The sequence below is a fragment of the Myxine glutinosa genome, chromosome 9, assembly GCF_964187855.1.
Source record: "Myxine glutinosa chromosome 9, kmMyxGlut1.1, whole genome shotgun sequence".
NCBI lineage: Eukaryota > Metazoa > Chordata > Myxini > Myxiniformes > Myxinidae > Myxine > Myxine glutinosa.
Window position 1 is genome coordinate 30,860,201 of NC_136269.1, and position 72,089 is coordinate 30,932,289.

At 47.3% G+C, this 72,089-nt stretch overlaps 2 protein-coding genes across 5 annotated transcripts in view; both read right to left on the minus strand.

Annotated features, from left to right (window-relative positions):
* Positions 1-2,909: 2,909 nt before the first annotated feature.
* LOC137435497 (proto-oncogene c-Rel) lies at positions 2,910-36,367 on the minus strand. Of its 3 annotated transcripts, none has more exons than XM_068129333.2 (10): positions 36,172-36,367; positions 27,480-27,625; positions 20,871-21,019; positions 20,052-20,143; positions 17,408-17,545; positions 16,700-16,804; positions 13,409-13,624; positions 10,489-10,560; positions 6,994-7,083; positions 2,910-4,671 (listed from the first exon to the last, which is right to left on the minus strand). In XM_068129333.2, the coding sequence occupies exons 1-10, from the start codon at positions 36,245-36,247 to the stop codon at positions 4,160-4,162; spliced, it is 1,596 nt and encodes a 531-aa protein (XP_067985434.1). In that variant the 5' UTR covers positions 36,248-36,367; the 3' UTR covers positions 2,910-4,159. The 3 variants fall into 3 exon arrangements, with proteins under 3 accessions (XP_067985434.1, XP_078640379.1, XP_067985435.1); XM_078784253.1 differs by lacking the exon at positions 36,172-36,367 and adding an exon at positions 35,000-35,018; XM_068129334.2 differs by lacking the exon at positions 36,172-36,367 and adding an exon at positions 34,718-34,773.
* A 23,025-nt stretch (positions 36,368-59,392) lies between these two features.
* The window catches only part of LOC137435496 (poly(A) polymerase beta), a 97,133-nt gene continuing 84,436 nt past the window's right edge, over positions 59,393-72,089 (minus strand). For both annotated transcript variants that reach the window (XM_078784251.1, XM_078784252.1), the window contains 4 exons: positions 71,983-72,089; positions 60,409-60,540; positions 60,230-60,271; positions 59,393-60,136 (listed from right to left, as the gene is read on the minus strand). The exon at positions 71,983-72,089 is cut by the window's right edge and continues 247 nt beyond it. In XM_078784251.1, the coding sequence (XP_078640377.1) occupies positions 60,038-60,136; positions 60,230-60,271; positions 60,409-60,540; positions 71,983-72,089 (380 nt within the window). In that variant the 3' untranslated portion in view covers positions 59,393-60,037. The remainder of the gene's footprint in view (positions 60,137-60,229; positions 60,272-60,408; positions 60,541-71,982) is intronic.

Consider the following 72,089-nt stretch of genomic DNA (forward strand, 5'->3'; position numbering starts at 1 on the left):
TAATTTTTACATTGAAATCTACCAGACTTGGTGCCATCATGGCTGGAGGAGCATCTGCTCTTAGTCTGGGGTGCTGGTGATTCAACTCCAACCCCGGCCAAGTCATAAAGACTTTAAAAATGGTACGTACTTCTTCCGCGCTATTATGCTCAGAATTGTGGGGATAGAGAACGGACAACCCCTGTAAAGTTGACATATCACTCCAGAGATTTTTTTCCCTCAAAATGCCATGCTGACTGTGGAGAGAAAAGTGATGTCTCAGGATTGTGTCACCCACACCATCTATGATCTGAGAAGTTACTTTCCACTCAAGGTCAATGTCTGTGTTATCTGGTTTCTGCATGTGTGCGTGCCTGATCTGTGTGTGACAGATCTTCCATGAGTCTCATATCCTGCAGAAAAAAGAAATCGGTTGCAGGTCTTGCACACAGTCTTTCTGCACTGAGCAGTCTCATTAACAACGGTTTTACCAACAGTCTGGTTCTACAATCTACATGCTTGCCAGTGAAGATGAAGAAGTCGTCCCTCTGCAATTTCAGTGACTGAGTCGGGGAGGTTCTGCAGAAAGCCATCAGATCCCTCCTTGTCATTAATTACTTCCTAAATCCATGAACCCATCCACGTGTGCCAGAAGCATTTCAGGACTGAACTAGGGGGAAATGGGGTGGGGGCAAAAAAAAACTTTTGATGGGCCTAACCCCAACCCTAACCTTCCACAAAAGTTTTAGGATGCCACTTGTTCCAATGCCCCCCCTCCCCCTCCTCCCGCCACTTCTGGCACCCTTGACGTCTAATCTTTAAAAGTACACCAATGATGGTCCTCGTCTCTCAAGTCTTGTCTGTGCATTCTCTTCCATAAGTCATCATCATCATCATCACGTTTGCAGGGTGAAGACCTCCCTTAACTCACTTTAGGGACATTGGCAAACTTGCCATGTTTGCCAAATGCGGATTGGTGATGGTTTGGGCAGAAATGAATTGGACACCGCTCCTTTCCTTTTCCATCTCCAAGCACTGCATGACGTCATCACCGGGCACTGAAGGGAGCTCGGCGATGACGCGCACTGAAAGGGAGTCGGTTTGATTTCTTGTTTGTTTGTCTGGGCGATATCTCAGCCATCCTTTGAGCTAGGAAGCTAAAATGTGGGAAAAAGTGCACACGTTTGGCAAAAACAGTATTTTATATTTTTCGATTAATCATTTAATTATCAATTTATTTTCTCTCATCTGGGCAATATCTATCACCTTTTGAGTTAGGACGTTGATATTTGGACATGATTTATTGATAAATAATTGATATATTAATTAATTAATAAAAAGTTATTCGATTGTAATGGTGGTGGTTTTGGTATGCAATTAGCCAATAATTTAATTATTTTACGATTATTTATTTTCATTAATTTTTTTTTCTCATCTGGGCATTATCTCAAGCACCGTTTGAGCTAGGAAGCTGATATTTGGACACACTAGTGACCAAGTTATTTGGTTTTAAAGGATATTTTTGATTTATTATTAATTGATTAATCAATTAATCAATTTTTTTTGATGAATTTTTCAAAAAATTAGCTTCAGATGAAACACTGGTGGTTTAGGTATTCAATTAGCCAATCGATTAAATTAATGATTTTAACTATGCAATTAATCAATTATTGTACACCACTCCCTCCATTGTACACCTTGTTCCAATGCCCCCCCCCCCTCCTCCTCCCACCACTTCTGGCACCCTTGACGTCTAATCTTTAAAAGTACACCAATGATGGTCCTCGTCTCTTAAGTCTTGTCTGTGCATTCTCTTCCATAAGTCATCATCATCATCACGTTTGCAGGGTGAAGACCTCCCTTAACTCACTTTAGGGACATTGGCCGTTAAAGGCGGCAAAAAGGGTTGGCGTCAGGAAGGGCATCCGGCCGTAAAACATTGCTTCAAAAAGGGGACCGAAAAACAACAACAACCACGGTTCCCGAAAAAGGCCAACCCCCGCTTTGCAGGGGAAAATGGCCTCTAAAGGTGTTTTGTTTTTTTTGTTTTTTACTCCCTCCCAAATCCGTCTATGTAAAGGTGCTCTGGCAAGGCCGCACGCTGGAGGATATATTATTTATGGAAAGGTCAGGATTCTACCTGCAGCCCTCATATCAGACAAATAAGTGTTCAACCACTCACCAAACCTGATAGTTTTTCAAATCTGAATAATTTTTCAATCAAGTGTAGTATTTTATTATGATGAAATAACTAATTGATAAAGTGATTTAATTCATACCTGCAACCCACAATTCAACCACACTCATGAACTAACCCACGACATCAAGCAACGCCTACTCAGGGCCGTCTCTCTGGACATATCTCGAGATTTTGATGGAGTCTGGCATTCCGCCTTGCTCTCCAAACTCTCTACACACATTGCTTACTGACTTCCTCTACTCTTGTAACCGTGTGGCACTCAACAGAATCCTTTCATCTCCTCTCCATGTCAATGCTGGAGTGTTCTTGGCCCAGTCCTTTTCCTGATCTCCGAGTCTCTGGAAAATCCTCTATTTGCTGATAACTCCATCCAATGCCATGACATCCCTCATCCTTTAGACAGTCTTCCCTCTCTTCAGACCGACAAAATCACAAGATGGTCAAACACTTGGACCACGTCTTTCAATCCTGACAAATCTCATACTCTATTTCCGAAAGGACTGTCTGGCAAACCTTCCTATCTACTTTCTCAACAACCCTGTCGAAGAGGTTCAGTCATTCAAACTCATGGGTCTCACCTTATCACTTCAACCCTTACAAAAGTCCATTTACAAAAAGGCCTCATCACTTAAAATCCAACTCGAAGAAAAACCAAACAAGATCTCAAGTTTGGTCGTACCAAAGTAAACCACCTCTTGGGTCACCAAATAGATTGGGCGCGTTCAGAAAATGGAGGGAAAAGATAAAAATAAATATTTATTTCCGTTTAAAAATAAAATAAAATAAAAAGATACAAATCAAACTGTCAGTGCACTGGTAATGAATGATGGGAGAAAACATCTCTTAAAACAGCAAGCCAATGGAAATCTGTTAGACAATGGAAAATGAAAGCAACAGTCCTCTCCTATTGCATATAAATAAATAAATACCCATCTTTGGTATGCTCTGACGATGACGATAGCTCTTTGTACTTCAAATCCAAAACAGGATTTGATAAGAATTTCCAAACTCTGACGCATGTGTCGGTGATTAATGGAAAAAGGGATTATTTTAAGAATTGTTGAAATCATGAAAATATTACTTGGATCTTTCCCAACTGGGAATTCTGTTACAATTTATTTTAGAGACTTTTGAGTTTCGATTGACCCGTGCATTGCAAAATTACTTCCCATTATTGGTTGGATCCTGCATATAGTTACCAAAATCTTTTAAAATAATCGATTAGAATCGAGATATTTGAAATCAATATTGGGCTGGTTGGATATCTTAGAGGTACGCACACTGGACTCTAAGCCATCTGGCCTGGGTGTGAATCCCGACCCGGCCATAAACCGTTATCCCAGTGTTTCGCAGGTGGGGCGAGGCATCGAAGTGTGCCGTCCCTCAGATGGACGTTAAACTGGACATCCCGTCTGCCGGCATTAGTTGCAAAGAGTAGGCGAATTATCACTGGCACCCTGAACAAATTCAAAATTCCTGCTTCAACCTACAGGGGGTACTGCCACCCCCCAGCAAATTATGCTTGCCACCATGATTGCATACAAAAGATGAGGAACAGTCTGAAAGTGATGGATTCTTAATGTTTCTTTTTTGTACAAATCTTAAAAGTAAAACCATTCAACTCAAGCTTAATCTTAAAAGTTTACCATTTAAACCCTTCGTCAATGATGTCATCAGCCACAAACCCAGGTATTAAGTGATTTTGTTTTTAACAGGACAGCTTTCAGACCATGTTATTCTTTCCATATGAAGTCCAAGAAATGCTTTAAGAATGAAAGCACAGTTCATCTTTCAGACTCCATCCCCTCTGAGGCACCATGTTGAAACAGGAAGCAGGATGCAATATTTCCCACAAAGTAGAATAGCCAACCCTTGTCGACCACGCACCTGTAATCTTTAGCCTTGCTGCCTTTCCTTGTAAATGTTCTAGGACATCACGTTATGGCATAGAACAGAGATAGAAAATCCCCATTGCCATTCCTAGAATGTTGTCCCATAAGCATCCACCTGCCCTTTAAATGTGGCCTCACAGGAGTTTGTCTCATGGTTGGTCACCCAGTCATCCATCCCCAACCTGCTGAAGGGAATAATGCCCTGATGGGATCCTCCTGACCCTGATGACAAAGCCGAATTCATTGCTTGGCCGTGTGTAGTTACATTGTGGGTTTGATCAATGAAGCCTTCCATCGGTGAGATATATGCTCCGTCGTATTGACAAAGAGCATCGTCAATCACAGTCAGAGCTCGGTTCAAAATGGCCTCTCCTGCTTGTGGCATTCCAGGCAAGAGCTCTCCTCCACATGGACCTTCCCAGGAAACCCCAGATGCATTGGCCGACGGTGGAATGTAATGGGGCGTTTGTGGATGTGGATGGAAGGCCATGCTTGATGACGACGTGGAAGCTTCCCAATGTTGGTAGGGTTGAATACCGTTGTACGGGCCAGCGATCGCCACTGATGCTTTGTTTGGCGATGTAGTTGTCATCTCACGTTCTGTAAAGAAAGATGATCAACAGGTGTAAATTTCCATGAGGTTGACAGATATATATTTTTTTTTTTTGTATACAGAGTCGAGGCTCGTGAAAGAGCTAACATTTATCAAACAAACAAATCAAACAAACAAGCAAGCAAACAAACAAAGTATATAAAAAGGGGAGCGGTCGACAAGATGGGGAGAGAAGGGGAGGAAGCACACAAACACAACATTTGAGAGCAGGGACATCGGGAGATGTTTTTGGAGGGAGAGGGCCTGGGGGGAGGCAGGATAGGTATCAAACGCAAGGACACCAAGGACTTCCAGGAAAGAAGTCAAAAGTCACCTCAAAAAAGTGGATTTGGGGTGAAATTAGCGGGGGTAGAAAAGATCAAGGTTTTGGATTGGGGAAGATAAGAGATGGTGGTGAACAGCCGTTTTAAAGACCTGGAGGGAGGAGTGGGATTGAAGAGAGTGAGGGAGTTTGTTCCAGAGGCGGGAGAAAAGAGGAATGAAGGAGTGAAGGTGAGCAGAAAGTCTTGATTTTGGCAGTTTAACCATAAGAGGGTTGCAGGCAGATCTTGTGCGACCTGCAGGAATATTTGGGGGACAGAGCCCAGAGAGAGCTGGGGGAGCAAGGCCGGAGAGGAGTCGGTAGAAGACGGAAAGACCACCAACCTGCCTGCGGTGATTAAGTGAAAGGCCCTCGGAGATAGCGTCATCGCGGGAGCAAAATCAACTATTAAACTTAAAAATAATTATAAAGTTGATTTCACGATTGAAAATTCGTTTAGAGAGCTATTGGGTTTCTCTTCAATTCCAATGATTCTGAACGCTTTGGTTTCAACAGCGTGAAGACGAGCTAGGTGTGAGGCAGGAGCACCAGCCCAGAGGGGAGAGCAGTACTCCATTGAGCTGCGGATGAAGCTCAAAGTTGTTTTCTTAAAAATCCTACATAACGTCAACTATTAACCGTTTTCAATGAATCATCAATTGGATCTCTATTCTGAGGTTATAGGTGGCCATGTGGTACAACGCTCTCCTGATGACCCTGCACCAAAGGTTCTTTAACTCACAACAATCACTTTTGGTGTGTACAGAGGCCATCAACTTGTGCTAAACATATTCACATTGCAGTGTTTTAACAGCTATTGGTCGCAAAATGCCAAACGGTTCTCGTAAACTTACATCAAGCTTCACACAAACTGCTTCTTGTACTAGACATGTGCTTGAGTAAACATGGTGGATGGCTTTGTTTGTGTTAAACTAACTTGTTTGTTCAGGTTTAAGAACCACCTTTTGGTGTTGTACTGTTTCTAGCAATTTCCTTGGTACCGCATCACCCTGTAGCGTAGCCAGTGTGCAATTATTTTTTTTGTATACCGTGAAGACTCTTGGAAGGGCGAGAACAGGGAACAGCTCGGGATGCAACACAAAGGGTACAGAAGAAAGAGAAGGGGGAATTGCCAACAGCAGGGCTGACAGAGACAGGCAATAAGGGATGCACTGGTAAGGTTGAGGGGTAGGGAGAATGCACGGGATGGATAAAATGGATACAGAAGCAAACCTTGGGAGGGGCGAGGTGGTAAATGGGGTAGATAAACATCATGGTTTTGGATGGGGGATGATCTGAGATTGTGGTCAACAGCTGTCTTGGATATCAACTGGTATGGCTACCCATCCTGGTCATCCCACATCGGTGCTTCTTAGTCATCTTTTGTATGCGGCACAATTTGATAGGGGCACAGTTGTGACACCGATGCAGTGCCCCTGCAGATCAGAGCAGGAATTTAGAATTTGGCCAGGGATAAGTGTGTAATATGGTTCAACGCTCATGGGTGTAGCCCGTGGTGATAGCGGTGCTGGTGATAGCCTGCATACTCTTTGCATAAGATATTTAATATTCATCAACTAATGCCGGCAGACTGGACGCCCGGCTCAATGTCTATCCAAGGGACGGCACACAGAATAATTCCCCTGACTGCGAAACATCAGGATGGCAGCTTGTAGCTGTGCCGAGATTCAAACACGTTGCCGGTTGGTCTCCACTCTACAGCCTTGGAATTCTTCATCGTCATCTCCACCTTTCATGCTCCCATGAGTTTCCAGTCTACCTGCTATATTTAAAAAATGTAAAACTTAAACTTCGCATGTACATGCTTTTAATTTTTGAATATCTTTACTTTTGCCCTTTTCAAAAATGATTTTGCTGATAATTGGTATGGCTACCAATTAGGGACAGATCACCAAATCACCAATGGGCTCAACAATAGGATCACCAATGGAACAGAAGGCAGTGAGTGTACGCCCTGTGAGTTACCCTTAGCCGATATTGCATGTACCTCTCTGCTGCAGCTTCATCTTCAGCCTCTGTTTGGCTGTCTGCGTTCCTTTGTTGGGTTCCCATCGTGATGAGTCTTTATTCTCCACGTCTGAAAAATACAGAAGGGTTGTTGGGAGAGGAGTATTTATGGCAACACTGCATGTAAAAGTGATGCATTGCTTTGCTCTTCTGTTTAAAAAGAAATAAAACACCGAGTTAAAATCCTAAAAGTGAAAATAAGAGTTGCCTTGTTTGAAAACTTATTTTTGTCATCCAAATTACATAAATATAATATTGTATACACTTTGGCTTGTTTTTCACACATCAAATATCAACCAATGTTGTATGTAATCACACATTAACATTTCAATACAATCAATGGTCGAGTTATCCCATATCAATGCCACAACTATGACTAGGACGATTCAGCGCGATAAGGGATAAACATACCAAGGAATTATTTCATTTATTGGCTTCAAATGTCGCACAGTGGAGTGTTAAAACTGCAACATTAACCACGACATGAAATACAACATCCTCCACTCCAATTGCTTCATCTGATCGTGTGCTTGTGAATGTCCACATCTATCTGGCTATTCTCAGTGAGATGCCTCAACACTGGCGAGTGTGGCAATTCACTCAGGTGGACTGCCAGGGATTGCAAGCATCCATTTCAGGACTGGTCTCCCATATATCTACTGCACCTGATGTTCACTCAGCCTGGGAATTTTTCCATAGAAATCCTTAAACCTCATGCACAGATTCATCTCATCTAGTCTTCAATTATCCTACCCTTATTCCCACCCATGGTACACTGAATCATGTTGTGAGGCAATTGCTCCGAAACAACTTGCCTTCTCTCCCTGGAAGGCAAACACGACCAAAGGGAATCTCAGTGCATTCCAAAATGTCCGCAACAAGTGTTGTCCACTCTCAGAAGAGCCAGAAAACAACATCCGTCCAACTTCAAGAATGAACTTTCAAACTTGTCTCCCTCATCTAAAACATGGTGGCGTTTTGTTAATTCTGTCTCTGGAGTATGCTCCCCTTCCACCCCTTCCCTCACTTAAAATCGCATCACAGCCAATTGCGATTGTGAAAAGGCCGAATGCCTCAATTCCGTGTTTACTTCTGAATCTTGTGTCTCCAACCCCTCACTCTAGGTACCAATCTCTTCACAGTCATACCCAACTGCTCATATACTCAGTGTCATTTGCACCTGAGAAGGTGGAGAAAGTTCTTTCAACTTTCGACTGATTCTGCTACTGGACTAGCGTGTTCGAAAAACCTGCTCTGCTGCTCTTGCACATCCTCTCTTCCCTTTTCACCCTGTCATTTGCCCTAGGTAATCTTCCATCTCCTTGGAAACCAGCAGTTGATATGAAACCTTTTCTCCAACACCTCATCTCAGATCACCAATTTGGTTTCAGACCAGGTCACTCCACCTTGGACGTGCTGCTTCCACTCACCCAACAATGGATGGAGGCCCTCGACATCAGACATGAGTTCAGAACCATCTCTCTGGACACTACATGAGCATCCCAAACATTTTCTTTTCCAATGGTAGTTGTCGGAAATACCTTAATCGCAGGAATAAATGCCAATAAAGGTTTTCAAAATTGTCAGATCTGTGCTTGTTTGTGATTATTGCTTCTTGCTATATTTGCATCGTGTTTAATCCCCAGCACGGTAAGAAACATCTGCGCCTGGATTCAAGGCCTCAAAAGAGTAACAATCACCGTTCCTCCGTCAACGCTGTGGTGACACAGGAATCTCAACCATCTCTATAATCCTTGCAAATCTTTCATTTTTGGGCATAATTACATTTCTGTTTTTACTAAACTACTTTCCATACATCTTTTCTTTTCACTTTAAAAAAAAAAAATACTAGAAAATTTGCACAATGTTAGTCAAGACTAATTGCACGTGTGATATATTCACCTTACTGATCATCTATTGTATTTGCTACTAACAGGGTTTTTTGGTTCACGAGTTATCAAGTCACCACTATATTCGTCATGGGTGTGCGTCTGTCTATCTGTCTGTCTGTCTGTCTGCAGCATAACTACCCGATGATATCATCCGACCTTGATGAAACTTGGGTGGGAGGTTGATATCATGATCTAGTTGTGTCCTGCCTAGAGTGGGCGTATTGCGCCCATTGTGGGCGGAGCCACGCCCGAAAAAGATGTCTTTTTAGGGGGTAATCTATTTCAAGCTACATCTTCTCCGAGGGAGTTGGTGGAATCTGACAGGGGTTTCGATATTTGGTTAGGCCAATGTCATGTGTCTAGCCCCACGGAGCTCGATTTTTCATTTTCGCCCCAAGGTCAAGGTCACAAGGTCACGAAATTTAGAAAAGTCGATTTTTGATGGTTTTATTACATTGTTCGCTTCCTGATAGGGTGAAATGTCGTACATGATCTTATATTATCACATACATCATGAAATACAAGTTTTCCAACAAATTTCAGAATCTTCGACCTTTGACCTTTGAAGGTCACAAAGGTCAAATTTTCAAAGTTGTCGGAATCGAACCGAATTTTCGGTATTGTGTAGCTAACTAACCTCCTAACATTGCTCATTGAGCATTGTCATTGAATACCGCTTGCTTCTGAACCATCGTCATCTCCTGACTTGTTTTTTATTTTTGAAATAACTAAAAATCAAATTCAACGAAATTCAACACAAGATGAAGCTATTAGGCTTATCAAGCCTGTGCAATGGTTGCCAACTTATGGTCGTTTGTCCGTGCTGCAAAGTTAAGCAAACAAGCAGCACGGACCATCTTTTAAGTCTTTGGTAGGACTCTGCCGGGGTTTGAACATCAGACCTCCGAGACTCAGCAAACACTCGAACCATTATGCCACTGAGTCTCATTAGTCTAGCTAAACTCAAAGACTTAACTATCTATACGAGATGAGAATGAAAAAAAGAAAGAAGTAAACATCAGGGAAACAAAACAAAAAAAACCACTCGCATAGCAACAAACAAACAAACAATTCATTCATTCATTCTACTCTAAAAACAAAAATCAAGGAAGCGATTTCTCATGATGGCTCTTCTTACACATTTACATTATTTGAGTGCATGACAATGTGTGTTTTTCTTTCATATGCAGCACATGGCTACAGGTAGCATCATCTACTGGGGGTGTAGCTGTGCGACTGATGCAGTGCCCTATTGGTTGGAGCAGCAATTTGCAATTTGGTCAGTGAGCCGGCGATAGCTCGCCTACTCTTCGCGAAGGACACCGTGGGATATTTAACGTCCACCAACGAATGCTGGCATACGGGACACGCCGCCAGACACTATACATCCATCCCAAGAACGGCACACACTGTGACTGATGCCTCGCATGGCTTGCGAAACACCAGGATGACAGTTTATAGCTGGGCCAAAGTTGGAACCCATGCTGGACGGCTCAAGTGCGAGTGTGCATACTTTTCTAAGCTATCCTGCCAGCTCATACAAAGTGTGTGATGAATGATGATGCAATCCTGCTATTTCCTACCTTTGTGATAAGGACTTTTCATCAGATTGTATAATGGTTTCTTCCTTCGCTTGATAGCTAATTGGTGAGGATCTGCGGGGAAAGGGCAGGAGCATAAACATACGCTGCATCACACATCGGCAGACTATTAAAAACGATGTATATGTTTATCAAGTAGGGCCCACATGTGATGAAGGATCATTTCACAAAGTGTTGTGTCATTTATGCAGAACTCTATCCATGCTTCCAATATCAGGTTTGTAAATTTTTGGTGAGAGGTGAAGTAAATAACCTGAGTATAATTCTATATAAAAGAAAACTTGGACATGGTAAAAGGCTAAAAAAAAATAAAAACCACCTTTAGAGGCCATTTTCCCCGCAAAGCGGGGGTTGGCCTTTTTCGGGAACCGTGGTTGTTGTTGTTTTTCGGTCCCCTTTTTGAAGCAATGTTTTACGGCCGGATGCCCTTCCTGACGCCAACCCTTTTTGCCGCCTTTAACGACAAACAGGGAATTACCAGTGAACTGGTACTCAATTAGCCGACCTCGGAAGGATGACAGGCTGAGTCAACCCCCCTGGCGTTAATTCAGCGATCGACCGGGATTCGAACCCAGGATCCTAGGATCCTAAGCCGGCACCCTAGCCGCTAGCCCAACACCAGGGTTATTGGTAAAACAATATACAAACATGGTAAATACAAACAACAATATCCAAACAACAACATGAAACAACAACAACATGGTAATACAAACAACAACACATGGTAAAAGGCTAATTGGTCCAAACTCCCTGCATCATGCACCCATTTTATCAATTTAACATAATCCTTAGATTAGAGCTCTAGACACAGACAGCATCATTGCATTTTTATTTAGAGTTGGGTCCGTCAAACCAGGAAAGGAAATCAGTGAGTCGGGAACCTCGAAGGAAAGCACAAGGTGCAGCGAATTGAAAACCCAGATCAATGAGGTTAGAGTTTAGCCCTCTGAGGTTGGAAGACTGCACAGAAAAGTTTGGCTGATGGTAGACAGGAGAAGAAGGGAGGAGATACGGAAGATGGAAAAGTGGACAGCAAAACAGTAACCAGGTAGGTGGGAAGAAAGGTAGGGTGGGGGCAATGGAAGGGCAGGTGAAAGTTGGGGTTATAGGTGGATGGAGGATTACACCTCAGACAAAAACTTGTAATTACTTGTTTTAATCCTCAAGTTCACAGAGAGCCAATAAATAGGCTTAAGTTTAGTACTGTAGCACTTCCACTGGAATGTGAACTTTGCACAATAAACTTAGACGGTAAGTCAAATGTTGGTGATCAAGTGTTAATTAATATTTGTACAAACGCCCCCAAGGCAAATATTGGCTAATCAGAGGGCCAGCCACCATATCTTGGTGTAGCCTAAGCAACATGAAACAATAATAAAGAGAACATCCCAGCCATCCCTGATTAATCGGCAATCAAATCTGGCCATTCATTTTCATGAGAATACTAGGTAAAGATGGTGTTCAGCTTATGAACTACACTACATGGCCAAAACTATGCGGACACCCCTTCTAATTAGTGAATTCAGCTGTTTCAGCCACACGCATTGCTGACAGGTATATATAATCAAGCACACAGCCATGCAAGCTCCATAGACAAACATTGGCAGTAGAATGGGCTGAACTGAAGAGCTCAGTGACTCAATGTAGCACCGTCATGGGATGCCACCTTTCCAACAAGTCCGTTTGTCAAATTTCTGCCCTCTTAGCACTGCCCCAGTCAACTGTAAGTGCTGTTATTGTGAAGTGGAAATGTCTAGAAGCAACAACAGCTCAGCCACGAAGTGGTAGGCCACACAAGCTCACAGCACGGGACAGCCGAGCACATAAAAATCGTCTGTCCTCTGTTGCAACACACACTACCGAGTTCCAACCTGCCTCTGGAAGCAACGTCAGCACAACAACTGTTCGTCGGGAGCTTCATGAAATGGGTTTCCATGGCCAAGCAGCCGCACACAAGCCTAAGATCACCATGCGCAATGCCAAGCGTCGGCTGGAGTGGTGTAAAGCTCACCGCCATTGGACTCTGGAGCAGTGGAAACGGGTTGTCTGGAGCGATGAATCATGCTTCACCATCTGGCATTCCGACGGACAAATCTGGGTTTGGTGGATGCCAGGAGAACGCTACCTGCCCAAATGCATAGTGCCAACTGTAAAGTTTGGTGGAGGCGGAATAATGGTCTGGGGCTGTTTTTCATGGTTCAGGCTTGGCCCCTTAGTTCCAATGAAGGGAAATCTTAATGCGACAGCATACCATGACATTCTCGACGATCGTTTGCTTCCAACTTTGTGCCAACAGTTTGGGGAAGGCCCTTTCCTGTTTCAGCATGACAGTGCCCCCGTGCACAAAGCGAAGTCCATACGGAAATGGTTTGTCGAGATCTGTGTGGAAGACTTGACTGGCCTGCACAGAGCCCTGAGCTCAACCCTATCAGACACCTTTGGGATTAATTGGAACACCGACTACAAGCCAGGCTTAATCGCCCAACATCAGTGCCCGACCTCACTAATGCTCTTGTGGCTGAATGGAAGCAAAGCCCCACAGCAATGTTCCAACATCCAGTGGAAAGCCTTCCCAAAAGAGTGGAGGCTGTTATAGCAAAGGGAGACCAACTCCATATTAATGCCCATGATTTTGGAATGAGATGTTCGACGAGCACATACGGGTATGTTCAGGTGTCCACATACTTTTGGCCATGTAGTGTATTCATCTTAATGACGGCTTCCTGTACAACAGCAGCAAAGTATTAGAGGAATCTCAGTTTATATATATTTTGGAGGGAAACGTTACATTGAACATCTTTGTTGCATGCAACATAGTTGTTGGGTTAACTTGTTCAGACACAGCAGTCACAAAAAATGCAAACATACATGCAAATCCGTGCAATTTGCCGTCCAAACTCACCGGAATACAAAGGGGTGTAGAAGAAGCTAACAGCTTCACTGACTTCCCCATCGGATGGGCGGCGAAGCCGCATGTAAACATGCACGGGAGCAGTGATATCTCTCCGATGGAATGGCGGTGTGCGTAATACAATCGCCACCTGGCGGTGCACATCTGTTTGCGAAAGGTCGGCGAGCTCTGTCCATGAGCCGTGTGAAAACACCACCTCAATGTCCTCTAAGGGATGAACAACAAGCACACAGTGAGATTTGCTTTGTAATACATTTCCCCTTCCAGTCAAAATGAATATTCTTGTTCCAAACACTCAGCAATTGTAAGATACATACAATAGGACAAATTGCTTTAGGTATCCAAAGCTACAGAATATTGCCACCATTTTAGCTCAGCTGAGTGGTAAAGACTCAAGTGATGTATTGTGACAGTGTGTGTGGCTAGTAACTAAAACTAAGGGGCTTAACTTGTTACCAATGCAAAGATCGGCCTGAAACCGGAAACACCCTGAAACTTGTCATAATAAAGCCATGTACCAAGTTTCAGTTGAATATGTTAAAGGGTATGGAAAAAAGGTTGGAAACCCACAGGTGGGATGGATGGACGGACGGACGGATAGAAAAACTTATCGTCCACTCCGGTGAAACCAGTAGGGGACTAATAAGGAAGCACATCCAGAAGGCAATCATGAGGAAAGATGGAATAAAAAAAAACTTTCCTCTTCAACAAATTTTAGCCATTCGTCCACACTGATGTATTTATATTGATAACTGGAGGATTTTACAATCTCCCAAAGGATCGTTTTGGCAAAGACTCACCATATTGCTCTTGTTTTTTTTTTATAGGCTTTAGCATGTGTCCCAAATGCAAGGATTGCATTCACATCATCCAAAATAGGTCATGGGGAACGGAAGCCATGGGAACCAACAATTGTTATCCCAGGAACTTGTTCATTATCATTCAATGACAGCTTGATAACCTGTAGCTGTGAAACCATGTTGAGATTACAGAAAATTGAGAAACAGCAGATTGTGGCACATAAATAAATAGGCAAATAAATAGGTAAACAAGAAATATGTCGTGCATAGCACGATACTTGTGAAATCCCTAAAATAAGTTGTTGGCCTATGACAACCTCAAAAATAAATGGTGGCTGAATTCAGTGACCTAGTATGCAAAGCCTCTTCAAATTAAGTCAATCGGATGAAAATTGTGGATTTTAGACAGTTGGCCTAAGTTGACCTTTTGGCCTATGTTGACCTCAAAAATAGTTGGTGGTTGAATTCAGTGACAATATATGCAAATCCTCTTAAAATTTCAAGTCAATTGGATGAAAATTGAGGATTTTAGAAATTTGACAAAGTTGGTAACCTTTGGCCTATGTTGACCTATTGACCCCCAAAACAATAGGCTTCTTGCTTATGACCAACTCTACCATTCGGTGAAGTTTTGTGAAGATCGGTTGAAAATAGTGACCTGTAGGCGACTGGCACACACAGACAGAATAACGCACAAGACCAACCAATATACTTGAAAAATCTTCAATTTCGCAAGTAACAAGAAGATGTCATACAGAGCACGATACTTGCAAAATGCACCCCTCCCCAAAATAAAAAGCTGCCATGGATACATCAAATTGCCCATTTCCTCAAGATTACAATTGATGATCTTAATCAAAGCTTGGGTCAATCGGATTAAAATTGATGATTTTTCAGATGAAAATGGATGATTTAGAAGTTTGACCTTGAATTGACCTTTTGACCTCAAAAATAGTTGGTTTCCTAATTCATTGATTACCTATGCAGTTAATCTTTAATTTTCAGGTTAATCGGATGAAAATTGATGATCGTTCACATGAAAATTGATGATTTTAGAAATTTGACCTCAAGATTACCTTTGACATTTGACCCCATCCTTCTCCTGCAATTGCTCTTTCTGGTCTTAAATGCATTTGTTTGCCGTTGTCCCACTGTTTCGCCTTGTGCCCTATTCAGTCTGGTGACCTGGTACCCCTCTGATGCTCTCCTCTTCCATGAGCCTAAATACCAGAATTAAATAATAAAAATAATAACGTTATTGGGGAAATAACAGGTTTTGCTCACTTGCACCAACTCCACCTACTACTAATACATCTCTCAAGTGACACTTATATTTATACCTGTAAGTCACATTTAGGGCAATCAATGTGGTTTTGGCTGTGTATTTATTAATCATCCCATGAACCATGCTATGACATATAATAGCACGAAATAGCAGTCTGAAAGGTGACTGTGGTCCTGCACAGAAATGAACTAATGAGGCTCATTTAAAGTTTTATGATAATTAATAAAATCTTTTCCTTTTTTTTCATGGAATTATTTGTTTAAGGAGATCTGGGGCAGCACTACAAATGCCCATTAGAAATTTCCCTCAGAGCACTGAGTGTAGACTGGCACCACAAAAGACCAGGCCAGGAGGGGCATGAAGATTGCTTTCCCCTCCTTGCTGAAGGTCAATAGTGAGCCAGCTCGGTGTTTATTGACCAATTTGAAAAGCACAATCTCTCCACAACAATTCTGATCAATAAAGCAACAATAAAGGTATATGAGATACAACACACCACACCTCTGTTTATGCTAAACAACTCTCTAAAGAATGTTTTTGGGAAGGACTTAATTTGTGGACACAATTGGAAATATAATTAATGCTAAGCTGAGAACATCTTGGTGCTTTGCAGGCTGAAAAGGTACTTGTATAATAAGATTCTGATAATCTGGAAGGTTTGGGTACTAGCAGGTTGTGCACAAAAAAAAAAATGGAAATACCTGGGCAAATGAGGGATACCAAGCAACGGCTTCCACACAAGTGTGACCCATGTGTTAATTAAACAAATAACAACATCCCAGCATGCTTAAGGTCATGTATAAAAATGCTGCACAGGCCTGGTTGCCTATAATTATGGCTAGCATGGCTGCAAGAGGAAACCCCAATGCCCCCATCAACTGAGCACTTTTTCTACCTCCATGAAACAGGTGAGTCGATTGACTTTCTCATGGAAGAATGGTGCCGCATCCCTCCTGCACAATTTCAGAGGCTGGTGAACTCTAAGCCATGGAGTATACAGGCCACACGTAGGTTTCTAATACCTTATGTGAGTTTACATTGGTGTTTACAATTGTTTGAACACTACCTGTAGCTCCTCAAAGAGCCTCGACATTGTAAAATTTAGAATGTTTGTGTCTCAAAATCGTCTTTACATTTAAAAAATGACATCAAATATTGCAGTAAATGGTAAAAATAAGTATTTTTTTTCCAACTCACCTTTCTGCACTTTGTCACACAAAATAAAGCATTCGTCTCCTCCTGCAACGCTGCCATGGTTAATGTTTAGGCGACTGATCCTTAACGCTGACGTGCTTGTTCCTTCTGAAAAGACAAGAACAAAGAGAAACACGGAAAATAAATATCCACGTTGACGTTTGGAGCAAAAGGAGTTCTGTATTTGCAAAAATTATCAGCTTTCCTCATTTCCTAAATTCACAGCTTTTGTTGTGCAGGAGTCTTGGAATTGGGGTGCGATGCAGGCATAAGGTCCAAATAGCCACATAGCCATGAAGTCCAGCAGAAATGTTTTCGGTTTGAATGATGTTAAATAATGTTTTGGCCGAATTTACCACAACTTTACAACGAATCAAGGATTACATGTTAGATTACATGTTACATCAAGGAGCCTTCATGAAATTCACGTTAGACAATAGGGGAAGTGCCATTTACTTATAAAATTGTGTGAGGTGCCCCAGTAGGCAAAGGAGGGGTAACATGCCTCCTCTATGTGTGCTCTTTCTGTTCAGTATAATTAAGATTTTAAATTTTAAATTGCCAGCTTATACCACCAGTGGGGAAGAAGGAAGAAGGGGGGGGGGGGGGGGGGAGGGCGTGCCCCAATTCCCATATTACTCGGTCTGTGCTTGAACGGCTTGGAGCAAGTGGTGCAAATGAACGTGCACCAAACATATTTCAGGTACTTACTCTTGTCAAATATGGGCTTGGAGAGAACAGGTGGTAGGGCACGCAGCACATTGCCATCGTCATCCAGGAGGTGAGCTTGCCAGCAGATGCGTACTGCGTTCATGTGCAGGTACTCAAGTTTTAGTGCCCTTTCACCAACTACAAAATATGCAACAGGGTGGGGATAATAAAACCAAAATGGGGGATGTGTATGAGAGGAGGTAGCAGACAAGTGGCCCGTTGCTCAATGTGATACACAACCACTTATGGCTCTCCTTGAGGGACATCATACAAAAAAAGGACTTTTGACAAGGAATTATTGCTTGTTGAACATGATTGAACAAAAGGATGCCACTAATGAATAGCATTTATGGAGGCAATATAAACAGAGTTGCTTTAGTATAAATTTTCAATATCTAAGGTCCTTGCAGGTAATTAAGGCCCACCTAAGACAAAATCCTTTCTAATCAGAAAAACATTTCTTTTTTTTCGAACTATGGTGATCTTTACACTCAAATTACGTCTTGTTGCAGACTTTATAGAAATAGGAGTGTTACCATTATCAAAAACTTGTGTGCAAACGTGTGGATAGGACACCAACAAGCCAGTTTGAGATGGTCAAATGTATCCATAGTGCTCATGTTATCCGCTGACAACAGGAAATTGAATTTTCCATTTGGCCAACTCTCAATGATTCAATCTACCTGCAGCATCTATCAAACTAAAATACGCAATTTGGTGTGTCTGTCTGACAGCGATACATTCGGTCGTGACTTATCTAATCTCAAGCAAATTCGACAGGGGGGGGAAGAGGGCTCACATGGTGGAGGTTGTAACATCCTCATTCCCTCTGTCCCCCCTCCTGTCAAGGTGTACAAATAGCTTATAGTGGCATTCACAAGGCAAACATAGGAATTAAAATTGATTATAACCACAAACTACATCTGGTGAATTCTGTCCAACGTACGATTACGTTTTTTTAACAGCTGCTACTGTTTAACATAATGGAGGAAGCACAACGTCCGGCATTCAATGCTAAGAGCGTCAACACGAGTCGTCTCAACTTGCAAGGCTTCTAGGTAAGCCACAACTATCTTGAGCTAATAAAGGTGTTTAAATGAATCTTTATGCATGAATGACGTATCCAAATTGCCTGTCCAAGTTTTTCTACCATCAGATGATGTGCGGACTATATATGGATTTTTATATCTCATATATTTAACGCCAGGGGGGTTGACTCAGCCTGTCATCCTTCCGAGGTCGGCAAATTGAGTACCAGTTCACTGGTAATTCCCTGTTTGTCGTAAAAGGCGACAAAAAGGGTTGGTGGCAGGAAAGGCATCCGGCCGTAAAACATTGCTTCAAAAAGGGGACCAACAAAAAAAAACAAAAAAAAAAACAACAACCACGGTGCCCGAAAAAGGCCAACCCCCGCTTTGCGGGGAAAAATGGCCTCTAAGGGTGGTTATTATAATATATATATTTTTATATATTGGGCCCCAATATGTGATTTCTTCTGGCCATGGCTTCAAGTGTGATGCGCGATATTGCCCGCGACATTTATGGCCCAATTGTGACCTTTATTCGATGTATAACCCCATTCCGAACAGTCCCGTCCCTAGCGTTGGTCAATACCCGCCTAAAGGATATTTGAAGATTGGATGTATACGTGTATATTTACATATGGGCGGTGTATAGGCTAAGTGTCGCTGTTCCACACAACTACTGGAAGTAAAATTTATTATAACTACAAATTAATAAATTCCGTCCAATGATAATGGCATAATATTAACGTTATTACAAATTAATAATAGTAATGGCACAAACAATAATAATACGAGTAGTAATCATAAGGATAATAACATGGCCGAATCGAAAGTACCATAGGCTAAGCGAGTGTGAAAATGTATAATTAAGGAGAAAAGGCATTCAAATACTAATGTAACAACTATGTAACAACTATGCACATGTACATGACCCTCCTCCCCCTGGTCACTATAATAGGGAGTGGCTGCTTCTAGTCTTCTAACTTGTGCATTTGTATGAGTATTCCCTTCTGGTTCTTATTTCTCACTGGGTCCGATTACGCTACTAGAGAGGATACGAGTGAGGGGAAAGTAGAGGAAATGGAGAGAAGTGTACATCACATTAAGAGTATGATCTGCTGAAGTTGTTCCCCTCTGAGCACATACACCAAAATTATTATTTACTTTGTTCTGCAAAAAAATTAAATTAAAGGAAATATGAAGTATGGGGTCAGAGTGGGCTGATGGTTATCTCGTGGGTTTGAAAGTTAGAGGGTGAGATTTGGGGGAACCCCAACTAGGAGACACCCGATCCAAAATAAAAACATCCAAGACTAAGCGATCCTGTGGACCATCGAGTAGAAGGGCTCTGTTGGGTTTCAGAGCAATCGGGTGGTAAATAAGGAACGAGTAGGGATCCAAAGGTTTGGGAGCAACCCTCCCCTAGGAGGCCCCATGATCTGAAATGGGAAAAAATCGAAGCTGGAGCAATTGTGCGTACTACTGTCTTGTATTCATCTGTCAAGTTTCAGAACAATCCACCGGTGATAATGGAGGATTAGCAACGATAGAAAAAAGTTAACAGACGGACAGTCCGTTCAATAATCATTTTACAGAAGTATTAGGATGAGCATATTTACCGTTATAAGGGTCAATACGTCGAATAAGCCGTCGCTTGATAGCATCAAAGACATCTTTCCTCTTCGCACACTGTATGCCCAAGTTTTGAAATCTGGAGGAGGAGAGAGTGAGCAATGTAGACAATTAAAAGACAACACAGGCATGCAGCATTGTTCCATCACAACAAATCTGTTCTATTGTTTATAATCATTTTGAAACAGACAACCCTATGGAAAGACCAGCTTTTTCATAAATAATAAGCCATTCTCTATCATTATCCAATCCAAATACGATTAGTACTATTCCCTTAACGAAGAGGAGTACATATCTGCTGCTAAAGCAGTTTTCTGGGAATAGAGTGCAATAGGTTGTTTGCCTTTGGCTTCCCAGTGGAGGCCCATAGCAGAAATTTTGGTACAGTACCAGCAGACATCGGCCTGCATTTTTGAAGAGCATCATGGAAACATTAACCATCCAAAGGTCAGTGGAAGCAGATGGGACGGCCAGCTTAATGCTGTTTCCACAAGGATTGCAACAAGCTGCCCACATTTTGAAGTTAACCCATCTCAAATCTACATTTAGCTAATACATCCCCAAATTTTGAAGTTAACCCATCTCAAATCTACATTTAGCTAATACATCCCCAAATGTTGAAGTTAACCCATCTCAAATCTACATTTAGGTCATACATCCCCAAGTTAACCTCATTTATACTAGCTTTAACCGTGATGTGGAAGCCTATCTGCCCTTTTCTTTTATATCTTCCGAAGACTTTCGGTCTAGCTCTTCATTTTTCTCCCACACACTGCAAACAGACAGTAGCCTAGCTGAGTGCTTACTGAACGTAGAGATTTGGAGGCTCGAGTTCCATGGTGCACACACCATCCTCACAGTGCTTGCCCACGAGAGAGTGAGGGTGCGGTCGAAATGGAGGTTCGTGGGTCAAGAGAGAGACGACCAGACGCACCCGCCCCGAGTAATTCAAAACCTAGAGTGTTGGAGACAGGATGATAGATGGACATTAAAGAGTTAAAATTGACCTGTTTAAGATGACACATTACGAGTGTGATGGAGCTAGTACTTGGAGCTACATCATTTTGATAAGCCAAGACATGAAAACACAGACACAGGAGGAGTCCATTTGGCCGATCATGGACTGTGCTTACTTGCCACATCATAGTGAACCAGGCTCTACATTCCCATTCAATGCACTTTTTTCGTATGCAGCACATGGTTAAAGGAAGCATACTTTTGCTGGGGGCTCAGTTGTGCCACTGAAGCAGTGCAGTGCCCCCTGTAGGTTACCCCAGAAATTTGGAATTTGGCCAGGATGCCGGCGATAACTCGCTTAGAGGACGATGTGTCGAACAAAATATGCAACGACCCCTGCTGGAACTGCACAAAAATGGCAACTTGTAGTTTCACTCATCTGAAGCACATAAAGTGCATTGGTTAATCAATGCAAGGGAGTGCGGCCTAAAGCAGCTGATGCATTGGCTCTGTAGGGGTTAGGGCAGGATGCTGGTGATAACTCTGCTACTTTCATGTCTCGATTATCCCTCAATGGGAACCACCCAGACCACATCATCCATTTTTCCAGAATCCTACACCTGGTTACCCTCCCCAATTCTAAATGGAATGCTCAACACTTCCTTAATCTCTGTAGTCTCGTTTGTGCAACCAACTCCCTGTGACTGCAATCTCGTGCCTCACCCTCCAGTCCTTCAAGAGTACTGCTCGTCGTTACCTCATGGTTTCTGCCATACTCACCCCTGATCTCTTTCTTCCTCATCAACCCCGAATACATCTGCTGTTGGCTTAAAGGTTAACGTGGCTGGCTTGAGATCATGGGGTCCTGAGTTTGAGCCCCCATCATGCCATTAAATTAACACCAGGTGGGTTGATCTTTACGAAGTCGGCAAAAGGAGTACCTTCTGACTAGTAATGGGGGGCATTGCATCAGCAGCACAGGTATTCACAGCCAGGGTATGGCAGGGTATGGTATTCACAGGTATGGGTATTCACAGCCATGCCACCAAAAAATGATGCTAAAGCGCGGCGTTACGCGCGCTGCTTGTGAGCAAGGAGGAAGCGGACAAGCGGTAACATATAAACGTCTTTATTGTAAGACTACACTAACACTGAACTCCTCCGGGCTGGTCGCCCGGTGTATAGCATGAGGCCACGCCTACCCCTCGGGCGTGGCCACCGCCCACTTGGTGCGTGGAATGATGTCACCACGCCAGTGGGCTTTTGTGTCCGCCACACGCGCCCCCCCCAGAATTCCCGCGCACCTGGAGGGCCAGTTTGTGGGGCAGTCGAATGACCCGGCCGAAGCGCCCCCTGGCGATCGGCGGCGTCCGGGGTGCAGGGATACCAGGTGGGATGCCCCTGGCTGCCCCTGGGATGGGTGCAGGACCGGGGGGCGCCGTGGCGGCGGGGCTGGGCGGTGCCGGGGGTCCGCCCGCAGGAGGGCGGCCCCGACGTGGGGGTCGGGCCACTGGCGGTGGATGGTCCACATCGAGGTGGGCCGGCTTGCGGCGGTCTACCGAAACGCGGTCAGGAGTACCGCCGATGTCCAGGGTGAAGTGCTTCGCCCCGGTCTCCAGCACGCGGAAAGGCCCGTCGTACGGGGGCCGCAGTGGTGTCCGATGGGCATCGTGGCGGACGAAGACGTACTCCGCCGTGCGAAGCTCCGGGGCGACGTGCGTCGGTGGGTGCCCGTGGCATGCCGTTGGCACCGGGGCGAACCTCTGGGCGGTCTCTTGCAGAGCGGAGCGCTGCTGTGCCGCGGACCATGGTGCCGTGGAGTCGGGGAGGAACTCGCCCGGCACCCGCAGCGGTTGCCCGAAGACCAACTCCGCCGCGGATGCGCGCAGGTCCTCCTTGGGCGCCGTCCGGAGGCCCAGCAGGACCCAGGGGAGCCTGTCGACCCAGCCGCCGTCGCGGAGGGTGGCCCGGAGCGCGGCCTTCAATGAGCGGTGAAATCGCTCACACAGGCCGATAGCCTGGGGGTGGTAGGCCGTGGTTCGGTGCAGCCGGACCCCGAGCCCCTGCGCAACCGCCCCCCAGAGCTCCGAGGTGAACTGGGGGCCGCGGTCGGATGAGATGTCTGAGGGGGCGCCGAACCGGGCGACCCAGGTGGCGATGAAAGCCTGCGTGACATCGGCCGCCGTTGTCGACACCAAGGGCACGGCCTCCGGCCACCGGGTGGTGCGGTCCACCATGGTGAGGACGTGGGTGAAACCCCGCGAGGGGGGCAGAGGTCCCACCAGGTCCACGTGGACGTGGTCAAACCGGCGTTCCGGCACCGTGAACGGGGCCAACGGGGCCTGGGTGTGCCGGTGCACCTTGGCGCGCTGGCACGCGAGGCATGTCCTGGCCCAGCCGCGGACGGCCTTCCGGAGGCCATGCCAGACGAACTTGTCGGCGATCAGCCTTTGGGAGGCCCTCGCGCCCGGGTGGGACAGGCCGTGGATGGCGTCAAACACCTGGCGCTGCCAGCCCGCGGGCACAATGGGGCGAGGACGCCCGAGGGAGACGTCGCACAAGAGGGCCGCGCCCGCGCCGTCGAACGGCACCTCGGTGACGCGGAGGCCCGTGACGGCGGTCCGCAAGGCCTGGACGTCGGGGTCAGCGGCCTGGTCCGCTGCCATCCGGGCATAGTCGATGCCGAGGTGGACTGCGTGGGCGACGGCCCGGGAAAGGCAATCCGCAACCGGGTTGTCCTTCCCCGCGACGTGCTGGATGTCCGTCGTGTACTCGGACACGGCCGAGAGGTGACGCTGCTGCCGGGCCGACCACGGCTCGGTGACCTTGCCCATCGCGAAGATCAGCGGCTTGTGGTCGACGAAGGCAGTGAACGCCCGGCCCTCGAGCAGATGGCGGAAGTGCCTGACCGCCAAGTGAAGTCCGAGCAACTCGCGGTCGAAGGTACTGTAACGGCGTTCGGGCGGGCGAAGCTGCCGGCTAAAGAACGCCAGCGGTTGCCAAGCTCCACGCACCCATTGCTCGTGCACCGCGCCCACCGCGTAGTCCGAGGCATCGGTGGTGAGGGCGATCGGTGCATCGGGCGCCGGGTGCGCGAGCATGGTGGCGTTAGCCAAGGCGAGCTTCGCGCCCGTGAACGCCGTGTCCATTTGCTCGGTCCAGGTAACGTCGCCTTTGCCCGGCTTACCTCGGAGAGCTTCGTGCAGGGGGCGCAGGAGCTGGGCGATACGGGGCAGGAACCGATGGTAAAAGTTCACCATGCCCAGGAACTCCTGCAGCCCTCTGATCGTGCGGGGGCGCGGAAACCCCTTCACCGCCTCCACCTTGGCCGGCAGGGGGACGGCTCCGTGCCTGGTGACACGGTGCCCCAGAAAATCGATTGTGGCGGCGCCGAACCGGCACTTTGCGGGGTTCACAATCAGGCCATGCTGGCCCAGGCGTTCGAAGAGCGTGCGGAGGTGGCGTAGGTGCTCTTCGCGGGACGCGCTGGCGACGAGGATATCGTCCAGGTAGACGTAGACAAAATCCAAGTCGCGCAGGACGCTGTCCATCAGTCGCTGGAACGCCTGAGCCGCATTCTTCAGACCGAAGGGCATGCGCAGGAACTCGAAGAGTCCGAATGGCGTGATGACCGCCGTCTTCGGGACGTCCTCCGGCCTGACGGGGACCTGATGGTAGCCGCGTATGAGGTCCACCTTCGAGAAGAAGGACCTGCCCGCCAAACGGGCGGAAAAGTCCTGAATGTGGGGGACGGGGTAGCGGTCGGGAGTCGTGGCGTCATTGAGACGGCGATAGTCCCCGCACGGTCGCCACCCCCCGCCGGGCTTCGGCACGATGTGCAGCGGCGACGCCCAAGCGCTCTCTGAGCGCCGAACGATGCCGAGTCGCTCCAGGGTAGCGAACTCCGCTTTTGCCACCGCCAGCTTCGTCGGCTCGAGGCGGCGTGCCCGGGCGTAGACCGGTGGCCCGACGGTGGGGATGTGATGGGCCACCCCGTGCTTGACGGCCCCCGCCGAGAAGGTGGGCCGCGTGAGGGCCGGGAAGCCGGCGAGGAGGCGGGTGAATGCGTCCGCTGCCGGAAGCGTACAGACCTACGTGGCCGGAACCGAATCGTTCGGCAAGCCGCTTGGCAATCCGCTCGTTGAGCTGGGCAACGCACATGCGAGCGAGCTGAACGTCTCGGCCTGGACAAGCCGTCTGCGCTTGACGTCGACCAGGAGCCCATTAGCGCACAGGAAGTCCGCGCCAAGCAGTGCCATGGGCACGTCGGTGGTGACGAACGTCCATCGGAAAACCTGCCCTCCAAACCGCAGAGAGAGGCAGCGTTTTCCGTACGTACGGATGGGCGTCCCATTCGCGGCAAGCAGCGCGGGGCCCCCACCCGCGGCGTGCTTGTCTGACGTGCCGGCGGGAATGACACTCACCTGTGCTCCCGTGTCGCACAGGTAACGGCGCCCGGAGAAGGTGTCCGTTATGAACAGCAGGCTGCTCGAACGGCCGGCGCTCATCGCCACAATTGAGCGCCGGCCCGGGCGTTTCCCGACCCGTTGAAGGAGCACGGCGGATGACACCGCCGAGCTTCGTGGCCGAACTTGGCGTGGAACCAGCACCAGGTGGTGGAGCTGGAGGAGCGCGGCTGGCTCCGCCAGGCCGGTGGAGTCGACGGGTTTCCCCGCGGTGGCGGTTTTCGCCGCGGCGGTGGGCGGGGCGTGGCGGCGTTCACGAGGTGCGTATCAGCATGCTGTTGAACCTCAGCGTGCTGTAGAAGATGATGCTGTGGAACATCAGCGTCGAAGGCCGTGACGGCCACGCCAACGCTCGCCCGCGTGTCCGAAGCGGCAAAGTACTTGTCCGCCTCGGCCGCCAATGCTCGGGGTTCCGTTAGCCCGGTCCCGGCCAACGCGAGGCGAACCTGCGCTGGAAGTTGGCGACGGAAAAGCGCCCGGAATAGCGAACCGGGGGCTTCGTCGCCCAACAGTGACAGCATATGGTCCATTCGGACCGACGGGCGCGTCTCACCGAGCTCGGGGAGATCCAGGAGGCGATCGGCCCGTGCGTCGTCCGTGAGGCCGAACGTGGCTAGGAGTAGCCGCTTGAGTGCCTCGTACTTGTGGCCGTCCGGTGGGTGGCGAAGGACGGACACAACTCGAGCGGCCGTGCCGGGCCCGAGGGAGGCGACGACATGGCAGTAGCGCAGGTCGTCGTTGGTGAGGCGCCGAAGCTGAAATTGGGCTTCGGCTTGAACGAACCAGACTTCGGCCTGGGCCTCCCAAAATTCGGGAAGTTTAATCGCCATTGCCTTGTCGTTGGCCATTGCAATGGCGTCGTGTTCGGAAGGATCGCTACGGCAGATCCAACGTCGAGGGTCACCAGTAAAGCGCGGCGTTACGCGCGCTGCTTGTGAGCAAGGAGGAAGCGGACAAGCGGTAACATATAAACGTCTTTATTGTAAGACTACACTGTAACACTGAACTCCTCCGGGCTGGTCGCCCGGTGTATAGCATGAGGCCACGCCTACCCCTCGGGCGTGGCCACCGCCCACTTGGTGCGTGGAATGATGTCACCACGCCAGTGGGCTTTTGTGTCCGCCACAATGCAGCCAATCAGCCACAGGTGGAATACTAACCACTCCCAACCCCTGATCTCTTTCTTCTGTTCTCACCCCTAATCTGACTTTTGCTGATCTTCTCCCTTTCCTTCCCTTCTGCCACTCGTGTGACGTCTTTGCCTCCATATCTCCACTTGATCATTCACTCATCTATGAGTATGTGAACCCAGTGTCTTTTTTCTTCTTCTTTTTTTTGTATACAAAGTCGAGGCTCGTGTAAGAGCTAACGCATTAAACACAAAAAAAAGACAAACAGACACATAAAACATAAAATGAAGGGAGCGGGAGACAAGAGGGGCAGAGAGAGGGAAACACAACCACAACAGTAGAGAGCAGGGACATCGGGAGATCTATGGAAGGGAGAGGGCTGGAAGTTGTTGGAGAGGGGGGGGGGGGGGGGGATTTAGCTCGTCTATGGGCCTAGATTTCCGTATACAAAATAAAAGAAATAAAACACTTCATCAAATGACACAATGGGTCCTCTCCCCTCTCCCCCCTTCCCCCCTTCCCTTCCCGTATTTATAGTGCACTTTGTCATATGTCCTGTCCAGGAAGCACCAGCCCAGGAATCAAACCGACTAGACAGCACAAAGATAAGTACACTACCTCTAGAGTAGAGTCTAGACAATCCCGTCAGGAAAGCTTTCAATCAAGTCAATGTATTTATCAAGCAGCTCAACAACTTGAGCATGTCGATTGAAAACAACCTCGCGTAACAAAATGAGGACGAAAGTAAATAAATTAGCAACAACAATGGTAATGAGGATACATTGCAAAATGTAAGCACAAGTTAAAAATTCAAGATGGTAGCATGACACGTCACATCCTGGTGTGAGAATCTGTGTGTCACCTGAACAGCCGTGTAGGTCTTGTGCTGTTCGGTGGAGTTGTCACCTAAAATGCTGCCCGCAGATCTTCCCTCGCACTCGTACCGGAAGCGCTGACCTCGCTGGCGAGGCTCTTCCAAGAGTTCTAAACGAGGTTCTCCATTGTAATCTGAGGACGTCAGACAAGATGGCAATTGAACGAATACTCCATGAGATTCAAGTGCCGATAAAAGTAAATAAACATTTATCCATGAAAATAAAGTCGAGGGACCAAAAAGGATTGACGGTTTGTCCGCAGGCCAACGTTTCAGGCTCTCTGTGCAGTTAGAGCGTTTCTTGGAAAGCAGAGGTATGCTAGACTTGGTCAAGGAAGGTGTTGGCCGAGGTTTACGGTTTGCAAAAAAGCAAACAAATCTGACGTTTCAGGTGTCAGTCCTTCGTTTTACGAAGGCTGTCGTTTTTTCCAGGGTCGCCGCTCCTTTTCAGGTGTCAGCCCTCATTACTCCGACGAAGGTCAACGACCAAAATCTTAGCTCTACTCCGATTCCAAAGGCAGTAGGCACACCTTTGCCAACCTGAAGTTGACAAAACCTGTGATTCGGTTTCAGGTGAACAGGATAGTTTCAGTAATGGATAAGAAAGATGTTTAAGTTAGAAGTGTTAAAAGTACAAGAGATTGTAGTATTACCTTAAAAAGGTTTATATGATCCACTATTGACAATTATAAACAAACAGCAATAGAAAAAGTGTTTCAGAAATTGCTATTCTAGTTTACTACAATTATTACTACAGTATACTGTATTATATGGGTATTTATATGGATATTTGGTATTATATGGGTATGGGTATGGGTATGGGTATGGTATTATATGGGTATTTATATGGGTATTTGGTATTATATGGGTATGGGTATGGTATTATATATGGGTATGGGTATGGTATTATATGGGTATTTGGTATTATATGGGTATGGGTATGGGTATGGTATTATATGGGTATTTATATGGGTATTTGGTATTGTATGGGTTTGGGTATGGTATTATATGGGTATTTATATGGGTATTTGGTATTATATGGGTATGGGTTTGGGTATGGTATTATATGGGTATTTGGTATTATATGGGTATGGGTTTGGGTATGGTATTATATGGGTATTTGGTATTATATGGGTAAGGGTATGGGTATGGTATTATATGGGTATTTATATGGGTATTTGGTATTATATGGGTATGGGTATGGGTATGGTATTATATGGGTATGGGTATGGGTATGGGTATAGTATTATATGGGTATTTGGTATTATATGGGTATGGGTATGGGTATGGGTATGGTATTATATGGGTATGGGTATGGTATTATATGGGTATTTGGTATTATATGGGTATGGGTATGGTATTATATGGGTATTTGGTATTATATGGGTATGGGTATGGTATTATATGGGTATTTGGTATTATATGGGTATGGGTATGGTATTATATGGGTATTTGGTATTATATGGGTATGGGTATGGTATTATATGGGTATTTATATGGGTATTTGGTATTATATGGGTATAGGTTTGGGTATGATATTATATGGGTATTTTTCATTATAAAGAGTAATTATTCATTTTTATCTGACATATAAGCCTGACTGGCTTGTGATCTTGAGTTTGAGCCCCTGTCGTGCATTAAACAACACCAGGTGGGTTGACTCAGCCTGTTACCCGTCCGAGGCTGGCAAAATGAGTACCAGCTGACTGGGAAGAGGGGCACTTCATCAGGATCAAATATGGTTGATGAAGGTGACATCCAAGCAGATGGAAGATTACTTCAGGCAAACGATAGAGTGAATACAGCAGAATGTTTGTGAAGTACAACGTGTTGACTGTTGTTTAAATCCGTCAAAGTGACGGGTACTTTTGATAGTCATCAGGAAACAATAGGTGATAGTAAGAAATGCTTTATTGCTATGAACTCGTGGTTCAGTTAGACAAACGATTTCTCAACGATGGACAAAAAATATATATATATATATCAGAATCTTGTAAAAAACATTGGGTTTTATTTTATTTTAACCGAGACCCTTTAAATGGAATTTAAAAACAAACAAAAAAAAAAAAACCACCACTATACCTTATAGATGGGAAAATAAATTACGTATCACACAAAACACGCCTAGCAACACCGCAAAGCCGTCAACAACCACTAAGTGTACATCAAAGTGGAACTATTAGTGAGCAAACCTCCACAACACAACAAAACAACTATTCACTGGCATCCACAACCACAAAGAGTCGGTATGGCGACAACGGACAACATAAATTCGCGATTTCGTAAACACGTCTCATGCAATAGTGTATCAGCAGGCACATGACCACAAAAAGGGAAACCCAGGAGGGAAAACAACAGTAAATGCTTGGAGAGGGAGTCGGTATGAAATGTGACATTGGGGAACCAAGGAAGATGCATGGGGAAGAGTGTTTATTTGAATCAGAAGGAGAATACGTCCAACGGAAAATCACCGCACGCCATACTCAGGAGATTCTGGTATACACTTCACCCTAAACTATGCCGACACTCGGTAGAGCGCATACCTCCACCAGGCTGAACAGTTTAAGCTTTGTATCCCACTGATAGGCCAGATCCGGATCCGGACCTGAACCCAAATCGAATCCGCTTGTTCTTGTCACGTATCAAACTCATCCACCAAGTTTCGTCCTACTCCATCCAATGTTTTGAAATATGCATTATAATCACCAAGCCTGGTGTTGGCTTAGCAGTTAGGGTGCCGGCTTGGGATCCTCGGATCCTGAGTTCGAATCCCGATCGATCGCTGAATTAACATCAGGGGGGGTTGACTCAGCCTGTCATCCTTCCGAGGTCGGCAAATTGAGTACCAGCTTGCTGGGATGAATGATCACGGTGTGTACCTCGGCTTAGAATAGGCACACCGTATCCCTGCGGATCGAAGAGGCGACTAAGGTTTGGCGTCAGGAAGGGCATCCGGCCATAAAAACATTGCCTCAAAACAGGGAACCATGATTGCCATGGGGCCCGCAAGGCTAACCCCCGCTCTAGCGGGGAAAATGGCCTGAAAACGATCATTCATTCATAATCGCACATTATATCGTTTTTGGCTGAATCTCTCAATGGTGACTAATAAGAAAAAAAAAAAATACTGTATCCCAATCTGGATCTTCACCACAATTGAATCAATTCGTCCATCTCACACCCAACGTGTCCACAAAGCTTCATCTGAATAATTCCATAACTTTTTGAGATATCCTGCTCATAGACAGACAGGCAGAGGTGAAAACATAACCTCTGTCCACCTTCGGTGGTAGAGGAAACAAATATGGGTTGTACCTGTTCTTGACGTACAATAAAAACAAAATGTCTTTACTCACCGCTTTGTGGTACGTTGTATATCCAGTTTTCCCCTTAGTTTGCAAAACATTATTGTTCCTCCAGAAGGTTTAAAGGAGATAAGGGCACGCAGTTGCGTTCCGCCTTTTTATTTATTTATTTATTTATTTTTAAACAGGAGTGAGTGGATGATCAAGGTAGAACCGACAGTGGGACAAATATCAACGGAATGAATGAATAGGAAAAAGAGGAAAGGGAGAAGGGGAGAAGGGATGGAAACACTGAAAGTAGCAAATACATGGTTGAGTTAGGAAAGGTTAATGGGGATGATAAAGGTCACAATTGGGGATGGAAAGAGATGGCGGTGCACTGCCTGCATCCAAGCTCTGTTGGGAAGAGTGACACAGAACAGTCGGAGGAGATATTATTTCAGGATTGAGATGTGCACTCAGCCTGGATTTCGGAAGATTAACGAGGAAGTGGTTACTGGAAGAAAATTATCTTTCGATTCTGGAGGAGAAGAACACAAGGAAGCCCCAATTTGAGAATGCCATATCAGCACACCTGAAACTCGATGTAAACAAGGCAACAGGGTGGTGGTGGTTGTGGAGCTACGGAGAGGGAAAATGCATACAAGAGATAACATACCACCCTTCACAACAATATACAGGGTATCTGAATAAACCTTACACGTCAAAAATGTTACCATCTTGTCGTTCTGCACTGCCTTGTGGGTAACAGCTAACTGACGTCATTAAATCATTCCATCACACGCCAAAACCATCTCTTAGGGATTAGTAACATTCAACATCGCCCCTCTCTCGGATATTCCATCAATTTTTCTGAAACACTGTATACATTTTATTGAGCTGCCCTGTGTGTAATATATATATATATATATATAAACTAAAAATGTGGCTGCCCCCTTTGCCCCGGCGGAGTGCTGCCCCCTTGCCCCGGCGGAGTGCTGCCCCCTTGCCCCGGCGGAGTGCTGCCCCCTTGCCCCGGCGGAGTGCTGCCCCCTTGCCCCGGCGGAGTGCTGCCCCCTTGCCCCGGCGGAGTGCTGCCCCATTGCCCCGGCGGAGTGCTGCCCCCTTGCCCCGGCGGAGTGCTGCCCCCTTGCCCCGGCGGAGTGCTGCCCCCTTGCCCCGGCGGAGTGCTGCCCCCTTGCCCCGGCGGAGTGCTGCCCGCTTGCCCCGGCGGAGTGCTGCCCCCTTGCCCCGGCGGAGTGCTGCCCCCTTGCCCCGGCGGAGTGCTGCCCCCTTGCCCCGGCGGAGTGCTGCCCCCTTGCCCCGGCGGAGTGCTGCCCCCTTGCCCTGGCGGAGTGCTGCCCCCTTGCCCCGGCGGAGTGCTGCCCCCTTGCCCCGGCGGAGTGCTGCCCCCTTGCCCCGGCGGAGTGCTGCCCCCTTGCCCCGGCGGAGTGCTGCCCCCTTGCCCCGGCGGAGTGCTGCCCCCTTGCCCCGACGGAGTGCTGCCCCCTTGCCCCGACGGAGTGCTGCCCCCTTGCCCCGGCGGAGTGCTGCCCCCTTGCCCCGGCGGAGTGCTGCCCCCTTGCCCCGACGGAGTGCTGCCCCCTTGCCCCGGCGGAGTGCTGCCCCCTTGCCCCGGCGGAGTGCTGCCCCCTTGCCCCGACGGAGTGCTGCCCCCTTGCCCCGGCGGAGTGCTGCCCCCTTGCCCCGGCGGAGTGCTGCCCCCTTGCCCCGGCGGAGTGCTGCCCCCTTGCCCCGGCGGAGTGCTGCCCCCTTGCCCCGACGGAGTGCTGCCCCCTTGCCCCGACGGATGTGCTGCCCCCTTGCCCCGACGGCGTGCTGCCCCCTTGCCCCGACGGAGTGCTGCCCCCTTGCCCCGACGGAGTGCTGCCCCCTTGCCCCGGCGGAGTGCTGCCCCCTTGCCCCGGCGGAGTGCTGCCCCCTTGCCCCGACGTTTAGCATTTAAAAGGATGGAGCACGGACAAACAACCATATGTTGGCAGCCATTGTGCAGGCTTCATGGCCCTAATGGCCTCCCTTGTAACTCTACTTAGCCGCAGGATCAATGTCGTTGCTCTACCCTAAACTCTCCATGGCGGCTGTTAGCGTAGCAGCTTCCTTCCTCAGATGTGGTCACCAAAGATGAACACGATATTCTAGATGGGACTTGAATAAATTCCTATAATGTTACCACCACGACCTCTTTTGATTTACAAGTTACCCCCCTACAAATACAGCCTAAATAAAACCCTGTTAGGTTTACCTGTAGCTACCTGGAACTGTGCTCTCTGCTTACCGCCCCTTCCTTTATATATCAACCACCAGATCCTTCTTCTGTGTGACATTCTCCAATCCCCAGATCCATCTGTGTGTCATTCTCCAATCCCCAGATCCCTCTCCTGTTTGTCACTCTCCAATCCCCAGATCCTTCTCCTGTGTGACATTCTCCAATCCCCAGATCCATCTGTGTGTCATTCTCCAATCCCCAGATCCCTCTCCTGTTTGTCACTCTCCAATCCCCAGATCCATCTGTGTGTCATTCTCCAATCCCCAGATCCCTCTCCTGTTTGTCACTCTCCAATCCCCAGATCCTTCTCCTGTGTCAAAGTCCAATCCCCAGATCCTTCTCCTGTGTGTCACTCTCCAATCCCCAGATCCTTCTCCTGTGTGACATTCTCCAATCCCCAGATCCTTCTCCTGTGTCAAAGTCCAATCCCCAGATCCTTCTCCTGTGTCACAGTCCAATCCCCAGATCCTTCTCCTGTTTGTCACTCTCAATCCCCAGATCCTTCTGTGTGTCATTCTCCAATCCCCAGATCCTTCTCCTGTGTCAAAGTCCAATCCCCAGATCCTTCTCCTGTGTCACAGTCCAATCCCCAGATCCTTCTCCTGTTTGTCACTCTCAATCCCCAGATCCTTCTCCTGTGTCATTCTCCAATCCCCAGATCCTTCTCCTGTTTGTCACTCTCCAATCCCCAGATCCATCTGTGTGTCATTCTCCAATCCCCAGATCCTTCTCCTGTGTCACAGTCCAATCCCCAGATCCTTCTCCTGTTTGTCACTCTCCAATCCCCAGATCGTTCTCCTGTGTGTCACTCTCCAATCCCCAGATCCTTCTCCTGTGTGACATTCTCCAATCCCCAGATCCTTCTCCTGTGTGACATTCTCCCTTCCCCAGATCCTTCTCCTGTGTGTCACTCTCCAATCCCCAGATCCTTCTCCTGTGTGTCACTCGCCAATCCCCAGATCCTTCTCCTGTGTGTCACTCTCCAATCCCCAGATCCTTCTCCTGTTTGTCACTCTCCAATCCCCAGATCCTTCTCCTGTGTGACATTCTCCAATCCCCAGATCCTTCTCCTGTGTCAAAGTCCAATCCCCAGATCCTTCTCCTGTGTCAAAGTCCAATCCCCAGATCCTTCTCCTGTGTGACACTCTTGAACACTGCGATTGAACAAACGACATCTTCACTGGACAAGCAAAGTATGCACATCACGGAATCGCATGCAATGTGCGTGAACTCTCAAACGGCATGGTACATGCTGCATGGTCTTCAAGGTATTTTCCGGTTGAAAATGTGATTATAATAAATAAAAAAACTAAATTTTATCTCCTCTTTTTCTCAATCACCCCGAAATTGAATTCCCTTCATTCACTCCACCCTCTCGTGCGTACATAATAAGTAGATGGTCGGAAACATAATGAAAACAAACAAATGAGATACATCTTTATGGACAAAGTGAAATGACACCTTTTGTACGCCCCGAGATGCGTTACTAATTTTCCGTTTTGTCCCATCTATTTATTACGTACGCACGAGGGTAAACATTTATCCACGCAAGTTTCCTCCCGCACGCAGGTACACCCCACTCAAAGTTGGGGCGAGAGATCAGCGATTCCATGAGTCCAACTGAAAAGGTTATCAAATCATTCATTCAACGTTACCTTCAAAGGCTTCGATGAATAAGCAACCACAACAATATCTACGTCACAGAAACGTCACAGAATCAACCCGCGAACAACGCTTGTGGCGAAAGCGACGCCGAAACGCGGTCCGCAGGAGGGGGTGGATCCAACATGAGGCTCCGCCCCCACCGAGCCCCATCTGTTTTGAATAAACGGGAAGGTTCAGGTTTCGCCCACGATGGGAAGTTTTGAGGCACGAAACTAATTGTATTTATTTATTTTGCCATTTGCAAAAGACGGAGCAAAACTATTCCCACTCACCGACTCGATCGCACGCTTTCGTACTGAGCTGAGCGGGAGAGGGAAGGGGAGGAGCGAGGGTGGACGGGGAGGAGCGGAGTATCGTGGAGGAGGAGCGGAGTATCGTGTAGGGGGTGGAGCATCTTTATTTACATTTCTAGGTAGCCACCACACCAGACCGACTCTGAAAAGGTACCTTTCCACCTGTGCCGACAGTTAACCAGATTCAGTCCGTCGTCATTGGCTACCTGAGTTATTTGTGCAAAAGTGGGATGGAGCCGTGGAGGTATTTCCCTACCCCCGCCCTCCTCTCCTCCCAAACCTATGTCCTTCTCCCTCCCTTCCTTCCTTTCCTTGATGTACATTTTCTCAGTACGTAATAAATAGATGGCCCTGGACAGGAACACCTGGAGTAAAGTAGTGAGCTCAAATTTGAGTTAAGACAAATCGATCCCAAATATCCGAGGAATTCCCATTTCCTATGCATATCCACATGAGTTCAAAAAGTTGTCGGACCGATCCGCAGGATATCAATTCATTCAATAAAATTCATTCTTTCATTCAATAAAATTCATTCATTCATTCAATAAAATTCATTCATTCATTCAAGGAGGGACACTTTCAATATAATTATAATAAATAATTGCTAAATAAATATCTTTCCTTAACAATTACATCCAGTACCTACCTGTTTAATTTATTAAAAGGTGAAGTTACCTTTTCTAGATTAGTTACAGTGAGTAGCCAATCTCGCTCCGAGACCCTTTAGAACGTCCCAGGTGTTGGAACGTCCATCGATCCCCATTTCCATGCAGGTACAGTGTCATCCAGACCCAGGTGTCATAGTCCCTCATCCGCCCAAAATACGAGCGGCTTCAAATTATTGAGGACGGAAAGCCGGCTGTCCAATCTGCTAGCCACCCTACTGCATTTTCGAGAAGAGCAGGCCACTGTGCGCCGGTAGTCACGGAACCACGTGGACGAGATGGGCATAACTTCATCCAGGTGGACAACTTGGTGAAATGACCTTACGCACCAAGTCCTTTTCAGCACTTTGTACCAAAAAACAACAGACGCGGAGCATACACCGCCTATAACGTCCATGACAATTAGTATTAAGGATCAAGTTATACCGTTGTGCGCGGATCGAATGATATTCGGGATATTAACGTGTAATAAATAATCGAACTCACCCGCATTCCACAGGTGGGTGCTGCAGGTGGAGGTGGTGCAGGTAGAGGCCGCGGTGTTTGGAGGTTGCAGCGCCATCCAAACCGCCAGTATCTATATGTTGTATCGGGCCTCACTCTCTCTCTCGTAGGTCTTCAGCGAGCTCCTTGTACTCGGAGTGACGTGCTCGTCGCGCGCGTGCACGTAATGAGGTCGTCCGAGGGCGGTGCATGGGCGGGGCGTACGGCACTGTAGGGCGTGGCTAGCGCACGGGAAACTCGCGCTTCGAGGAAGTTCGGGGTAGAGAATTTCCCAGTTGCTAATTATAGGTCAATATGTGCGCTTTACGCACCCACCATTACTGGAGATGTGTCGAAGGCAATCGTGGCGCGAAACACAAAGGGCGTCCCCGTACAGGTAATGCAGGTGAGACGCTCAAAGTTTCAAAAAATACCTGCTTCACAGCTTTTACCCTCAATCCTTCATGGTTTATCAAATTATCACTCCGGAAGCAATCTTTCACAAAGGAAAAACAAAATGTTAATTTAATGTATGTTGTTAGCTCACCTGGAACGAAGTTCAGGGGAACTTATGCGATGGCGCCTCATCCGTCCGTCCGTAAACACTTGAAACTTCTTCTCCGAAACCGCTGATGGGATTGCGACCAAATTTGGCACAAATGATATTTGTTGTTCACGGCATTAAAAGGTTTGTTCACGGCTTGTTCACGGCATTAAAAAAAATCGGGGACTAAGGGGGTTTACCGGGGGTCAAAGTGGGTCCAGGTTTGACCCCCCCCCCCCCCCCCCCAAAATAGGAATTTGCTTTTTCCTCTGAAACTTCACATGCAATTCTGATGAAACTTCACATGCAATTCTGATGAAACTTCACCACAACATTCACCACCCGTGCTGTATCAATGCTTGTTGAAGGCATTAGAAAAATTGGGGTCTTAGGAGGTATATGGGGTTTGGGTTTCCCCCCCAAAATAGGTATTTTTTTGTTTGTTTGTTTAAAGTCTTATGTTTATGTTAGTATGATTCTACATGCTGCCCTGTTTTGTAGCAACCATTGAAATTGGTTTAAAATATCTTCAGTCGGTGCAGTATACTGTTTAATCTACCAGGTGAGCGCCAGGGGTATTGCACCTATGTGTTAACTTGATTTGTAAAATAATTTCAACATAGTGTGAACGCGTGGTCTCTGTTCGCAAACTCCAAGTTTTTCTTTTTCCCGATCTCGACCAAACTTTCCTTCTGCAGTACTCGAGTGTCTCCAATGTAGCCATGTAGGTCGTGGTCCTGGTCCTGGTCCTGGTCCGGGTCCTGGTCCTGGTACTGGTCCTGGTCGTGGTCCTGGTACTGGTCCTGGTCCTGGTACTGGTCCTGGTCCTGGTACTGGTCCTGGTACTGGTCCTGGTACTGGTCTTGGTCTTGGTCGTGTTCTGTGTTCAGTCCTAACTTTAAGCTCTTCCCGAAAGCAAGCCAGGAGGGTGTAATGCGTAGCGGTAGACATGCACTCTGGGCTGCGATGGGATTAAACAAGATATCGAAAGGTGTTCATGGAATGTCGAGAGCCGAAAGGTGAAAGCTTCCAAAATCCAAACAACAGACAAAAGGTGCACAAACGAGTAAGGGTGCAAAATGTAAATCAATAAAAATGGCCACGGCATCCTCTTTAATGAAAGGAAACGTACTGGGTCATCTCATCTCGATGTTCGAAGAGATGAACTTATAGTTAGTTATAAGATGGGTGGTGATGTCCGCCTGTCCGTTCGTCCGTCCGCCCGCCCCACTGTCCGCCCGCCCCTCTGCCCGCCCGACTGTCCGTCCGCCCCTCCGTCCGTTAATTTTTGCTACTCCTTTATCACCTGACGCTGACGGATTGTTCTGAAACGTGACACATGAATACAAGAGTCATGTATCCCGCACAATCGCTCGGGCTTCGATTTCTCGAGTTCGGATCACGGGAATCTCCTGTGATCTCCCGGGTATCTACCGTGATCTCCCGGTTATCTCCTGGGTATCTCCCGGTTATCTCCTGGTATCTCCCGGTTATCTCCCGTTATCTCCTGGGTATCTCCCGTGATCTCCCAGTTATCTCCTGGGTATCTCCCGGTTATCTCCTGGGTATCTCCCGTGATCTGCCGTTATCTCCCAGTTATCTCCTGGGTATCTCCCGTGATCTCCCGGTTATCTCCTGGGTATCTCCCGTGATCTCCCAGTTATCTCCTGGGTATCTCCCGTGATCTCCCTGTTATCTCCTGGGTATCTCCCGTGATCTCCCGGTTATCTCCTGGGTATCTCCCGTGATCTGCCGTTATCTCCCAGTTATCTCCTGGGTATCTCCCTGTTATCTCCTGGGTATCTCCCGTGATCTGCCGTTATCTCCCAGTTATCTCCTGGGTATCTCCCGTGATCTCCCGGTTATCTCCTGGGTATCTCCCGTGATCTCCCAGTTATCTCCTGGGTATCTCCCGTGATCTCCTGGGTATCTCCCGTGATCTCCCAGTTATCTCCTGGGTATCTCCCGTGATCTCCCTGTTATCTCCTGGGTATCTCCCGTGATCTGCCGTTATCTCCCAGTTATCTCCTGGTTATCTCCTGGGTATCTCCCGTGATCTGCCGTTATCTCCTGGGTATCTCCCGTGATCTCCCTGTTATCTCCCGTGATCTCCCGGTTATCTCCTGGGTATAGTAGTACACCGGTGCCCTACTGTATTTAATGTTTGCTTGAGAATGAAAATAATGGCTGTGAGGGACAAGGTGTCACGTGATCAGGGGAGGTACTTAATCAGCTACGTGATCACAGGTGCGATGTTGTTGTGCCCTGCAGGCTGCACGTGATCACAGGTGCGATGTTGTTGTGCCCTGCAGGCTGCACGTGATCACAGGTGCGATGCTGTTGTGCCCTGCAGGCTGCACGTGATCACAGGTGCGATGCTGTTGTGCCCTGCAGGCTGCACGTGATCACAGGTGCGATGTTGTTGTGCCCTGCAGGCTACACGTGATCTTACTTATGACTAAGATGACCACCAGCCTTACTTATGACTGGGTCATGGCCGTGTGACTGATGCAATGTTAACAAGATGAAACCAGGTTTGCCAAGGTATTTGCACACAGTAGCCTTCTATTTTCAAAAGGCAGAATGGTTTTTAACATGTACAAGCAAACATAGACCAATGTCCTGGTCCTGCATGTCAATGTCAATGACGTCATATTCAAACATAGCACTCAAAGCATTAAATTATTTTCTTATTTAAAAGTGGTTGCTCATCGTTGTGAAGATTGTACATTTATTACGTAAACTCATTCCCACCTTTTGGTTGTGCTAAAGATCCTTCTTTCAGACGTGAACAATACGCTTTACCTGAACACACCTGGACACACCTGAACACACGGCTCCACAAAACCTGTTTCCACATTTCGAGACCCCAGAATGCAGTGCATTGACCTCACCGATGAAAGACTCGTCTGCAGCTCCTTTACTGTGGTCTTCCATTGGTCGGACATCCGAATGACTCCGCCAAGTCGGTGACATCTTGACGTTTGGATATTTTGCTCCATTCCATCCAACAATTTTCCCAAGTGTTAACTTCCTTGTTGAAATGATTTTTGTTGGAACACCAGAAAGATGGTTAGGATTGGTGCTGCCTGCTCGAGCATGAACCACAACTCAAATCCTCAGTTCAGTAATTTTCACAACTGGAAAGGCGTGTCCCATGATTTTTGGTAGGCCTACTTTTGAGGCCTCGGTTCGAATATCGATCCCACTATAAACTGCCACCCTGGTGTTTCTCATGATGGGTGAGACAACAATGCGGGTGCCGTCCCTCGGATGAATGTTGTTAAGCCGGCTAACCAGTGTGCCAGCGCTGACCGTCGGTAGATGTTAACGATTCCACTGAGTCTGACGCGACTCGTCGGCTAGTTATCACCGGCATCCTGAACAAGCTACAAATTCTTGCCAAAATTGAGTCCGGTCCGGTCTTCTTGGTGGTTCTTTGACACCAGTGGGAGGTCATCTGCACGTCACGTCTTCGGATATGAAGGTCTTCGGCTATCTGTCCACCAAGTTTTGTCCGAATCTGTCCACAACTTTTGGAGATATCGTGCTATATATATTTTTGGCACCATTACTCACTGGTGATGAATCACTTACATTAAAAAAAAAAAAATTTGTATCAAGATCTGGATTCGAATATTCACCGAAATTGAATCAATTCTTCCTTGTCAGACACCCAAATCTGTCCACCAAGTTTTGTCCGAATCTGTCCACAACGTTTGGAGATATCGTGCTATATATATATATATTTGGCCCCATTACTCACTGGTGATGAATCACTTAAATAAATAAATAAAATTGTATCCAGATCTGGATTCGAATATTCACCGAAATTGAATCAATTCTTCCTTGTCAGACACCCAAATCTGTCCACCAAGTTTTGTCCGAATCTGTCCACAACTTTTGGAGATATCGTGCTATATATATTTTTGGCACCATTACTCACTGGTGATGAATCACTTACATGAAAAAAAAATTTGTATCCAGATCTGGATTCGAATATTCACCGAAATTGAATCAATTCTTCCTTGACACACACCCAAATCTGTCCACCAAGTTTTGTCCGAATCTGTCCACAACGTTGAGATATTCTGTTAACAAACAGACAACAGACAACCAGACAGGGGTGAAAACATAACTTCCATCATCCACCTTTGATGGCGGCGGTAACTATATGCTCCAATCGGCCTGGGAGACGAGCGCATGGTCTGGTCCTTGAAGACAACTCCAGTAGAAGTTCTCCATGATCTGTTGGAACACAAAGAAAAGTGAATCGAGCAAAACAATTATTGCCAGTGACACTGTGACGTTGGGAAAGCCTTTCCATTGTGCTGCCATGACACACGTGTTCCACGACATCCATGACAAGGCCAATGCAAGACCACTTTCGTCCGCGATAGTATCTTCCACGTGGTGAGATTGCGTGGATTTATTTTCTGGCCAATCCCATATTTGAATAATCATGTAACCCTATGACGTAATTAAAGGTGTAAAGCACTCCGACCACTGCACTACATAGTTTGAACATGGCCTTGTGATGATGCAACGGCGTGCACAGGTTTTGGAAACTTTTGTCATTTCCAACAGTTGGGATATTAAATGCAGAATCCATTGACAAAACAGCTTGGAGTTTGTGACCGTTACAGAAATATGACGTTTCCGTGAGTTCCAGGAGCTTGCGAACAATTAGGGAATATCCAAAGTAAAGTTTTGAAAAGGAGCTCGAAATGCCGAGTTTATGTTTCATGAGTAAATACATTGTTACTATTGTTGGAGGCGCCATTGCAAACACTTGTGGAAACATCCAGTATTGTGGGTGAAGCGAAAAAGCAGGGATAAGCAATGGGTTCACTTTGCCTGCCTGTTTGTCGATACAGACGTCGGTCAATGATCAAATAACTACTTAATTTGAATTGAGTGTTATATTTTAAATACCGTAGAACACAAATTGGAACACGGACCTGCAGTTTGGCAGTATTTTGACTTTGCATTTGGCAAAGTGTAAAAAAATCTTGTCCAAGCAAGCACGTGCACAGAGAGGAGTGACGTCATTTATTTACTCTGTCTGTCTGGCAGTAAAAAAAAAAAAAATTAAATCATTCCAAACAGGAAACTTACTCTGTTTTTAAGGACGTCATAAAGGACACAAACAACAGGCAAGGAGAACTCATTTAAAGTGTGAAATGAGGAGGCGTAGAAGATTCTGTGTCAACGGTGGTAAACTTCCAAAATAGTTATCTTCTACAACCTTTAAAACCTTCATTTTATTCGAATTGAATTGAATTATACTTTAACACTGAAGAACACAATTAGTCTTCTTGACACTTTCAAAAACTTTCTGTTTAGCAGTACTTGTAAAAATATTTATGCTGTGTGGACAGAGTAACTGAGATTAGGCTTTCATGCCATCTTGCTATAATATATCGGCGTCATCGTTCTTCTGTCCCTGAGGGCAGACTAACTGTGAGATTTAGCTTTCATGCCGTCTCATGCCCTGAGGGCAGAGTAACTGTGAGATTTAGCTTTCATGCCATCTCATGCCCTGAGGGCAGAGTAACTGAGATTTAGCTTTCATGCCACATCTCATGCCCTGAGGGCAGAGTAACTGAGATTTAGCTTTCATGCCATCTCATGCCCTGAGGGCAGAGTAACAGATTTAGCTTTCATGCCATCTCATGCCCTGAGGGCAGAATAATTGTGAGATTTAGCTTTCATGCCATCTCATGCCCTGAGGGCAGAATAATTGTGAGATTTCGCTTTCATGCCATCTCATGCCCTGAGGGCAGAGTAACGGAGATTTAGCTTTCATGCCATCTCATGCCCTGAGGGCAGAATAATTGTGAGATTTCGCTTTCATGCCATCTCATGCCCTGAGGGCAGAGTAACTGACAATCGTAACTGACAATCGCCTGAGGGCAGAGAGCCTCAGGAGATCTCGCGAGATCACGTCTTTTCGAAGCTGCTCCATGCGCTCACGCTTTCGAAGCTAAGTGATATTTCTCAATTGTGTTTTTGTCGAGACTGTACCTATCTTTCGGTGTATGTACCTATAGCGTATCTTTTGGAAAAATTTTCGGTGCTAATTTTTCGTTCATGTATACAAAATCGTCAGTTAATGGTATCGAGTATTCTGCGGCCTAGTACTCGTAGGCTTAGACTACCGTACCGTCTCAGACCTTGTGGTTTGTTTTTCTCTCAGCGATTCGTCGAATGCGCTGAATTTATTTTCGTTCTCTGTTTCGTCCCAGTCGTTCACCCCGTCCTCCTTGTTTAATATCTGTACTCACAAAAAACAAAAAAAAAAAACCCAAAAAAATATTTCCTTCCCAGGTCTTATTCGTTTATTTGTTGTTCTTATTTGTTCGTTCGTTCTTCATTCGCGATCACGCGGTTAGAAATGTATAATCTCTCCCCTGAACAACTATTTTCTCTCATATATTATAACACCCTTTTCTTCTTTTCCTACAAAAGGATGCTTTCGTCTTGCTCACCAAATCTATTCATTCCAAAAAATATATATAATACCATCTCTTACAGTTCCTCCTTTCTACATTCCCTAAACTATCCAGAACTCCATCCCTCCTCCAGTGTCCTCAAACGTATTTTTGACTCGAAGGTCTCAAACTCATTTTGCAAAAAATGTTCGTTTCCCATGAATCGTACACTTTCTAAAATCCAATCTCACCCCTCCCCTCCAAATCCTCCCCATCACCCATCCCTTTCAAATCTCCCCCCTTGCCCCTTCCCTCCCCTCCCTCCTAAACTCCCCCCACACCCCTCCCCTCCGAGACTCTCCCTCGCTCCCCTCCTAGACTCCCCTCTCACCCCTCCTCCTCAAAGCATCCTCCCTGCTTCTTCCTCCTTCCAACTTTCACCTTCATCTCCCCAAACCTCCTGCCTTGCTCTTCCCCCTCCTCAAATAACACCTCACTGTGCCTCACCCAATCTCCATCAAACCTTTTGTCTGCCCCATTCTTCCCTTTCTCCAAGCTATTCTGAAATCTCTGACACACCTTCAACAGCTCTCCCTACCTCTTCCTCCTCTTCCACATCTTACCCTACCCCTCCCCCCCCTGTTCTGGACCCGATGCTCCCCCTTCCTCTTCATTAACGGTATGGACCTCAAACATCCGGGGCCTTCGCTCAAACTTGACTGACCTCTCCATACAGGTTGCTTCTGACAAACCAGATGTGATCTGCTTAACAGAAACTTTCCTCCTTCATGATGTCTCTGATGCCTTGGTATCTCTCCCAGGTTACTCCCTCCTCCGGTATGATAGACCTGAGCCTCGTCCTGGAGGTGGGGTTGCTATCTTTATAAAAAACTCTCTTCCTCACTCGCCCTCCACTGCCCTCTCTCCACCTCACCCCCAGGAATACCTTTGGCTACGGCTTCCCCTTCGCTCCCACCTTTTGTTCATATGTGTGTTGTACCGTCCACCAATCAGCGATGACTCCATCTACATCTCACTGTCTGATAATATGGACCAACTTCTATCTACCCATCCCAACTCTCTCTTCCTCATATGTGGTGATTTCAATTGTCACCATTCCAGTTGGCTGGGTGTGGGTACCTCTCTCACCAGCCATGGCTCTTCAGCAAAGGACTTCTGCGACTCACTGGGACTGACACAATCTGTCAATTTCCCGACCCGGATCTCAGTCAACGGAGCATCTTCTCTTCTGGATTTGGTTATGACAAACTTCCCTGAAAATGTCTGCTGCTCTTCTTCTGCTCCAATCGGCTCATCTGATCATGTGCTTGTCAAAGTGGACATCTCTCTGACCATTCTCAGAGAGCCTCCTCAGCGTCGACGAGTCTGGCATTTCACTCAGGCCAACTGGCACGGTCTTCAAGCAGCCATCAATCATCTGGACTGGTCTCCCATCTCTACCGCCTCTGACATCAACTCATCCTGGGAATTCTTTCAAAGTAAATTGCTCTCTCTCATGCACAGATTTATACCATCTCGTCTTCAGTTGTCATACCCTTCCTCCCGTCCATGGTACACGGAATCTTGTGGTGAGGCTGTTGCCCTGAAACAACTTGCTTTCGTCTCCTGGAAAGCAAATCCAACGGAAGGAAATCTCATTTCCTTTCACAAAGCCCGAAACAATTGTGTGTCCACCCTCAGGAGAGCCAGGAAACAATATCTCACCATTCTCAAGACCGAACTCTCTTATCTGTCTCCCTCTTCCAAATCCTGGTGGCGTCTGGTCAAATCTGTTTCTGGTGTTTGTTCCCCCTCCATCCCCTCCCTCACCTCAAACGGCTTAACGGCTGACTCCGCACGTGAAAAAGCTGAATGCCTCAACTCTGTGTTTGCCTCTAAATCTTGTGTCCCAAACCCATCCCTCTCTGTACCCACCGTACCCAGTTGTACCAAGCTGCTCCTGGACTCTGTGTCCTTTCCTCCTGACAAGGTGGAAAAGTTTCTGTCAACCCTCGACTCTGATTCTGCAACTGGTCCTGACGGCATCAGCCCACGGGTCCTAAAATCATGTTCTTCTGCTCTTTCACTCCCTCTTTCTGTTCTCTTCACCCTCTCTTTTGCTCAAGGTCATCTGCCATCTGCTTGGAAATCAGCCAACATCACCGCTTTGCACAAAAAAGGTGCAAAAACAGATCCCAGCAACTACAGACCAATCAGCCTTCTCCCAATTATCAGCAAAGTCATGGAATCCATCATTGCTTCAGATATTAAATCTTTCCTCTTCTCCAATGGCTTGATCTCTGATCATCAATTTGGTTTCAGACCTGGTCACTCTACTCTGGACATGCTGCTTCTGCTTTCTCAACAATGGATGGAGGTCCTCAACGCCAAACAGGAAATTAGAGCTGTCTCCCTTGACATTTCACGTGCCTTCGATACGGTCTGGCACCCTGCTCTGCTCTCCAAACTCTCCTCCTTTGGTATCCATGGAAATCTCCACGCATGGCTGGCGGACTTCCTCTCTGGTCGTAGTCAACGTGTGGCCCTGAATGGGTTTCTCTCATCTCCTCTTCCTGTTCAGGCTGGAGTTCCCCAAGGTAGTGTTCTGGGCCCTGTGCTTTTTCTGGTCTTCATCAATGATCTCTCTGACTCTCTTGAAAATCCTCTCTATCTCTTTGCTGACGACTCTACTCTCTGTCGCTCCATTCCTCATCCCTCAGATCGGCAGTCTGCAGCCTCCTCACTCTCTGCAGACCTGGACAAAATCACAGACTGGTCAAACAAGTGGAACATGTCTTTCAATCCTGACAAATCTCACACTCTTACAATGTCTCTCCGAAAGGACCGACTGGACAACCCTCCCATCTACTTTCTCAACAATCCTCTCCAAGAAGTTCTGTCGCTCAAGCTTTTGGGTCTCACTATCTGCCATGATCTTTCTTGGGAAAACCACATTTCCAAGCTGGCCTCCAAAGCCAGTCGCCGACTGGGCATCCTCCGTCGTGCGAAGTCCTTCCTTGGCACACCTGAGCTCCTCACCACATACAAGGCTTTCATCCGCAGCTCAATGGAATACTGTTCCCCCCTCTGGGCTGGTGCTCCTGCCTCACACCTGGCTCGGCTTCACGCTGTTGAATCCAAAGCTTTCAGAATCATTGGAATCTCCCGCGATGAAGCTATCTCTGAGGGCCTTTCACTCACTCACCGCAGGCAGGTAGGTGGTCTTTCTGTCTTCTACCGACTCCTCTCCGGCCTTGCTCCCCCAGCTCTCTCTGTGCTCTGTCCCCCCAATATTCCTTCAGGTCGCACAAGATCTGCCTGCAACCCTCTTATGGTTAAACTGCCAAAGTCTAGGCTCTCTGCTCACCTTCACTCTTTCATTCCCCTTTTCTCCCGCCTCTGGAACAAACTCCCCCACTCCCTTCAATCCCACTCCTCCCTCCAGGTCTTTAAAACAGCTGTTCACCACCATCTCTTATCTTCCCCCATCGAAAACCTTGATCTTTTCTACCCCCGGTAATTCACCCCAGAGTCCTTGCAGTGTTCATATGTTTTAATCCTCTCCCACCTCCCCCCAAGTCCTCCCGATGTCCCTGCTCTCAAATGTTGTGTTTGTGTCCTTCCCCTTCTTCCCCCTCTCTTTTGTGTCCTCCCCCCTCTCTCCCCATCTTGTCTGCCGCTCCCCTTGTTTTTTGTGTTTTGTGTGTCGGTTTGTCTTTTTGTGTGATTAATGTTTGCTCTTTCACGAGCCTCGATCTTGTATACAAAAAAAAAAAAAACAAAAAAAAAAAAAAAAAAAAAACAAAAAAAAAACTGAGATTTAGCTTTCATGCCATCTCATGCCCTGAGGGCAGAATAATTGTGAGATTTAGCTTTCTTGCCATCTCATGCCCTGAGGGCAGAGTAACTGAGCTTTAGCTTTCATGCCATCTCATGCCCTGAAGGCATAGTAACTGAGATTTAGCTTTCATGCCATCTCATGCCCTAAGGGCAGAGTAACTGAGATTTAGCTTTCATGCCACATCCCATGCCCTGAGGGCAGAGTAACTGAGATTTAGCTTTCATGCCATCTCATGCCCTGAGGGCAGAGTAACTGAGATCTAGCTTTCATGCCATCTCATGCCCTGAGGGCAGAATAATTGTGAGATTTAGCTTTCATGCCATCTCATGCTCTGAGGGCAGAGTAACTATGAGATTTAGCTTTCATGCCATCTTATGCCCTGAAGGCAGAGTAACTGAGATTTAGCTTTCATGCCACCTCATGCCCTGAGGGCAGAATTATTGTGAGATTTTGCTTTCATGCCCTGAAGGCAGAGTAATTGTGAGATTTAGCTTTCATGCCATCTCATGCCCTGAGGGCAGAATAAAAGATTTACCTTTCATGCCATCTCATGGCCTGAGGACAGAGTCACTGTGAGATTTAGCTTTCATGCGATCTCATGTCCTGAGGGCAGAGCAACTGAGATTTAGCTCTCATGCCATCTCATGCCCTCAGCAGAGTAACTGAGATTTCGCTTTCATGCCATCTCATGCCCTGAGGGCAGAGTAACTATGAGATTTAGCTTTCATGCCATCTTATGCCCTGAAGGCAGAGTAACTGAGATTTAGCTTTCATGCCATCTCATACCCTGAGGGCAGAATAATTGTGAGATTTAGCTTTCATGCCATCTCATGCCCTGAGGGCAGAGTAACTGAGATTTAGCTTTCATGCCATCTCATGCCCTGAGGGCAGAGTAACATATTTCACTTTCATGCAATATCATGCCCTGAGGGCCGAGTAACTGTGAGATTTAGCTTTCATGCCATCTCATGCCCTGAACGGAGTAATTGAGAGATTTAGCTTTCATGCCACCTCATGCCCTGGAGGCAGAGTAATTGTGAGATTTAGCTTTCATGCCATCTCATGCCCTGAGGGCAGAATAAAAGATTTACTTTTCATGCCATCTCATGCCCTGAGGGCAGAATAATTGTGAGATTGAGCTTTCTTGCAATCTCATGCCCTGAGGGCAGAGTAACTGAGCTTTAGCTTTCATGCCATCTCATGCCCTGAAGGCATAGTAACTGAGATTTAGCTTTCATGCCATCTCATGCCTTGAAGGCAGAATAATTGTGAGATTTAGCTTTCATGCCATCTCATGCCCTGAAGGCAGAATAATTGTGAGATTTAGCTTTCATGCTAAATGATTTAGCTTTTAGCTTTCATGATTTAGCTTTCATTCAAATTTGATCATGTGCTTGTTAAAGTGGACATCTCACTGGCCATTCTCAGAGAGCCTCCTCAGCGCCGACGAGTCTGGCATTTCACTGCATTGGCACGGCACGGTCTGCAAGCAGCCATTAATCAACTGGACTGGTCTCCCATCTCTAATGCCTCTGACATCAATTCTTCCTGGGAATTCTTCCAAAGCAAACTGATCTCTCTCATGCACAGATTTATCCCATCTCGCCTTCAGTTGTCTTACCCTTCCTCCCGTCCATGGTACACTGAATCTTGTGGTGAGGCAGTTGCCCTGAAACAACTTGCCTTTGCCTCTTGGAAGGCTAATCCAACTGAAGGAAATCTCAGTTCCTTCCACCAAGCTCGGAACAAGTGTGTGTCTACCCTCAGGAGTGCCAGGAAGCACTATCTCTCCTCACTCAAGAATGAACTCTCAAACCTGTCTCCTTCCTCCAAATCCTGGTGGCGTCTGGTCAAATCCGTTTCTGGTGTTTGTTCCCCCTCCATCCCCTCCCTTACCTCAAATGGCCACACAGTTGACATCGCACGTGACAAAGCCGAATGCCTCAACTCTGTGTTTGCCTCAAAATCCTTAGTCCCAAACCCATCTCTCTCTGTTCCCACCTTTCCCAGTCGAACCAAACTGCTCCTGGACTCTGTGACCTTCTCTCCTGACAAGGTGGAGGAGTTTTTGTCAAACCTCGACTCTGATTCTGCAACTGGACCAGATGGCATCAGCCCACGGGTCCTAAAATCCTGCTCTGCCGCTCTATCTCACCCTCTCTCTGTTCTTTTCACCCTATCTTTTGCTCAAGGTCATCTGCCAGCATCCTGGAAATCAGCAAACATTACCGCTTTACACAAAAAAGGTGCAAAAACATATCCTTGCAACTACAGACCAATCAGCCTGCTCCCAATTATCAGCAAAGTCATGGAATCCATCATTGCTTCGGATATGAAATCTTTCCTCTTCTCCAATGGCTTGATCTCTGATCATCAATTTGGTTTCAGACCAGGTCACTCTACTCTGGACATGCTGCTTCTGCTGTCTCAACAATGGATAGAGGTCCTCAATGCCAAACAGGAAATCAGAGCTGTCTCCCTTGACATATCACGTGCCTTCGATACGGTCTGGCACCCAGCTCTGCTCACCAAACTCTCCTCCTATGGTATCCATGGAAATCTCCATGCATGGCTTGCGGACTTCCTCTCTGGTCGTAGTCAACGTGTGGCCCTGAATGGATTTCTCTCATCTCCCCTTCCCGTTCAGGCTGGAGTTCCCCAAGGCAGTGTGCTGGGCCCTGTGCTTTTTCTGGTCTTTAACAATGATCTCTCCGACTCTCTGGAAAATCCTCTGTATCTCTTTGCTGATGACTCCACTCTCTGCCGCTCCATTCCTCTTCCCTCAGATCGGCAGTCTGCAGCCTCCTCACTCTCTGAAGACCTGGACAAAATCACAGACTGGTCAAACATGTGGAACATGTCTTTCAATCCTGACAAATCTCACACTCTTACTATGTCTCTCCGAAAAGATCGACTGGACAACCCTCCCATCTACTTTCTCAACAATCCTCTCCAAGAAGTTCTGTCGCTCACGCTTTTGGGTCTCACCATCTGCCATGATCTTTCTTGGGAAAACCACATTTCCAAGCTGGCCTCCAAAGCCAGTCGCCGACTGGGCATCCTCCGTCGTGCGAATTCCTTCCTAGGCACACCTGAGCTCCTCACCACATACAAGGCTTTCATCCGCAGCTCAATGGAATACTGTTCTCCCCTATGGGCTGGTGCTCCTGCCTCACACCTGGCTCGGCTTCACGCTGTTGAATCCAAAGCTTTCAGAATCATTGGAATCTCCCGCGATGAAGCTATCTCTGAGGGCCTTTCACTCACTCACCGCAGGCAGGTAGGTGGTCTTTCTGTCTTCTACCGACTCCTCTCCGGCCTTGCTCCCCCAGCTCTCTCTGTGCTCTGTCCCCCAAATATTCCTACAGGTCGCACAAGATCTGACAGCCACCCTCTGATGGTTAAACTGCCGAAATCTCGGCTCTCTGCTCACCTTCACTCTTTCATTCCTCTTTTCTCCCGCCTCTGGAACAAACTCCCACACTCACTTCAATCACACTCCTCCCTCCAGGTCTTCAAAACAGCTGTTCACCACCATCTCTTATCTTCCCCCATCCAAAACCTTGATCTTTTCTACCCCCACTAATTCACACCAGATCCACCTTGTTTGAAATTCCAACTTCTTTCCTGGAAGTCTTGGCAGTGTCCATATGTTTTATACCTCTCCCACCCCCCCCCCCCCCTTCCCATGCCTTCCCCCCAAAGCCCTCTCCCTCCCACAGTTCTCTCGATGTCTCCATTTCTCTCGGTCCCTGCTCTCAAATGTTGTGTTTGTGTCCTTCCCCCTCTCTCCCCATCTTGTCTACCGCTCCCGATGTTATTTGTTTTGTGTGTCTGTTTGTCTTTCTGTGTGATTAATGTTCGCTCTTTCACGAGCCTCGATCTTGTATACAAAAAAAAACAAAAAACAAACAAACAAAAAAACAAACAACAAAAAAAAACAACAACAAAAAAAACAAACTGAGATTTAGCTTTCATGCCATATCATGCCCTGAGGGCAGAGTAACTGAGATTTAGCTTTCATGCCATCTCATGCCCTGAGGGCAGAGTAACTGAGATTTAGCTTTCATGCCCTGAGGGCAGAATAATTGTGAGATTTAGCTTTCATGCCATCTCATGCCCTGAGGGCAGAATAATTGTGAGATTTAGCTTTCATGCCCTGAGGGCAGAATAATTGTGAGATTTAGCTTTCATGCCATCTCATGCCCTGAGGGCAGAGTAACTGAGATTTAGCTTTCATGCCATCTCATGCCCTGAAGGCAGAGTAACAGATTTAGCTTTCATGCAATCTCATGCCCTGAGGGCAGAGTAACTGTGATTTAGCTTTCATGCCATCTCATGCCCTGAGGGCAGAGTAACAGATTTAGCTTTCATGCCATCTCATGCCCTGAGGGCAGAGTAACTGTGATTTAGCTTTCATGCCATCTCATGCCCTGAGGGCAGAATAATTGTGAGATTTAGCTTTCATGCCATCTCATGCCCTGAGGGCAGAGTAACTGAGTTAGCTTTCATGCCATCTCATGCCCTGAGGGCAGAGTAACAGATTTAGCTTTCATGCCATCTCATGCCCTGAGGGCAACGTAACAGATTTAGCTTTCATGCCATCTCATGCCCTGAGGGCAGAGTAACTGAGATTTAGCTTTCATGCCATCTCATGCCCTGAGGGCAGAATTATTGTGAGATTTCGCTTTCATGCCATCTCATGCCCTGAGGGCAGATTAACTGAGATTTAGCTTTCATGCCCTGAGGGCAGAATAACAGATTTAGCTTTCATGCCATCTCATGTCCTGAGGGCAGAGTAACTGAGATTTGGCTTTCATGCCATGTCATGCCCTGAGGGCTGAATAATTGTGAGATTTAGCTTTCATGCTATGTCATGCCCTGAGGGCAGAACAGATTTAGCTTTCATGTCATCTCATGCCCTGAGGGCTGAGTAACTGACTGCCCATTTCTCCACACAATCGCAAATCCCATTTCTCCATGTTCAAGTGCTTCTCTGGAATGATCAGATTCTTGTTGAAAACTCACAAGGAGGAATTTGCCTTCTTGTCAAAGCCAAAGAACAGCTCCCATCCCAATGTCAGAAACATCGGTCCTGAGGACAAACGGTACATACTTCGATCCAATAGTCTGATAATTACCTTGTTGAGTTGTTGCCCGAGGATCTTCTCCAGAGAATCCCTCCATACCACCTTACTGGGTTGACCCTTACTGATGGGTCATTTGGGTAAAACACATGAGCTCACTGACCTTCTGAAAGAGGTCACGGACCGTCGCAGGTATGTATTCGATTTGAAACTATTGGTGTCAAATCAAATGGGTACCTCATCAAGCTTGCAGGTTCTTCTCCTTTTTACGATATCACCGCAGGTGACACACGCACGTATGGTTTATTTGATCTGCCAGCATTAGTAGTTGGGGAACGTTCAAGTTCCCATTGTATCTTGCGACGAGTAGGTGAGTTATCGCCGGTAGCCTGAACAAATTAAATTCCAACCCGACTTGCTGCAGTGAAGGCAATGGCAAACCACCCAGTGTAACCCTTTCCAAGAGACAGCTTCGCCAGCACCAGCACTGCAGCGATGATTATGTGTCCATGTCTTCACCTGCATGCCTGTGTCTGCGTCCATGTCTACACCTACATGCCTGTGTCTGCGTCCATGTCTACACCTGCATGCCTGTGTCTGCGTCCATGTCTACACCTGCATGCATGTGTCTGTGTTCATAATTGCATCTGTCCATCTGCATGCATGTACCTGTCTGCATCTGTCCATCTGCATGCGTGTACCTGTCTGCATCTGTCCATCTGCATGCGTGTACCTGTCTGCATCTGTCCATCTGCATGCATGTACCTGTCTGCATCTGTCCATCTGCATGCGTGTACCTGTCTGCATCTGTCCATCTGCATGCGTGTACCTGTCTGCATCTGTCCATCTGCATGCATGTACCTGTCTGCATCTGTCCATCTGCATGCGTGTACCTGTCTGCATCTGTCCATCTGCATGCGTGTACCTGTCTGCATCTGCCCATCTGCATGCGTGTACCTGTCTGCATGTCTGTCCTATGCATGTGCATGTTTGTCCGTCCGTCTGTGTCTGTAGAAATATTATATTCCGAGCCAAATCAAATTTGAAATCCTTCTTCCATCACCAACACTCACATCGTTCCAGTGACAATCGAAGTTCCTTGTTTTCATGGAAAACCTGCATTGCGCGGGTACTGTTGTGGGTGTCAATGTGACGTTGGGGGTGAAGGGGGTATAAGTTTCCATTCGTGTTCTACTTCTTCATATTCTGCATAAACATGCTTTCTTTGCACAGTTTCTGGCCTTTTGTTTCCCATAAAATAGCTTTAATTATGACGAAGCAGTGCATGTGTCTGCACGTGTCTGCACGAGCACTAAATCAATAACGTAATGTACATGAATACATGGTCAGAATCTTCACTTGCTTCCCTCACCCTCCCACACCTCCCTTCCTCCCACACCTCAGCACCATGCTGTGACTGCAACTTTCAATCAAATCAACAATTCGTGAGGATTGTCCACATGTACATCTGATTTGCCAACACATCACATGTGAAGCATATAAAAGGGTTACATACCCTGAGAGTGTGTGGGTAGGTGTATGCATAACAAGATATCAACATCGATTTAAATAAACATTGTTGATCGTCATCTTTTTATTACATACACAAAATTAGTAGAAAATGTTGGCAAAACTTCTTATTGTCCCAACGCCCCCCCCCCCCCCCCCTCCCTTACTCGTCTCTACAATACCACACTACCAGAGTATGTTCTGGAATTATTAGACCTTGAAACTACCCAAACCCCCATAAAACTGCATTTTTAAACCTCGGTAATCTATATAGAACGATAACAGCTCTCGGTGGAACGCATACCTCCGCCAGGTGGAAGCGAGAGTTTATGTTTTGTATCCCACCGATAGGTCGGATCTGGATTCGAACATGAACCAAAATCCAATCGGCTTGTTATTCTCAAAGAAACCAACTTATCTATCGGGTTTCCGTCCACAACATTTTGAAATATCATACTAGATATCGTTTTTGGTCCTGTCACTCAATGGTGAAGAATCACTTAATAAAATTATCAGATCCAGATCTTCATCAAATTCTAATCAATTCTTCCTTGTCACCGTTTACAGCTGGGTCGGGATTCGAACCCAGTCTAGACAGCTTTGGAGGTGTGTCCTAAATAAATTTAATACGAAAACTCCCAAATCCCACCCACCTCCTCCACATCCCAAATGCCACCCACCTCCTCCACATCCCAAATCCCACATAACTCTTCCACATCCCAAATCCCACACACCTCCTCCACATCCCAAATCCCACACACCTCCTCCACATCCCAAATCCCACACACCTCCTCCACATCCCAAATCCCACACACCTGACCTCCTCCACATCCCAAATCCCAAATCCCACCCACCTCCTCCATATTCCAAATTGCACCCACCACCTCCACATCCTAAATCCCACCCACCTCCACATCCCAAATCCCACCACCTCCACCTCCCAAATCCCACCACCTCCACCTCCACACCTCCATCTCCCAAATCCCTCGGTCTGCAATGCTGAACCGCCATCATCGTGATCATTAAGTAAATGTATGATCCCAATGAAAAAAACCCAAAACAATAAAGAGAACCAGGACATTATATGTGACCAAAACCAAAGGTAGCGAACGTTATTCGATGTACAATTGATGATTGGTAATTACACAGGTGTTCCACCGTTAGAATGCATAATGAATGACATCAATTTTCATGTCACATCAGCGGCTCGGTTGGAGCGATTGTTACATTTTGTGTTGTGGTGGTGGGGAGGGTGGTGGGGAAGGTGGTGGGGGAAGGGGGAGAAAAGGTAACGGGTGTATTGTTAGCGTATCTCTACAACACATCAGTATTGTACATGTACAAGTCTGGACAAAATGTACAATAAGTGTACATCTGTCAACAACTAATGTACAATAAGTCCACAACAAGTATTATACAAGTGTACATCAGTCAACAACTAATGTACAATGTGCACAACAACTAATGCACAATAAGTGTACATCAGTCAACAACTAATGTACAATGTGTTCAACAACTACTTTTGTACAATAAGTCTACAACAACTAATGTCCAATAAGTCCACAACAAGTATTATACAATAAGTGTACATCAGTCAACAACTAATGTACAATGTGCACAACAACTAATGTACAATAGGTAATATACAATAAGTGAACATCATTCAACTACTAACATACAACGTGTACAACAACTAATGTACAATAAGTAATATACAATAAATGTACATCATTCAACTACTAATGTACAACGTGTACAACAACTAATGCACAATAAGTGTACAACAAGTAATATACAATAAGTGTACAACAATTAATGGACAATAAGTGTACAACAAGTAATATACAATAAGTGTACAACAATTAATGGACAATAAGTGTACAACAAGTAATATACAATAAGTGTACAACAACTAATGCACAATAAGTGTACAACAAGTAATATACAATAAGTGTACAACAACTAATGCACAATAAGTGTACAACAAGTAATATACAATAAGTGTACAACAACTAATGCACAATAAGTGTACAACAAGTAATATACAATAAGTGTACAACAATTAATGGACAATAAGTGTAATATAATTGTACAATGAGTCAAATTTACGAAAGGCTTTGAAGAGTTCGACGAGTGTACAATGGCTAATCAGGCAATGATCGCCAATCGCCCCAGGAGTGACTATCTAATTCTAATCGATCAAAACCAAATCACAAGCGTTTGAACAATACCCTCACCTCAGGCGAGGGCAATAACAAAGAAACCTCTACACTTCGGTGAGGGCATGTTTACCTGCGCGCCACCGAAGGTGGACATGCAGGTGATGTTTTCATTCATGTCTGTTTGTGAACAGGATATCTCAAAAAGTTGTGGACGGATTCCGACTAAACGAGGCAGATGAGTTGTGTCTGCGACGAGGACGACTTGATTGAATTTTGCTAAAGATTCGAATCCGGTTGTGGATCATCGAATTGTTTAACTGATTCTTCACCATTAAGTGAAAGGGCGAAACCCGATATATAGCACGAGATCTTAAGTTGTGGACAGATTCGGTGGAAACTTTGTCAACGAGTTGGATAGGCGACACAAACAAGACAATTCGATTTTGGGTCATGTCCGAATCCAGATCCGGCCAATCGGTGGACACAAACCGTAAACTGTGTTTCAATTGGATGTTGGAGATGTGAGCCTGGTTTCACAGGCTAATCGGTTGTTTAGACGCGCACAACTAAATGGATGTTAATCTCCCTTTGTAAATTGCTGTTCAGACATCGTTTTATCAGCGTTTAAGGGTTAGGTGCGTGTTAGCAAGACCTTCGCTAAACGCCTTTCGTAAGTTCTGGCTCAAAGTCAAAAGCATGTAGAAAGGCGAGTAAATGAAGGCAGCACTTCGTTAATGGGACAGAACAAAAAATCCTAATGGTTCCCATAATCAGGAAAATTGGCTGTGGCATCATCCCAGTAGGCTACCAGGAACGCAGCAGGTTGTGATCAGCACCTGCATTCATAGGTATGAAGTGACAACAACCAACCATTATCACCATTCCTGAACAACCTTGATGTAATGAAAGTTATTTAAACAACAAATATGTTACCAGCTGTTTGGGATTCACCAGATCAAAAGTCCATGTTAATACAGCAGAGGTTGATCTGCGTGCATGCTGACTGACACAGACACACACATAGACAGACACATAAAGACAGACACAGACACAGGCAGAGACACAGACACAGACAGAGACAGACACACAGACACAGACACAGACAGAGACAGAGACAGACACACAGACACAGATAGAAACACACAGAGACACAGACAGAGACACAGACAGAGACACAGACAGAGACACAGACAGAGACAGAGACAGAGACAGAGACACAGACAGAGACACAGACAAACACACACACACACACACACACACACACACACACACACACACACACACACACACACACACACACACACACACACACACACACACACACACACACACACACACACACACACAATCCCAGGTAATGTACTAAATGAACGAACGTCTCTTTTGGAGGAAGAAAAGAGTGTCAAGGTGAAGGCAGCAGCACTCGTGGGAATGTTACAACCTCTCCGATCTCCCCATTCCCGGTAAAACATTTGCATGTTGTGCACGTCAATCGTGTCCGTGCGTGTTTTGTCAAAACGACTACACAATCCCAGGTCCACAGATTAACAATTCGTGTCCAGGTGACATGGTTCCCCTTCCCAATGGATTGGTGACTGCGTTTTATCACGTTCAGAACACGATCTTCAATCGACCCACAAATTGGTAACAAAGAGCTCGAGCAACCAAATCGATGGATGCACGGAATCAATTAGTCATACATTGGGAATGCAGGTCTGTTATCCCATGTGGTGAAGGAGAACTCCACAGGTGGGGCAGGGAGGGACACGTGCGCACCTGGAATGCTCAACCTTCTAATTCCCGTTTACGCCTGCACAATGATGCTTATCTAGCAGAAAGGCACAATGACGTCATTTCTGCATATCGTCACAAAATACGGACAGAGAAAATATGTCAAGGCAGAATGCGGGTATTTTTTGACATTTACTGTACAGGAGTTATGGCCGATGTTTGTGGCGTGGTGTATTTATTGTGGGGGTGGTTTGCCAGATAAATAAATACCTGTTACCTGTCAATGCCCTCATGGCCGAATATTGTTTTTTGCAAAAGTGTTTCCTAAAGTTATTTGTTCCTCAACAAGTCGAGTAACTTTGTGAGGCTTTACGAAGGTAACCAAGGGCGGAGCAAAACTGGGTACCAGGTAGCACTCATTACATTTGCGGAAAAATGAATCTAATCTCCAGGCTGGAATTGCATCGCCTAGTCCTTTGTATCAGTGATTGGCCGGATCTGGATTCGGACCTGAACAAAAATCCAATTGGTTTGTTCTTGTCGCCGAACCAACTCATCCACCAAGTTTCGTCATAATCCGTCCACAACTTTTTTTGAAATAACGTGCTAGGTATTGGTTTTGGCCCTATCTCAATGGTGAAGAATCACTTAAAAAAATTCTACTAGCTGGATCCGGATCTTCTCCAAAATCGAATCGAATCTTCCTTGTCGCACACACAACCGGTCCAACAAGTATCATCCAAATCCATCCATAACTTTTTGAGATATCCTGCTATATGTTGGTTTTAGCCCAATCTCCCAATGGTGAAGAACCACTTAAAAAATTAAATAATTCTCATATCCGAATCCATATTCAGATCTTCACCAAAATCGAATCTGTTTGTCCTCGTCGGACACCCAACCGGTCCACAAAGTTTCGTCCAAATCCGTCCACAACTTTTTGAGATATCCTGCTATGTATCGTTTTTGGCCAAATCTCCCAATGGTGAAGAATCACTTAAAAATTCTCCGATCTGGTTCTGGTTCTTTACCAAAATCTATTCATTTCGTCCTCGTCACACCCAACCTCTCCATAAAATTTCGTCCGAATCCGTCCACAACTTTTTGAGATATCCTGTTCACAAAGACATACAGACAAAGAAAAACACACGGGTGAAAAGGTAACTGCATCCACCTTCAGTGGCGGAGGCAATAATCCAACAAGGAAAAAAATAAAAGAAAGCGGTAAAAGCAACATAATTCATGTTGAACAGCAGTGCACAGTTTGTTGGAAAGTGCGGTGTGCGCGCGCCTGCAAGTCACGCACACACACCACAATTAAAAAACGAGTTCAAATGTTTTGCACTAAGTCTTATCACCACATTTGAGTCATCTTACCACAAGCGCCAATAAAATACAGGGCCACGTTGTTCGAACGGGACCGCAAGGATGGCGAAGCTGAACGCGAATGGCAGAGCGGTTGCCCACGCAAAGCGAGGGTGGCGAAGCTGAACGCGAATGGCAGAGCGGTTGCCCACGCAAAGCGAGGGTGGCGAAGCTGAACCGGAATGGCAGAGCGGTTGCCCACGCAAAGCGAGGGTGGCGAAGCTGAACGCGAATGGCAGAGCGGTTGCCCACGCAAAGCGAGGGTGGCGAAGCTGAACGCGAATGGCAGAGCGGTTGCCCACGCAAAGCGAGGGTGGCGAAGCTGAACGCGAATGGCAGAGCGGTTGCCCACGCAAAGCGAGGGTGGCGAAGCTGAACGCGACTGGCAGAGCGGTTGCCCACGCAAAGCCAGGCTGCTGCGGAGATGTGACGCAAAGGCCCCTCTCCAGAAATGGCTCACAAAAGAAAAGGGGAATAGAAAACAACCGGCCCAAAAAAAACGTGGGGGCTCAGTTCGCATTTCACCAGAATGACGACGACGAAGATTGCAATCCATTTTTTTTTTGTTTTTATACTTGCATTGTGATTTTTTTTTCTTTTTACAAGTTTCAGGATCAAACGTATATTACACAGAAAAATGGAACCGCCGACAGCACAACACAACGGAAGCATTCGGACTCCAACGCGTTTGGGGGACGGGGACAGAAGAGTTCAAAACATGCGTCACATCTTGTAGTCCTGAATTTTGCGAAAAGTTTTTGGGTTTTTTTTTCATTTAAAATACGTTAATTCATTATACAATGTAAACTTCATCTCCGTATCTAGGACAATGACACTGGACAGGTTGTGCTCGGTCATGGCAAGCAAAAAACAAAAAAGAGCGATAACGATACACAACGTAAGCGAGAGTTTCTTCAAGGGTACACAAACCCATTTAAATAAGGACTGGAACATATAACTCGTATAAAATACAATGGTACGTCAGTAGTGTGCGGGCAAAAGGTGTCTTAACGACCTTCGTGCTTTCCAGGTCCACTCCATTGGGGTTTGCAAGGACACTTCTGACCAACGAAGCGGTTTCTGATTGGGCAGCACCTTCCTTCTTTCAGTCACGACGAGTCCAAAAGTTCGACATGACCCATCGAGCCCACTCCCCAACCCGGCCTGAGGTGTACGCACATACTCCGCACCTTTGTTCAGCGGTTCAGGCGAAGTCTAATAGAGTGTCGGACAATTCGGACCCTCTTGGTGGGCAGTGGAGAGAGGGCATCAGGCAGTTCATTGCTGGCTCGTCGCTGCAAAACATGTACGGCTTAGTAACAAACATCTTCACAAAATCTTAGGGACTTTGTGCAATGAGAGAGTTTGCCAAACCTGCTCAGACATACCTGGCAGTGAAGTAGTGCATAGGGGGCTTCACATTTTACTTCCTGTAAAAAAGATAAAAAGATTCACGTTAAAATCGGTTCATAAAGGTAACACCACCAGTTCAGTGCGATACATTAATACTTTGTGATCCGTGACGTCACTGCTGGTTAGTCTCAGAAATAAATGACTTATGCTATACCATCACAGCAGGCTCCATCTCCTCAGGACAATAACTTTCTTTGTTTTCTTCCATCGGCTCATTTATCATTTCTTCATCCGAACGAGAACATTCTTTCTCTTCCTCCTTTGGCTCCATGTCTCCTGTGTGATCCTGCAGTCAACACAAGAATGCACAAGTGACAGAGCAAGGATGATTGGCCGAGAGAGTTAGTGTTAGAGTTTAAACAATTTAAGGAATCGCTCGTCACCTTGAGACGTTTAAAACACTTGGCCTGTTTGGAATTCTCCTCCGAGCACATATCGAACGGTTCAAATCCATTATGGAACGTCATAGTCCTGCACATGTTAGTAGTACAAGTTCCTACACGAGCTGTAGACCCCGTTGGTAGAGGCAAGATTACTTACATAGTCAAGTGACTGGGCATCGGTTATTAAAATGGAACGTACATGCATTCAAGCGATGTTTCAGTATACAAAAGTCGAGGCTCATGTAAAACCTAGAATGCATAACATAATAGCCGGAACACAAAATAATGAGGGAAATACACAAACAGAAGGGTAAAGGGACATTTGGAAGAAGAATGCTTTTTATTAAATATGCATATCCCATAAAAACTGTTGTTCTTTCTTCGTGATCTGAGACACGAAGACACAAGGGGTGAACAAACTGTGTACAAGCTCAAGCAGAACAATCAAGGGGCTGAAAGAGCAGGAAGAGAAAAGCAGTGAAGGAAGAGCATGAGAACAAATAAATGGAAAGGTGCGTGGAGGGAGAGGTGAGGAAACAGTAGTCGAGAAAGGAATCGGTGGGCTTTGCGAGAGTTAATAATGAGTTATGGATGGAGGATGAGCCGAGGAAGTGGTGAGCAGCCATCTTGAAAACATGGAGGGAAAAGCAAGATTGAACAGACTCAGGAAGTTGGTTCACCAAGTGGGAGAAAATAGTAACAAATAGGTAGAAATGAGCAGTGAGACTAGAGTATGGGAGTTTCACCTGGTACGGTGTGTGTGTTTGTGTGGTAGGAAAAGCTGGGTGAGGGACGGGGGCGACAGAGCACAAAAAGAGCAGAGGGTGAAAAATAAGAAAGGAGGAAAGGGAGAAGGCAGGAGTCACCGACATATCTGCGCTGCGGGAGTAAGTGGCCCAGAGACACAAAACCCGCGTCACTTCAATACATGAAAGTTGTGAGCAGGGACACCACCCCAAAAAGGATAGCATTAATCCATCAATCTGCAGATCAAGTCCTTGTAGGTAAGTAAGCCCACATTTGCCAAGGAAAGACTTGTACTTGGAAAGAAGGAAGAAGAGGGAAGAGCCATCCAGCTAGGAAATCTGGGACGTGTCCTTGTGCCTACAGTTCTTGGCATATTTTTCTCTCCCACAGATATAAACCTTTGGGTAATCTATAGACGAACAACAAACGCCTGCATTATAACTGCAATTGTCGGTTAATGAGAGGATCACGTTAACAGGTAATCTACCCAATGAAAAGCACACCAAGCTTCATGGTAAGCATTGTTAGCAAGGACATGGAAACAGTTTAATGATGACTCATGCAAAGGCCTTCATGACTCGCAGGGAGATCCTGCAGCAGATGTTGCAATTGCTGTGGTTTCCTTTGTTCTTGTACAAAGTTATAATTGGTAGAACAATGCACAGTTTGATGCACAAAGCACTTTCCAGCAGAGGAGAAGCAAGTTGTGCTTTCGCTTGGGTAGAGCAGGTTTCCCACACTTGAATGCTTCTGACTGGTATGCCATATTTACCCAGTGCATTTCCACTTTCCAAGGTGTTGACAGCCTTGAGTCTCTTCTGGTGATGGTCCCTCATCCAGTCCTCCATAATTGAGAGATCCTGGATAGAATTGAGAGCCATTTCAGAGACTGCATTTTCCCTGGAATAAAGCTCAAAATACAGCTCCACACATCTCTACAGACCAGAAATTCTTTCTCTTCCTCCTTTGGCTCTTACTCAGGGTTGCAGGTCTGCAAGAACAACTGGGTCAGGGGGATTGCGGGAGTGAAGAGGGCGGATAGAAGGAGGATGGACAAACTGAGGGAGGAGATTGGTGTGCAGATGAGCTTGATAAATAAATAAAAAAGCCGGCTTAAGTGGGCTGCACACCAGGTGCGGATAGAGGAAGAGAGAATGGCAAAAAGTGGATAGATTGAGGGAGTAAGGTAGGAGGAAAAGAGGTAGACCATGGTTGAGATGGAAAGATTTGTGAAGAGGGATACTAGTAACGTGTGGGTGGTTGGAGAGGAGAACGATGGCTGTGGACAGGGGGAAGTGGAGGAGTATTGGGGTTCAGGCAGGGCAAAATCTTGGTACAATTGAACTTCATCCCTTGTAAAGGGAAGAGAAGAAGAAGATTGATGTCCCCATAAGAAGATTTCAGGGGAGCTATTTTTATCGTACAGGATGTTCTAAAAGGACCCGGGGGCAACTTTGGTTGTTAATACATTTAGAACCACAAATGATACAATGATACCCTTTGGTTTATACGGCACAGAAACTCAGTTTTGTGCACACCATAAATCCACTTCAATGTGAGCTCCGTTTGTTGCGCACAGGACATCAAGGCGGTACACGAGTTATTGTCATGTTTGGCTCAGCATGTTTGTGTCCACCAGTATGCATGCAGCTGTGATCCGAGAACAGAGATCCTGCAGATTTGCCACCTTGGTGTTGGAGACATCTTTGACAAACCCCCACAGAAAAGAAATCAAGGAGGGTATGTCTGGTGATTGTGAAGGCCAGGTGGTTAGTCTGTCTCTGCCAATCCTGCGACCTGGAAATTTTTCATTCAGGATCGCTCGAACGACTAAGGCCCAATGAGGGGGAGCGCCGTCCTGTTGAAAATGATAGCAGGTTGCAGGTCTTCAATCTGTGGGAAGGTGAATCCTACCAACATGGTCATGTAAATTGTTGAGGTTGCTGTATCCTCCACAAAGAAAAATGGACCCACCAAGTGGTCATGGAGAAGGCCACACCACACATTCGCCTTTGGACTGTCGGGTATGTGTTCAATGCCCACGTGTGGGTTTTCAGAGCCAGAGATCCTCGCATTGTGCTGGTTGACCTTTCCCAATACATGAACTGGACAAGCTTCATCTGTGAACATAACCTTTTTCAGGTAATCTTCGTCATTCTCTATGCGACTGAGAATTTCCAAGGCAAATGCGTTGCATTTGGGTCTGTCATTTGGTTTGAGTTCCTGCAGAATCTGCACCTTATTGGTACAAACTTCAGTCTTTTATGTAAAATCCTGTGTACAGTGGTGGTTGGTAGTCCCAGTTCTCTGGATGTGCATCGGATTGATTTTCTGGGACTTTGCTGAAATGATTCACGCACTTGTTCAATGTCGGCTGACACATTCCAAGTGTTTAAGCAGTTTTTGATTGATAGAATTTTGAAATTGGTAGCAATACATTTCAGGGCGAAATAATTATCTGGTAAAAAATAGTTTATTCAGTAAAGATTTTATTGCAATTTAAGCAACCCTTTATTTTCCACAAAACAGTATAATGCATTGTCCAATGCTCATGCATGCATTGTCCAAAGTTATAAAAAGAAACCCAGACTCAGAAATTTCAGATATATTAATGACAATAATATGATTTCATCAATAACAAGCACTTAACACAGCCACTGAGCTTGGGGAAAGTGTCGTCACTCCCATCATATCAAACTTCGATTGTTCTTTTTCACACAAGATCACGTGGGGTTGCTTAACAATTCCATTTCTTTATGTTTTTGATTTTGACTAATATAAAGGAAAGCATACATAAGACAGGAGGAGTTATATATTCCAATAAAACAAACTTTATTTTTGTCAAAATGTTGAAGATGAATGACAGGTACTGTATAATGCTGAATAAAACATATATATTCTCGGCTTAGCGGATGTTGTCAAAGGCCTTGCCTGGAGGGAGGAGTGCGCATGCGCGTTTGCACGTCCACATTTGCACTCCAATCCGTTTTAATTTTGCACTTCCAGGCGGACTTGGGCACATTTCGATAACATTGTCAATTTAACTAGAACGCCACTCAGTAGAGCGCATACTCCCGCCGTGGGTTTAGTTGGAATAATACGTTTTGTTTAACATCCCCTCTCCCCAAAACAATAAAGGAAAAAGAAAGTAAACACTGTCAGATAATTTATTTTGATATTTCTCGGAATTAGAGGAGAAAAACATCATTTATGAATAAGAATAAAAGCTTTAATGCAGTAAAACAGAAAATATCTTTCCCAAAAAAATTTCCCCAAAAACTTCCTGGATCCAGAATAATATCCTGAGCTTCACCAAAAACGAATCAATTCTTCCTTATCCCAAGCGCAATCATCCCACTAACTTTCATCCAAATCCGTTCAGAACTTTTCCAGATATCTTGTACACACACACACACACACACACACACACACACACACACACACACACACACACACACACACACACACACACACACACACACACACACACACACACACACACACACACACACACACACACACACACACACACACACACACACACACACACACACACACACGATCGAAACCTGAAAATCGCAGAGCCAGAATTATTTATTTGGTCTGGCAAGCCCATGCGAGGTTTCTTCTTCTTTAGCCTTTCACAACCCTGGGTGAATATGCGATCTTTTTTAAAAAAGTTGGAATTTTGCCAAATCTGTTTTATTCGTTTGTTAATAAACCTCAGCCATTGACAAATCTGGAACCAAGTCTTTATAAGTTCATCAAATACTGACATCGCGAATGACATTCGCCGAGCTAAATGTAATCTCTTCTGAGGTAAAAACAAAACAAAAACAAGTGTTAAAGCATTATACGTATCAAACGATACATTTAATGAAACGGGGAAACCTAATACCCACTTTGGTGGTTTTAAAATGACAAAATATGTCTATTATAAAAAAAAATGAACATTGAAGACGATGCTGCTAAAAAAACACACTGCTCTAACGCATATTTTCATATCTATTTTTACATATGTCATGTTTTTACTAAAATAGTAAAAAACTATTTTTATATCAATGTTAAATATAGAATATATAGAAGATAATGTTAAAAAAAAATGACCCTATCTTCCAATGGTAAAAAAAAAATCCTTCAAAAAATTCCTGGATCGGGAATAATATCCTGAGCTTCATCAAAAACTAATTAATTCTTCCTTATCCCAAGGGCAATCATCCCACCAACTTTCATCCAAATCCGTTCAGAACTTTTCCAGATATCTTGTTGACAAACACACGAACACACACGAACACACACACACACACACGTGAATGCATTACTCCCTGGTGGGAGTAATAACACGGTTTTTCTGGTGGCCCAGGAATCGGACCCCGGTTTATCTGGCGGCCCAGGAATCGGATCCCGGTTTATCTGGCGGCCCAGGGAATCGGACCCCGGTTTACCTGGCGGCCCAGGAATCGGACCCCGATTTATCTGATGAGCCAGGCATCCGACCCCGGTTTAACTGGCGGGCCAGAAATGGGACCCCGGTTTATCTGGCGGGCCAGAAATGGGATCCCGGTTTATCTGGTGGGCCAGAAATGGGACCGCGGGTTATCTGGCGGGCCAGGAATGGGACCCCGGTTTATTTGGCGGGCCAGGAATCGGAGCCCGGTTTATCTGGCCGCCCTGGAATCTGCCCCAGATTTATCGGCGGGCATGGAGTTGGTCCCACCCAGCTTTATCAGCGGACCTGCATCAAACCCAGCTTGATCGGCGGGTCTGGCGTCAAACCTAGATTTATTGGCAGGCTGGGAATAGAATCCGGATTTATCGGTGGATCGCCAATATAACCCAGATTTATCTGACGGGGTGACAATCTAATCCAGATTTATTGAATGGATGGAAATGGAGCCCAGGCAGACAGGACAGCCAAATGCAAGTATTATATCAAAATCTGTGCTGTATAATCGACATTGAGCATCGTATAAGCAAAAACACAGCTGAAACTATGTTTCTCACAAAACGTTGCTGCTTTCTGTGAAATGTCTGAGAGCTTTTGCCTCTGCATGATATGCTCTCTCATGATGTCAAATACAGGGAATCCCTAGTTTATGAACACCCGGTTTCAAAACATGCATTCATACGAAGATATTTTATAATCATGTTTCCTTCTTCGAAGGTTCAATCCATTCACACGAACATAGCGTGCGGTATGTTAAAAAAAAAGTGCTAGTGCTAAAGTGCTAAATGCAGGGAGGAAAAGTGCCTGAAAGCCAAGTGCTAAATGCAGGGAGTCGGACCTGGAGAGTCAATTGCACATTCACACCATAATTCAAACATCATTCACATGGGCTTCGCTCCATCACTCTTCCGTTATTTCACATGTCATTTTCTCCACGGATTATTTACAGGCATGAGAGACAGCTCTACCTGGTGCACTTCATCCTGCTCCCTCTAACTAGCTCGTTATCCCTAGTCACCCCTTTCACTGCACAAGTTTGCTCTCCTCTATGTTATTCATTCTTGATTTTAAAAGTACATTTTATGTAAAAAATGGAGTTCAATAGGCTTTTCGAACATAGCGCCCTGAGCGCACAGAAATCGGACGCTTGGGAAAACTACGATTGTATGGACATGGCGTAGGGATTCGTTCATGTTCCCATGATGCATCTGGCCTTTTTGGTGGCAGTGGCACCATACTGTACTGTATTGTATATGTTGTGGTGCTGTGCACACACGCCTCGATTGCCAGAGAGGTAGGCCACAACACGTTGGTACAAACAAAGAGTCTTTATTAAGAGCTCGCACTTCAGCACTGGGCGGGCTCGAGCTTAGAGCCCGCATATATGTCCCGAGGCCACGCCTTGCCCCCGGGCGTGGCCGATCGGTCGAAAGGCGGGGCATGCATTTTCGTTCCCCGCCTGGACACTCGCACCACCCACTGGTGCGCGGATTTATTGTCCCTTGTGCCCGCCACACGCGCTCCCCCAGAATTCCCGCGCACCTGAAGGGTGAGTTTGCGGGGAAGCCGGATGACCCGGCCGAAATGCCCCCTGGCGATGCGTGCAGGGCTGGCGGGTAGTGGGACGGCGGGGCTGGGGGGTGCCGGGGGTCCGACCGCCGGGGGGCGGCCTCGACGCGGAGGCAGAGCTGCTTGCGGGGGGTGGTCGAGATCGAGGTGGGCCGGCTTGAGGCGGTCCACTGAGATACGATCCGGGGCACCGCCGATGTCGACGGTGAAATATTTGTCCCCGGTCTCCAGCACGCGGAAGGGCCCGTCTTAAGGGGGCCGCAGCGGTGCCCGGTGGGCGTCGTGCCGGACGAAGACATACTCCGCCGTGCGAAGCTCCGGGGCGACGTGGGAAGGCGGGCAACCATTGTGTGCCGTCGGCACCGGGGCGAACCTCTGGGCAGTCTCCTGCAGGGTGGAGCGCTGTTGCGCCGCGGACCAAGGAGCCGTGGAGTCGGGGATAAATTCGCCCGGTACCCGCAGTGGTTGCCCGAAGACCAACTCCACCGAGGACGCGCGCAGGTCGTCCTTGGGCGCCGTCCTGAGGCCCAGCAGGACCCAGGGGAGCCTGTAGGCCCAGCTGCCGTCACGGAGGCTGGCCCGGAGCGCGGCCTTCATCGAGCGATGAAAGCGCTCGCACAGGCCATTGGCCTGGGGGTAGTAGGCCGTGGTGCGGTGTAGTTTTACGCCGAGCCCTTGCGCCACCGCGCCCCAGAGCTCCGAGGTGAACTGGGGGCCGCGGTCGGACGAGATGTCCGAGGGGGCACCGAACCGGGCAACCCAAGTGGCGATGAAGGCCTGCGCCACATCAGCCGCAGACGTCGCCGCCAATGGGACGGCCTCCGGCCACCGTGTGGTGCGGTCCACCATGGTGAGGAGGTGGGTGAACCCCCGCGAGGGGGGCAGAGGTCCCACCAAGGGCCAACGGGGCCTGGGTGTGGCGGTGGACCTTTGCGCGCTGGCACGCGAGGCATGTCCTGGCCCAGTCGCGGACGTCCTTCCTGAGGCCATGCCAGACGAACTTCGCCGTGACGAGCTTCTGGGAGGCCTTCGTGCCCGGGTGGGACAGGCCGTGGATGGCGTCGAACACTGGGCGCTGCCAGCCAGCGGGCACGATGGGGCGAGGCCGGCCGAGGGAGACGTCGCACAGGAGGGCCGCGCCCGCGGCGTCGAACGGCACCTCGGTGACGCGGAGGCCCGTGACAGCGGTCCGCAAGGCCTGGGCGCCGGGGTCGGCGGCCTGGTCTTCCGCCATCCGGGCATAGTCGATCCCGAGGTGGACCGCGTGCGCGACGGACCGGGAAAAGCAATCCGCCACCGGGTTGTCTTTACCCACTACGTGGCGGATGTCTGTCGTATACTCGGACACGGCAGAGAGGTGACGCTGCTGCCGTGCCGACCACGGCTCGGCGACCTTGGCCATCGCGAACACAAGGGGCTTGTGGTCGACGAAAGCCGTGAACGGGCGGCCCTCCAGCAGATGGCGGAAGTGTCGGACCGCCAGGTGGAGCCCGAGCAGCTCGCGGTCGAAGGTGCTGTAGCGGCGTTCGTGCGGGCGAAGCTGCCGGCTAAAAAAACGCCAGCGGCTGCCAAGCGCCACGCACCCACTGCTCGTGCACCGCGCCCACCGCGTAGTCCGACGCGTCGGTGGTGAGGGCGATCGGTGCGTCGGGCGCCGGGTGTGCCAGCATGGTGGCGTTGGCCAGGGCCAGCTTTGCGCCCGCAAACGCCGCGGCCATCGGCTCCGACCAGGCGATGTCACCTTTGCCCGGCTTGCCCCAGAGGGCCTCGTGCAGGGGGCGGCGGAGCTGGGCGACGTGGGGCATGAAGCGGTGGTAAAAATTTACCATGCCCAGGAACTCCTGGAGCCCCTTGATCGTGCGGGGTCGCAGGAAATCCTTGACCGCCTCTACCTTGGCCGGTAAAGGGACGGCCCCGTGCCTGGTGATGCGGTGCCCCAAGAAGTCGATGGTGGCGATGCCGAAACGGCACTTTGCGGGGTTGATGATTAGGCGATGCTGGCCCAGGCGTTCGAAAAGCGTGCGGAGGTGGAGCAGGTGATCCTCCCGGGATGCGCTCGCGACTAGGATGTCGTCCAGGTAGACATAGAGGAAAGGTAAGTCACGCAAGACGCTGTCCATAAGCCGTTGGAACGCCTGGGCTGCATTCGTCAACCCGAAAGGCATTCGCAGGAACTCGAAGAGGCCGAAAGGCGTGATGACGGCCGTCTTCGGTACATCGCCCGGTTGTACGGGGACCTGGTGGTAGCCTCGGATGAGGTCCACCTTGGAAAACACGGTCGTGTTTGCCAACCGGGCGGAAAAGTCCTGGATATGCGGGACCGGGTAGCGGTCGGGGGTGGTGGCATCATTGAGCCGGCGGTAGTCGCCGCACGGCCGCCATCCTCCGCCGGGCTTCGGCACAATGTGCAGCGGAGAGGCCCAAGCGCTGTTTGAGCGCCGCACGATACCCAGCCGTTCCAGCGTGGTGAACTCCGCCTTCGCCACGGCGAGCTTCGTGGGTTTGAGTCGGCGTGCCCGGGCGTAGACCGGCGGCCCGACCGTGGGTATATGGTGCTCCACCCCGTGTTTAACGGCCACCGCTGAGAAGGTGGGCCGCGTGAGGGCCGGGAAACTGGCTAGGAGGCGGGTAAAGTCGTCCGCTGCCGGAAGCGTGCAAACTAAACTCGCAAACTATTCCTTTCCGCAAGCCGCTTGGCAAGCTGCTCGGTGAGCCGCTCAGTGAGCCGCTCAGTGAGCCGGTCAACGAGCCGCTCAGCGAACAAGCGAGCGAGCTGAAGGTTTCGGCCTGGACGAGACGTCTGCGCTTAACGTCGACCAACAAACCATGCGCACATAGGAAATCCGCACCGAGCAGGGTCATTGGCACGCTGGCGGTGACGAACGACCATTGAAAGCGCTGCCCTCCGAACCGCAGTGAGAGGCAACGCTTCCCGAATGTGCGGATGGGTGTACCGTTGGCGGCAAGCAAAGCGGGGCCCCGGCCCGCGGCTTGCTTGTCGGACGCGGAGGCAGGGAGGACGCTTACCTGCGCTCCTGTGTCGCAAAGGAAACGGCGCCCGGACAAGGTGTCCGTGATGAACAGGAGGCTGCCGGAATGGCCGACGCTCAGGGCCGCTAATGAGCGCCGGCCCGGTCGTTTCCCGACCCGTCAAAAGAGCACGGCGGGCGACACGTTTTAACCTTGCGGCCAAACCTGGCGTGGTAGTAGCACCAGGTTTGCGGCGGTGACGGCCGCGGCGGCCGTGGTGGTGGTAGTGGGCGGGGCGCAGCAGCGGCCACGAGGGAAGCCGGGGGCGCTGTAGCCTCTGCCCCCGGGCTCCACTACGGCAGCACCGTAAACCGACCGCGTGTCGCAGGCCGCAAAAAACTTGTCGGCCTCTCCGGCCAGGGCGCGGGGTTCCGTGATTTTGGAACCGGCCAGCGAGAGGCGCACCTGTATCGGTACCTGGCGGAGGAAAAGTGCGTGGAACAAGAAATCCGGGCGCTGGTCTCCAAGCAGCGACAGCATGGAATCCATCCGGACGGATGGTCGTGTGTCGCCGAGGGCGGGAAGGTCCAGGAGGCGGTCGGCCCGTTCGATCTCCGTGAGCCCGAACATGGCGAGGAGGAGATGTTTGAGTGCCTCGTACTTGTTGTCGCCTGGCGGGCGCCGAAGGATGGACACGACTCGGGCGGCAGTGCCGGGCCTGAGGGCGGCGACCACGTGGTAGTACCGGGTCTTGTCCGCCGTGATGCCTCGGAGCTGAAATTGTGCTCCGGCCTGCACAAACCGAACGTCGGCTTGTGCTTCCCAAAACTCCGGGAGTTTGATGGCGACGGCGTTGGTAGCCATGGCGCGTTCGGGGGTCAGCAACGGCTGAACCAATCGGGGTCACCAGTGTGGTGCTGTGCACACACGACTCGATTGCCAGAGAGGTAGGCCAGAACGCGTTGGTACAAACAAAGTCTTTATTAAGAGCTCGCACTTCAGCACTGGGCGGGCTCGAGCTTAGAGCCCGCATATATGTCCCGAGGCCACGCCTTGCACCCGGGCATGGCCAATCGGTCGAAAGGCGGGGCATGCGTTTTCGTTCCCCGCGTGGACGCTCGCGCCACCCACTGGTGCGTGGAATTATTGTCCCTTGTGCCCGCCACAATGTACACATTGACCTCCCCCAACTGCCGTATCTGTCGATTGGCCAAAAACGATTTGTACAGACACGTGTTCAGTGTTGCACTCTGGTAAGGCTTGCTCGGGCATCAAGTGAGCATTTTTACATTTTTTTGCTATAATAATGATCAACAATGGCTGATAAACGTAAAGCAAGTAGTACCAGTGACCACGACTAAAGAGTGCTTCTTAGGCTTTATTATTATTATTATTATTGGATATATTTATAGTATCAATTTATTCATTTTTGATTTAAAAAGTACATTTAATCACGTTTTATGTAAAAAAAAATAAAAATCGGGTTTATTTGCGTTAGGGAACCGATTAATCACTTATTACATGCATTTAAAGGGGATTTATTGATCCAGCTTATGAGCACATTTTCAGTAACAGTGTTTGTAAACCGGGGAAATCCCCGTACATGTCTTACCAAATTTTCTGCATCAACAGAGGATGGACCATTTTTTGGTCTCTTTGGCGAATCCTGTGGAATCAATGAGCTTGTCCGCTTCAGGGCTGTGATACTCTTTTGCTTTG

What these genes read in the sequence shown, in the direction of transcription:
- LOC137435497 (XM_068129333.2), bottom strand. Translation starts at nt 36,247, where the DNA reads ATGGCGCTGCAACCTCCAAACACCGCGGCCTCTACCTGCACCACCTCC. An exon ending in AGACCTACACGGCTGTTCAG is followed by an intron (nt 21,020 to 27,479) that starts GTGACACACAGA and finishes CCAACACTCTAG; the next exon opens with GTTTTGAATTACTCGGGGCG. An exon ending in CAAGCCCATATTTGACAAGA is followed by an intron (nt 16,805 to 17,407) that starts GTAAGTACCTGA and finishes TTGTCTTTTCAG; the next exon opens with AAGGAACAAGCACGTCAGCG.